Below are 72,089 nucleotides of genomic sequence, written 5' to 3'. Positions count from 1 at the left end.
GCAGGTTTGTAGTATCGAGGTAAGTATAATAAATGAAAAGGTATTTCACTTTCTTTTTGTTCTCTAGTTCACCTAAGTTATTTTAATCAGGCTAATCTAAGTTAGACCGGTCTTTTCCTAGGTTGCACCTATTTTGGAATTCCTATTTTTCTTCCTGAGTTAACTCTTTTCTCTTTCTTTTACAGGTAAGAAAATACCTTCAATTTACAACCAAATCAAAGTGGACCACAAGCATTTCCAATCACATTCAAACATATGAACTCAATATGAAAATAAAAGTATAACACCTTAAACTCGAGTTCAAGTCCAAATGTGAGTTCAATTATTCAGTTCAATGAAGTTTCAGTTCGATTCAGTCCAAAAATAATAATTAAATCGGTTTCCAGTTCAGTTCAAAAACAATTCCTGATACTCCTACCACTCTGGCAGCGAGTCACCATACGCAGGAGATTTCCTCACTGATGCGATGGAGAAGATGAGTTGAAAGTCTGGGTCTGGCTCGCCATCCTGAATCCCGTCCGTGCATGTGCAAACCCGCACACCGAAGACCAATCCTCGCTCCGACCGAGCCTCAAACCAAGCAAAAAAACCTGACCTGTGTAACAGGTCATAAACACAATAAATCTCTTTTTAAATCCTCAAATTACACAAATGAATGTTTCATAGTCTCTGAGTTGTAACATTACTGCTACGGTGCTTTTTCACCTCAATAATGGCGGCGGAGCGGCCTCTTTTAACTTACGGCTCCGTTTCAAATACCGCACATCTTTCATTTACAAAGCATACATTCACTTTTATAACATTCACAATTTTCATAAACCCAAAATATTAACTGGTAAACAGTTTATGGCGAAGCATTTCCTTGTAAACAGCTACATTTTTTAATCTTAGCTCTCCGCCAGAGAAAGAGAAAAAAAAAAAAGTACAACACTGCAAAATGCGAGAAAACAACTCAAACTCACCAAAACCGGTGTGGCTTAGTTCTCATAAAATCCCTGTCAGTTCCTGACCAGGTAAGTTATGTTTTTCAACAGCAAAATCAACTTTTTCACTCTTTTTTCTACTTATTAAACACAGCTCGTTCTCTCCCTCAGGTCTCTGCTGCAGCGTCACTTAAGTGCTGCATCTAACGTCACTAATCCCTTAAAGGGGCAGTGACATGAATTTTCTGTCGGCATACTTTTAATCTTAAACATTAAATTGTTGTATTAACATTTTTAATTAACCTTGATGAATTAATTTACATTAAATGAATCACTTAACTTCAGCTTTTAAACTATTTATTCTTATTTATGTCATATTTCAACATGGGTTACACCAAGGCAAGAATTATTGCAGTGTATATAATAATAGTGAGTAATATTAATTTATTAAACTAAGTAATTCAAAATGTGAAATGGACAGACATTATAAAATCTACTTAATTACTTCATAACAGTAAATGTTAAAGATTAATAAAATTTACTTGATATTTTCACATTTTAAATTTAAATGTACTTAATTACATTTAATAAATACAACATGCTAAGTTAAATATAATGAAGTAACATTTACTTAATGTCTTCACAAATGTTACATTTAGAGTTAAGTACATTTTACTTGATACTGGCAAGTAAATTGTACTTGATATCACAGCAGGAAATTTACTTAGAAAAATTGAGTGCAAATTGTTACAATGATTTTATCAAGTAAATCCTACAAGTTGTTTTTATCAGTGTAGGTATTATATAGACATTCTTAAGATATTTATTTTACCTCCTTGAGATATTCACAGTTCATCAACATCATCTATGATGTCTCGTCTGTCCATGGATGTGTTCTGAAATCATTCCTCAGTCAGAGGAAGCAACTTCACCCTTATAGTGCACTATTTCAGGGTACAGACATTTGTAGTGGCGTAGAGCACTCATTCAATCCCATAATGCATTGCAGTAATGAGTGTGCAGTGGAAAATGGTGCTCAATCATCCTTATTCACTCTTTCGAGTGGACTACGGTGGGCCTGTCCAAAGACACACTCTTGAGGTCATGGCTATTTGAGAGCGTTTGCATGTGACAGGAAGTGAGCAAGACTGTCCCAGGTGTGAAAAACACCCAGTGTCCTTTACAAATACTCAAATATGCTTTGTGTATCCCATCATGCATCATGTTTAGGAACTCACGTTCCCCAAAATGTTGAGGAAAATATTCCAAACTAAGTTAAATTAGATATTGTAATCAAATTAAAACTCTGTAAACTCTTGCATTTGTACATCAGGTTATCAAAAGCTCTACACACACTTGCAGTCTTCACACCTACATGAACACTTAGACCAAATACAGGAAATACGTCACAGACAAGTGGTCAAGCACAAAGACCGCAAGTTTAACAGGCCTAGGGTTTACTGCTAAATTCTTCTGAGCATCTAAATGAACATTGTGATGAAAAAATATACAAGATGGGAGGAAAGTTACATGCCAACGCTTTTGCATTGTGAATAGTGAAAGGGTATAGGGGACGATTTCGGAAACGGCCGTCTCTCACAAGGGTCGCACTGAAAGATGCTGCTAGTTTGAAGTTGGACAAGTTAAATCCAAATATATGGTTACAGAACTGTATCTATATGACTACATTTAGAGTCAGAGATGACAGAGAATCAGACACTATGAAGTGACACACGGCCACTATTAGAAAAACAAGCTTAGAAGATCTCATAAGATTGATGTTTAGACATTCAGAGGAAGCATCTGTAATATTCTAGTACTTAATCAGCAAGTTCTTATTATTGCCAAATTACTAGTCAAAGTTTATCAAATGCTGAATCAAATAATTATTTTCTTGGTTTCTTATGAAGATGCAGATAAACATTGAAAACATTATAACATGAGCATCTCTGAGAGCATCTCTGTGAACCTGGTGTAGTTTCTCTCAGTTTAACTTTTATTTTATGCCTTTAGTCTGATGTGTTCTCTGTAATGTTACTCTTTTGACTTGATAAACTAAACCAACACTAAGTGAAGTGTCATAGATAAGGCCACATGTTAAAACATAAGGTGTTAACCAAACGTGTTTCAGAGTGAGAAACCCAGTGCTGTTTCAACCTGGTCATTTTAGTGCTGGCAAAAAAGGTAAGAGCATCATTTACTAATCATTCATGAGATTCATTATCATCAAATAGCTTTCTATTAAATGAAGTGTATTTTTTAATGGTGTGAATAATTCTTTTTTGAAAAATGTACAAAGCTGCTGCTTGTGTTGTAATTGTGGGCTATGAAGTGTAGATTGGAATGAAAATTGAAAGTATTTTAGCATACGGTGGAAAAATGTGAAAACATGAAGGGGTCTGAGCTGATATTTACAGTATATTAAGATATAGCTCTGACCTCGAAATCCACTCTCCTGCTGAGTTTAGCTCCAACCTTCATCAAATTCACCGCCTATATCTTTCTAGTAGAGCTGTAGACCTCGATCAGCTTGTGTTTGATTAGATTTGGAGCAAAACTCTGCAGGAAAGAGTAGAAAACCCCTGATCTAAAGACACTGTTTGCTCTGATTTTTGGAAATTAAATGTTATTAAATAATATATTTAACATGATATCTCAACTCAGTGAGTAAATACAGCTTTAATACAGCTTTGGTTAAAATGCTTTTTCGTTTAGGACTACTACAGCATAAACTAGTAGAGGAAGGAAATGTCCAGGAAAGACATTTATTTGAGGACAAGCATGATAAATGAATGGCTTTTTCTTTAATCTTCATTTTTCTGCTTCTTTTATTGTAGTGGTTGCGTAAGTGTTTAATGTTTGGCCATGTTTTACAGTGATTAGAGCAGGATTGTGTGTGTTTTGTCATGTGTATAAGGTGCACTTTGCATTGTAGATGAGCTCGATTTGCACTAGCCAGAAAAAGGAACTTGAGAAAATGGAGAATGTGTGATAAACCTGCTTAACCACAGTATTTCTAAACCAAACCTCAATAAACACCACCACCGACACATGCAGTGAACTAATGATAATATTTATGTTTATTAGGTATCGTCCTATAAAAAGTACACAAAAATCAAGATTAAAACTTCTGTTTAAGTTTTAAAGTTTAAAACTTCTGATTCATGACATCAGAAATAAGCCGCTGTTCATTTGTTGTAGGTGTTGCTCTGATGTCAGTCAGAATGGCTCCTCCTCTTCCTCTGATCTTCCTGCTCATGATTCACGGTGAGTGAATGACTAAAGAGGAAATTGTAAGCAACTTACCTCCCCAACATTATTTGTACAAAAGCAGAGTCTTTTCTTTACTCTATAAATCATGTGTTTCAGGGGTTTCTAGTGCTGGTTGGGGTGTGAGTTACAGTCCTTCACACATCTGTGCACTAAAGAACTCATCAGTGATAATGAACTGCACTTATACATACCCTACTGAACATCAGATTGAGAAAGTGTTCTGGACAAAAACACTGGAAAAAGTTAATGGAGAGCATCCAGATCTGTCTAATGACACTGAATACAGTCAGAGGCTTCAGTATCTGGGAGATAAACAGCAGAACTGCACCATGAGACTGAGTCATGTGACACTGAAGGATTCACACATGTACTATTTCAGATTCATCACTAATATAACAAAAGGAAGATATATTGGTTATCCAGGAGTGACTCTTAATGTCACAGGTGACTTTGGTGAGGTTTCTCTCTTCTTCTGTGCATTATGTTGAATAATAATCAGTGTATGACAGCAGCACTAGATATAATGTGTGTGTTGTGTTCAGATCTTCAGGTGGAGTCTCCTGAGAGAGTGACAGAGGGAGATTCAGTCCGTCTGACATGTAAAAGCAGCTGCACTCTGACTGACAGAGCAACATTCATCTGGTACAGAAACTCACAGCCATTAACTGAGAGAAGAGACAGAAACAATGAACTCCTGCTGCAGTCAGTCAGAAGAGAGGATGCAGGCAGATATAGCTGTGCTGTACACGGACACAATCACATCTCTCCTGCTGTTCAGCTCAATGTCACGTGTGAGTACAGGTTCATTAGTTGTTTAAAAAAATGAATGAGATGATTTATTTATTTTTTCCTTTTAGATGCACCAAAGAGTGTCTCAGTGTCCATCAGTCCATCTGGTGAAATAGTGTCAGAGTACATAGGAATTTACTTTAAATCTACTTCATTCTTTCCTCGCCATTGACTGAATTTTCAGGCTATACTGTAGGGGGCGCTGTTACGCATCTATGAGTACAGCATTTCCAGATCAAAAGAAGAAGAAGCTGAACCAAGTGATAGAAGATTGTTCACGCAAATGTAAAATAAAGCGATCATCAAACATTAAACAGCATAAATCACAACCGTCTAAAATACTGAATGAAATGTCGACACAGGATGAGCTAAAGTACTGTGAAGCTTTGGGGGAGTTTATGGACTTGATCTACTCCATCTGTGTTCGATCATCGTTTTGAATCCCATCTGGATATAGTCTTTCACAAAAATGCAGTTTCCCCAGCATTTTGTTTAAAATGTTTCCCTTTTTTAAAAGAAATTTACCCACAATTAAGTGCTAGTATACTTATAAGTTCACTTGTAGTACAGATGCAGAACAAATAAGAAATGTAGCTTTGAAGTATTTGTGTACTTAAAGTTTACTACCGTTACACTTATAGTACACTTAAAAGTATACTTTAATTGGGCCAATTTAGTCCCAAGTGGTATTTAAATAATACATTTACAAGTACTATCTACTACTAGCACACTTATACAAGTATACTTACTACAAAGTATACTTGAAAAATATACTTGAACATTACTTAAGTATACTTGATAAAATGTTCTTGAAGTATACTTTTTTTATTTGTAAGGGTATTGTTCACAAATCCACAATTGTCTAATATTTATTGAGAATTTTCAATTGTATCCATTTCAGATCCTCCCAGGAACGACTCGGACCCTGTACCTGTTAAAGGTAGAGCAGCTCATATACTTACATTACTCTTTCTAAAGTGATGCAAATTAATTTATTTTTTTGTAGATCATCTGGTGATATTGTACATGTCCATTGGAGTGGTTTGTGGAGCTGCAGTTGTCCTTACGGTGTTGCTCGTTTGGTAAGATGATGTGTGTAATATTTTATTGCAGGTATTTAACTGTACTGTAGATTTTTTTCATCCTTGAAACGAATAAGAATAATTCTACACAAAGTTGACTGATGAAGATATATGAAATATTTTCCCATTTTGTTTTTAAGGAGAAGCAGGATGAAAAAGAGAAATGACGCACTGGAGTCTCAGGTGAGAAAAATGAGTTTGGTTATGGTTAGTTTCCTGATCAGGTAAATGTACTAATAAAAGATTGAAAGTCTGAATGCTGTTGTGACTTTATATGGTGTCAGTTATTGATTCTGTTTTCTCTTTTAATGGCAAAGATGAATCAGTCCAGACCTCATCCTGACAGAAATCAAGCTTGTGATGTTGAGTTGAACGAACCTGTTTATGAAAATATAACGGTATGTCAATGCTATAATTATCAGCTTGTGTGGATGCTAATATAGTTATTTATTTTGTATATATATTCTGTTTTGTTTTGTTTTTTCCTTTAATGGCAAAGATGAATCAGTCCAGACCTTTTCATACGGGACGTCAAGCTTCTGATGTTAAGTTGACTGAACCTGTTTATGGAAATGTACCAGTAAGTTAATGTTATAGTTATTTTCTATTGGTGTGGATAATAATATAGTTTTGTTATACTTATCTGTACAGTACCACCAACTGGTGTGGACACTAATATAGCTATATATTGTTGTGGTTATCTTATCTTTATTGTAAGCATCTATTGTTGTATAATCACAGTAATATAGTTATTATTATAGTTTGTGGTGTGATGGATCAACACACTATGATTTAATGACGAAGACCTGATACACTAAATATAATTTACTGCTTAAGATAAAGTAACTCAAGTCATTTTATACCAACCTGACAGTTAAAGTGTAAATATTAATATATTAATTCTCTAATTTTTCTTTCTTTTTTCAGCCTGTGATGAAGAAGTCATAGTGTTTTGGACAAATGGCAAAATATTTTATAGCTTTTATCGTCTCTCTGTGGGCGGAGCTCTGAATGATTGACAGGAGTGTCATGAGTCACATTTGTTTGTTTAGCAGCTGGTTTTATCCAAAGTGATTTACAAATGATGAACATAATTTAACAATATTTACTATTACACAATGTCAAGTTTAAAGTACAAGCTAGATCAATGCTGGAGCTTAAGTGAAATGCAGTATAAATATTGTCAGTATAAATAAGTCTTTGTACCACCTGCTGGTGACTACAAACCAATGCATAATTTTTTTTTTTTCCTTTTCTTTAATTAATGAAAGTGGATCTGTGATTTCAATGTGAAATAAAAATCTTATAAAGGCAAACAACAGCTTTGTTATTAGCTTATTTACTACTAATCTGGCACTGTTGACCTCTAAATAATTCATGGTTGTGTTTCTAAAAGCTTTTTCGGTGCTACAGAAACAGTTGCCGTCTGATGTCAATGACATCAAGAGCAGCCCAAATCCACCATTTTTAAATTAAACACGTCCACAAAGGGGAAGATTATCAGCTGCTCAGTAAAAACAAGCAGTAGAACAGAGAGAATCAAGATAATCACAAAATTGACAGAAAAGTACCTATAGGAATAGAGAAGCTATCAGTCGAATGAATTAATGCAGCACTAACAGCAGAGATATCTGAAACACTGTCAACATGTGGTGGAGGAGGGCATTGTACTATCCATTTTACATTTGAATGTCAGAAGTTTAATTGCTAATGGACAAAAATTAAAACATTTCATAGAAGAATTATCTGTTAAACCAAACATCATATGTATACAGGAAACCTGGTTAAAACTATCGCTTGATTTTATAATTCATGGTTATACAGCAGTACATAAAGACAAAGCTCTGCGATTGGAGTGATTACTTTCATTCAACAAGGTAGTAATTATAGAGAGAGATGCGTGTATATAGTATATATGAGGTGGGAAATGGCAAAATTATAGTATGCAGAGATTTTAATACTCATCTGTTTTTGTACTATCCCACAATGTGTTATGATTATTGAAGATTTTATGGATGACAACCAATGAGTATGTCTAAAGATGGGAGAGGAACTATAATGCAGGTGGGTTTAGGAGTGGGGTTAGAATCAGGCAGTCAGGTAGTGACTTCAATGAGGAGGATAATAATTTGGCAGGGAGTCGAAATTCATCACAACACCGGTTAAGTGTGCCAAATGCATCAAACGTTCAGCGAACATCTGAAGCTGAGACTACGTTATCAGTTAGAAAGTCATGAAATAAAAGTAAACTACAAATAACAATTGATGTCAACATTTTTTGTGAAAAAAATTTGCTTGGTTTAAACAAACAAACAAACAAACAAACAAACAGACAAACAAACTGTGCACTAGTGTACATAGTGCATATTAAAAACATCACATTGAGTTATACATATTATGAAAATTGATTTGAATATTCAGCCTGTCTTTCCTTTGCTTGTCAGCTTTGTCTTTGTTTGACCAGCAGATGTCCTCGGTGTGCAAAATCATTTCATAAATGAACTCTCACATCACTATCTCACATCACTATCATCACGTCTTATCATAATAAATTAATAATGCATGCCAGCGCTACCGCCCTCTACAGGAAGAACTTCAGATATATTACTCTAACTCTGCGTTCCAATGTGCATACTATCAACCCTATCCGCCCTGAATAGTATTGAATATTACTAGTGTCACATACTATTTAGGATGGATAATATGCACATTGAGACGCAGACTAAGTTCACCCAAATGTTTCCTCATCTACATCTGCTGCATGTGAGCTTAAAGAGCTGGTACTTCGGGTCTGTGTGTGTCAGTCAGCCAATCAAATGTCATTTGAGATGAATGGGAATGCTAACGGATAGCTTGTAGGTATTATATAGACATTCTTAAGATATTTATTTTACCTCCTTGACATATTCACAGTTCATCAGCATCATCTATGATGTCTCGTCTGTCCATGGATGTGTTCTGAAATCATTCCTCAGTCAGAGGAAGCAACTTCACACTTATAGTGCACTATTTCAGGGTACAGATATTTGTAGTGGCGTAGAGAGCACTCATTATGAATGACTCTGTTTTGAACAATGTACAAAGCTGCCGTTTGTGTTGTAATTGTGGGCTATGAAGTTTTGATTGGAATGAAAATTTAAAATATTTTAGCATATGGTAGAAAAATGTGAAAACATGAAGGGGTCTGAGCTGATATTTACAGTATATTAAGATATAGCTCTGACCTCGAAATCCACTCTCCTGCTGAGTTTAGCTCCAACCTTCATCAAATTCACCGCCTATATCTTTCTAGTAGAGCTGTAGACCTCGATCAGCTTGTGTTTGATTAGATTTGGAGCAAAACTCTGCAGGAAAGAGTAAAGAACCCCTGATCTAAAGCACTGTTTGGTCTGATTTTTGGAAATAAAATGTTGTTTAATAATATATTTAACATGATTTCTGAGCTCAGTGAGTAAATACAGGTTTAATACAGCTTTGGTTAAAATGCTTTTTCGTTTATGACTACTACATCATAAACCAATGTTTAAAATTCTAGCTGGTCTTCAGCAGAAAAGACATTTATTTGAGGACAAGCATGATAAATGAATGGATTTTTCTTTAATCTTTGTTTTTTCAACTTCTTCTTTTTTTTCTTTTCTTTTTTTTGAGTGGTTGCGTAAGTGCTTAGTGTTTGGCCATGTTTTGCTTGTAGGTGTAATAGATCAATTGCAAATGCAGACTATTGATACACATAACTGTGTGTTTTGTCATGTGTATAAGGTGCACTTTGCATTGTAGATGAGCTCGATTTGCACTAGCTGGAAAAAGGAACTTGAGAAAATGAAGAATGTGTGATATACTAGCTTAACCACAGTATTTCTAAACCAAACCTTTCACGCATAATACTGAGAGAAGGAATGCATATATTACGCCACCATACTCCACGAGAGGCCTGCTTAAAGCCTACTCAACAGAGGTGGGGTGTGGCCGATGGTGGTATTGGACCGATGGTGGTATGGGTTCTTGGATTCCCAGGCATCCTGCCAACAAGTCAGCTAAAAAGGAGGCCTTGTGGGGCCTACAATCTCAGCAACAAGTGGCGTTCAGCCTGTTTGCAGAATAAAAACACAAACTGTGCTGTAAGGAACCCCCCATCGGCCCAAAAACGGAGTCCAGCGGCGTTGGGCGAAGGTTAACACGTGTATGCCTTTTCAGCATCTCTGTGAAGTTCACTTAATTTCACTCGTTTAATCTGACTCCAATTTCAAAGGATTCTTACACTTTGGTTGTGTTTCCAATTAGAAAATCATCATTAGTTATGCATTAATTTAGATATTTGATGATTCTGGATATTCCATATTTCAATTGTTCAGTCATTAGGGACCCGATGCCGCACAGAGATACTCGCCCCGAGATTTTGCGGTAAACTCACGGACATAAACTCGCCAGTCTGATCTTCGTCAGAGGGTGTAATAAGTTGGCTTATACCTTTAGTCGGTTGCCTACTGCTCACTGGAACAAAAGTGTATTTTAATTTAGCCATTCAATACAACTTGCTAGATCAGTGGTAAACAGAAATCAAAAGGTCTTCAGATGAAGTGCCTACTGCTCCTTCATTCATGCATACTGTAGATGTGTGAGGGCAAGGCGTTGTCCTATGCTATTCTTTTAAAATCTTCTCTCCAGATAAGCTTTATTGCTTTATTGCAGGATGCTTTATCTCAGTTTTTGTTTAGCAGGAAAATCAAGCCTTACAGTGCCAACATGTGAACTAGAAAGGAGGCCTGTTGGGCCCTACCATTCCGATGACACGTGGCTTCAGCTTGTGAAATTAAGGGAACCAAGCTACAGGGAACCAGTTCTAACCCAACAATAGCTGTGGGAAGCTAACTGCAACCTGAGCTAGGCTACACATTCCAACAGGCAATGTACCCTAAATCATATGTGACTAAAGGGAACCAAACCATGGCAACATGGTCTAAGGGAGGCCTACATGGCCTACTACCTCAAACGGACACGTAGCAAAAGCCTGTGGGAGTGTAAACTATGTGAGCAAACTATGATCAACTAACAGCACTTGTTAGAAATACAATTGCTAACTAGAAGGAGGCTAATTAACCAGAAGAGCCTACAATCAAAGTTATATGCAATATAGCTGTTAACAAGATCACAAAAGGGAGCTAATAGAAACCAGCTTTTCTCAAAAAGTGGTTCTATACTACCCTGAGTATGCAGCTCCGCATACACAGCAGCCAGAGGATCCCGCGCTGCCGGATGCGATGACGTCAAACACAGACGTCATTTTCATCCAGCAACTCATCCTCGTCAGCCCCGGGGAAGCTGAGAGAGAATACAACTTTGTCAATCTTCCCAATGAGCTCACCTGCGAGCCCTATGATTGCAGCTGCCGTTTTGCCTCAGCACAAAAGGAGCCAGAATCACTAGGCACAGAAGTGGACACCTCTTTCCTCGAGAAGAGTGCCAAACGAGAACGGAGTGTCCCGATAGGGAGACAGTAAATAACAGACAAACACACAGAGAGCACCCTCAAGCACCATATGCGCTCCTCTCCCAGACAGAAAACGCCCAGAAATGTGTATATCAAGTGTCAAAACCTGGGACATGGATGAACAGACTCTCTTGAACGTTTGTAAGGCATAATAAAGATACCCTTACCAGAGTCGATACAACCACGATCTGACAGAACAGTTCCAAAAGACGAAAAAGATGCTGACTGGTTCTTTAGGCACTCCTTATATATTTCCGGGTCGTGCTATGATGATGTCATAGGCTGTTGCCGGCCAGTATGAGTTTTTTGATACTTGGCTTTCAGACATCAGCTCACGTGTGATGTTCCTCAATGTGTGATTGAACGCAGAGTTGAAGTTCCCTTCAAAAGGGAACTAATGATAATATTTACATGTTTATTAGGTATTGTCCTATAAAAAGTACACTAAAATCAAGTTTAAAACTTCTGATTCATGACATCAGAAATAAGCCGCTGTTCGTTTATTGTAGGTGTTGCTCTGATGTCAGTCAGAATGGCTCCTCCTCTTCCTCTGATCTTTCTGCTCATGGTTCACGGTGAGTGAATGACTAAAGAGGAATTTGTAAGCAACTTGCCTCGCCAACATTTTTTGAACAAAAGTAGATGCTGTTTTCTTCACTCTACGAATTCTGTGTTTCAGGTGTTTCTAGTGCTGATTGGGGTGTGAGTTACAGTCCTTCACACATCTGTGCACTAAAGAACTCATCAGTGATAATGAACTGCACTTATACATACCCTACTGGATACTGGATCATGAAAGTGTTCTGGACAAAAACACAAGTTATAAATACAGAACATCCAGATCTGTCTGAGGACCCTGAATACAGTCAGAGGCTTCAGTATCTGGGAGATAAACAGCAGAACTGCACCATCAGACTGAGTCATGTGACACTGAATGATTCACACGAGTACTATTTCAGATTCATCACTAATTTAACAGAAGGAAGATATATTGGTTATCCAGGAGTGTCTCTTACTGTCACAGGTGACTTTCATGAGGTTTCTCTCTTCTTCTGTGCATTATGTTGAATAATAATCAGTGTATGACAGCAGCACTATATATAATGTGTGTGTTGTGTTCAGATCTTCAGGTGGAGTCTCCTGAGAGAGTGACAGAGGGAGATTCAGTCCGTCTGACATGTAAAAGCAGCTGCACTCTGACTGACAGAGCAACATTCATCTGGTACAGAAACTCACAGCCATTAACTGAGAGAAGAGACAGAAACAATGAACTCCTGCTGCAGTCAGTCAGAAGAGAGGATGCAGGCAGATATAGCTGTGCTGTACACGGACACAATCACATCTCTCCTGCTGTTCAGATCAATGTCACGTGTGAGTACAGATTCATTAGTTGTTTAAAAAAATGAATACGATTATTTCATGTTTTTGTTCTTTTAGATCCTCCAAAGAGTGTCTCAGTGTCCATCAGTGCATCTGGTGAAATAGTGTCAGGAGATTCAGTGACTCTGATCTGCAGCAGTGATTCAAACCCTTCTGCAGAGATCAGCTGGTTTAAAGGAAGAACGTTTGTAGGATCTGGAAGAATCTTCAACATCTCAAAGATCAGCTCTGATGACAGTGGAGAATACAAGAGCAGATCCATCAATGAACATGGAGAGAAATACTCTGATAATGTGACTTTAAACATCATGTGTGAGTTAACGATCATCTGCACATTGTTCACAAATCCACAATTTTCTAATATTTATTGTGAATTATCAATTGTATCCATTTCAGATCCTCCCAGGAATGTCTCAGTGTTGATAACTGGATCTGGTGAAATAGTGTCAGGAGATTCAGTGACTCTGATCTGCAGCAGTGATTCAAACCCTCCTGCTCTGAACTTCAGCTGGTTTAAGGAGAATGAAAGCTCAGCTGTTGGATCTGGACAGAGTTTCAGTGCACTACAGAGTGGACGCTTCTACTGTCAGGCTCACAATCAACATGGATCTCAGAGATCAGATGCTGTAACTGTGACTGTTAAAGGTAGAGCAGCTCATATACTTACATTACTCTTTCTAAAGTGATGCAAATTAATTTATTTTTTTGTAGATCATCTGGTGATATTGTACATGTCCATTGGAGTGGTTTGTGGAGCTGCAGTTGTCCTTACGATGTTGCTCATTTGGTAAGATGATGTGTGTAATATTTTATTGCAGGTATTTAACTGTACTGTAGTTTTTTTTCATCATTGAAACGAATAAGAATAATTCTACACAAAGTTGACCAATGAAGATATGAAATATTTTCCCATTTTGTTTTTAAGGAGAAGCAGGATGAAAAGGAGAAATGACACACTGGAGTCTCAGGTGAGAAAAATGAGTTTGGTTATGGTTAGTTTCCTGATCAGGTAAATGTACTAATGAAAGATTGAAAGTCTGAATGCTGTTGTGACTTTATATGGTGTCTGTTATTGATTCTGTTTTCTCTTTTAATGGCAAAGATGAATCCGTCCAGACCTCATCCTGACAGAAATCAAGCTTCTGATGTTGAGTTGAACGAACCTGTTTATGAAAATGTAATGGTACATCAATGTTATAATTATCATCAGCTGGTGTGGATGCTAATATAGTTATTTATTTTGTGTGTATATTTTTTCTTTAATGGCAAAGATGAATCATTCCAGACCTTTTCATATGGGATGTCAAGCTTCTGATGTTAAGTTGACTGAACCTGTTTATGAAAATTTAACAGTAAGTTAATGTTATAGTTATCTTCTATGGGTGTGGACACTAATATAGTAATTTATTTTGTGTATATTCTGTTCTTTTTCTTTAATTACAAAGATGATTTAATCCATACTTCATCATGTGTGACGTCAAGCTGGTGATGTTGAGCTGACCAAGCTTATTTATGAAAATGTAATGATAAGTTAAAGTTATAGTTTTGTCCATTGGTGAGGACCCTAATATAGTTATCATATATTGGTGTGGATGGTAATATAATTATTGTTATCTTTATATATAGTACCGTTGTAAAGGTACTTGCAGGAAGTCATATGAAGGCACATAGGGAACATAGAACAAAGAAACATGTGATCAAAGACAACAAACTGAAAGCCCATACAAACAGAAACTAAACAGAAATAAACATGAAAAACGTCCACTGGTGTGGATATTACTATAGCTATTGTTGTGGTTATCTTATCTTTATTGTTTGCATCTATTGTTGTATAATCACAGTAATATAGTTATTATTTTAGTTTGTGGTGTGATGGGTCAACACACTAAGATTTAATGATGAAGACCTGATGCATTAAATATAATTTACTGTTTAAGATAAAGTAACTCAAGTAATTTTATACCAACCTGATAGTTAAAGTGTAAATATTAATGTATTAATTCTCTATTTTTCTTTCTTTTTTCAGCCTGTGATGAAGAAGTCATAGTGTTTTGGACAAATGGCAAAATATTTTACAGCTTTTATCGTCTCTCTGTGGGCGGAGCTATGAATGATTGACAGGAGCGTCATGAGTCACATTTATTTGTTTAGCAGATGGTTTTATCCAAAGTAACTTACAAATGATGAACATAATTTAACAATATTTACTACTACACAATGTCAAGTTTAAATTACAAGCTAGATCAATGCTGGAGCTTAAGTGAAATGCAGTATAAATATTGTCAGTATAAATAAGTCTGTCCCAGTGAAGATGTCATACTTTGTGTGTTCTTTGCACCACCTGCTGGTGACTACAAACCAATGCATTGTTTGTTTGTTTTTTTCTTTTCGTTAATTGATTTCTCATTGTGAAATAAAAAATCTTCTTAAGCTAAAGCTTATTGACTGCTAATCTGGCACTGTTTCTAAAATGTTTTTTGGCTCTACAGTCATATAACACACAGAAACATTTGTCTGATGTCAAAACCAGAGCAGCTCAAAACGTCTTGGGTTACGAGTGTAACCCTTGTTCCCTGAGTAAGGGAACGAGACGCTACGTCAGTGACGTGATGGGAATCCTCTGCATTTTTGTGTTCGTGAAGCACTATTGTATCTAACCAATGAGAGAACGCGACGTCAGAGGCGGGTGACGTCACAAACCGGAACCTATAAAGCATGCCCGGAAACAAAGAACGCTAGCTTCTGTGATATGTCTGAAGTAAGCGCTCCAGGCATGCTGGAGGTACGGCAACGTGACGTAGCGTCTCGTTCCCTTACTCAGGGAACAAGGGTTACACTCGTAACCCAAGACGTTCCCTTTCGTGGGAACTATCGACGCTACGTCAGTGACGTGATGGGAACACTGTCCCAACTACGCCGTGCCTCTGAGTGCCTGGCTACTATCTTGTAAAACCAAAGCACCCGGAGTTCTACTCACATTAAGATTATAAAATCTGATGAAGGTGTGCTGGGATGACCATCCAGCAGAACCACATATGTCATTAATGGATACTCCTGACATTAAGGCCTTTGAGGCCGCCATACCCCTAGTCGAGTGAACACGGACAGCTAATGGAGATGGCTGTCTGGCCCCCTCATAAGCAAGTGAGATAGCCTCGATCACCCACTTGCTCATTCTCTGCTTAGATGCTGGACCTCCTTTCTAATGAGACCCATAAAACACACAAACAATTTATCTGTTTTTCCCCACAGGGCAGCTCTGTGGACATATGCATCTAAAGCCCTCACTGGACAGAGCAGATTGAGTTTCTCCTGATCCGAAGTTGTAAATGGAGAAAGATGGAAGGCCTAAAGTACGATGGAACCTGAGACTTTGGTGGGGACCTTAGGCATATAGCCTGGTCTAGTGTGCAGGAACGCTTTGACCATTCCAGGTGCAAATTCCAAACACAAAGAAGCAGCTGAAAGTGCTTGAAGATCTCCTATTCTTTTAAGAGATGAAATAGCCAGTAGAAATATGGTCTTTAAGGGTGAGGAATTTCTCTGAAACTTCCTCTAGTGGTTCGAAGGGAGCCTCGGCAAACCCTTCTAATACCACGGCCGAGTCCCAGGCCAGCCCCAACCTCAGAGTACCACGGAGGAAGCGTATAAAAAAGGGGGTCTCGACCTACCGAGGAATCCCCCAGAGGACTATGGCCAAAAATGGCCGCATACACTTCCTCGTGGAGGGAGCTGTGGAGTGGAGTATGGTCTCCACAACCTCAGTTGGGAGAGCAGCATGTATGAGCCTGGCCAGGCCCACAGTCTCCATAGTTCTGGGCGTGGATGAATTATCATGCTGCCCGCTTGAGACAGGAGGTCCTGCCTGAGGGGAAGCTCCATCAGGGAGCCATCTAGAAGTGGCACTAGGTCTGAGAACCATATTTTTGTTGGCCAGTACAGGGCTATCAATATTAGACTGACCCCTTCCTGGCGTATTTTCTCCAGAACTCCCGGGAGCAGAGCGAACGGGGAAATGCATACAGACGCAGCCTCGGCCACGTCTGTACCATGGCATCCAGACCCAGTGGTGCTGAATGAGATAGGGAGAACTAAGCAAATAGGTCGATTTCAGCTCGACCAAAGTTTTCCAAAGTGAGCTCCACACCTCAGTATGGAGACTCCATTCCCCGGGCCTCGGCCCCTGCCTCGACAGGGCGTCTGCTCCCACATTTTAATGCCCTCAGGTCTGGGAAGAAGTATTTTACTGCAAGAAATACCGCCATCATTTCCAGCCGATTTAAGTGCCAGGAACTGATGGTCCTCCCAGAGACCCTGAGCTGAGCGACCACTCATGATCGCCCCCCAGCCCATGAGAGAAGCATCCGTCGTAAGCATTACGCGACGACGAGAAGTCCCAAACATGGGTTCTGGGACAGGAACCAAGGCTTTTTCCACATGACCAGATCAGGAAGGCATCGCCGCGTGACTTTTGATCTTGCAAAAAGGATTTCCCCTCGGAGAAAACCCCTTGGTCCTGAGCCACCACTGTAAGAGTCTCATGTGCAGAAGGCCAAAAGTTATCACGTTGGACGCAGCTGCCATAAGACCCTACAGTCTCTGAAACTTTTACAGTGAATGACCGGTCAAGAGAGACCACCGTCGTGTTGTCCGTACGGACCAACACGTGGTGGCCCCTCAGGTCTGGGAGGAAGTGTTTCAATTCTAGAGACACCGCCATCATCTCCAGCCGATTTATGTGCCAGGAGAGCTGATGGTCCTCCCTTAGACCCTGAGCCGAGCGACCACTCATGATCGCCCCCCCCCCAGACCGTGAGGGAAGCATCTGTCGTAAGCATCACGCGACGATGAGGAGTTCCCAGCACGGGACCCTGGGACAGGAACCAAGGCTTTTTCCACATGACCAGAGCACGAAGGCATCGCCGCGTGACTTTGATCATGTGAAAAGGATTTCCCCTCAGGGAAAACCCCTTGGTCCTGAGCCACCACTGTAAGGGTCTCATGTGCAGAAGGCCAATAGTAATAAGGTTGGACGCAGCTGCCATCAGACCCAACAGTCTCTGAAACTGTTTTACCGTGAGTGACTGGCCTAACTTCACCCCATTCACGGCTCCGAGAATGCAATTCACACGAGCAGGAGACAGCTGCGCCTGCATCGTGGTAGAATCCCAGATTACTCCTAGATAGTTTGCAATCTGACTCGGAACCAGCACACTCTTTTTGGCATTGAGCCTCAGCCCAAGCTTTTTCATGTGCGACAGAACAACATCTCGATGTTGAACTGCCAACTGTTCTGTTTGAGCTAATATCAACCAATCGTCGATATAGTTCAGCACGCAGATGCCCTGGAGTCTCAATGGAGCCAGCGCTGCATCCACGCACTTCATGAACGTGCGGGGTGATAATGATAGGCTGATAGGAAGAACCCTGTATTGGTAAGCTTTGTCCCCGAAAGCAAACCTGAGGAACTTCCTATGAGAAGGATGGATGGATACATGAAAGTTAGCATCTTTCAGGTCTATCACAACAAACCAGCTCCTCGGACCTGATCTGTCCCTTCTTTGGAACAATGAAGTATAGGTTGTAAAACCCTGACAGCTTGCTGGGAGGAGAACCCCTTCTATAGCTCCTTTTTGCAAGAGCGTCATAACCTCCTGTTCCATTACCAGAGACTGCTCGGGGCCACCACTGTGGGAAGGACCCCACTGAATTCTGTAACCCTGTTCTACCATGAGCAGCACCCATTTCGAAATATTCGGAAGAAGTTTCCATTCCCCCAAAAATTCTACTAAGGGAACCAGCCTCTCGAGACTGGTCTCTGGTGTTTTTTGAGCACTTGCCTCATTTATCTGGCACGGCGCACCGGCAGATAAGCGAATCATGTGCTGGCCGACCCTCCTCGAAGGATCGACGGGGACTGCTGCGCCCTGTCGCACACTGGGTGGCAGGGTTGGCAGAACAGCCCCCTGAGGGCACCGATGGGGAACGATAGATGTTAATCGTCGAACCCCTTCGGAAGGGACTGCCCTCAGAAACCCTGACCCATGACCGTCAGGATTTCTTTTGGGAAGCCTTCCGGGAAATAATGACGGTCCTCAGATCCACCCTACCCCCAGAAGGCTTCTGCTGTACAGCGCGCACCGGTCCCCAAGCTTTCTGCGGGGGAGCACGGGCGGCCACACTAGCTTTCTGCTGGGACCTGTATCCCGAGGAGCCGGCTATCGGCTGAGGCTGCTCCCGCCCAGCAGCCTCAGGGCGCTGCCGAATAAGCCTTGCCCACCAGACTCGATGTTTGTTTTAGTGGTTTGGTGGGCAACGTCGGGGATTTCAGGGACGATGCAGACTCGGGCGAGAGATAGCTCGCAAGCGTCTCCTCAACCCGAGGCATCGCCCCATAACCGTGTTGCTTCAGCCCCGTGATATTACTGTACATTGTCTTTTGTGGGCTGAAGACACGGTACTGCCCGGGTCTATTCCACGACCTCGACACCTCGGTGTGGAGGTCGGGAAAGAACGGCAGTCCCCGACGCTGGGGTAGTGACTTAGCTGGGAGGAAGCGTTCATCTAACTTGCTTTTTATTTTTGGAACGCTCTCCTCCGCGGGCCAGCTTATTTTCAGTTTTTTTTTTTTTTTTACTGCCCAGATCACTACCTCCATAAGCTCCTCATGGGATGGAGATGAGGATGACGGTCCCTCATCACCACCCTCGACACCTTCAACATCAACCTCCTCGGAGGAAGATATATTCAGTGCCGGTGCCTCCCTTTGCGGGGAAGAAACCGCAGCGCGTGCTTCCACCACCAAAGGAGAGACACTAGATCTAGCAGGTAAGGGAAGCGATAAGGCAGAGCCCGTCTCTCCCCCCTCTGCTAGATCCATTTGTGAACCCCACGAGTGCAGCCTTCGCTGTGCCTCAGCAGCAGCGGGACCAGACCCGCGGGGAACACTCGCCGCGGCGCCCTCCTCAAAGAGCGCCCGGCGTGAGCGCAGCGCCCTGAGAGTGAGCCGCTCACAGTGCACACAGACAGCCCCCTCAAGAGCTGCTCAACTCCCAGGCATTTCACACACATCTCGTGTGTATCTCCCTCCACGATGAATCGCGGGCAAGGAGGTGCACACTTTTCTCCGTCATTTTATATATATATTTGTATGTCTTTTATGTGTCTTGTTAGAAACTCTTGTCCTCAGACAAAGAGATCACTTTCTGGCGAGATGGTAGACAGACAACAGTAAATAAGACAGACAAGATACAAATAGCGCTTACTGAAGACAACAGAAGCTAGCGTTCTTTGTTTCCGGGCATGCTTTATAGGTTCCGGTTCGTGACGTCACCCGCCTCTGACGTTGCGTTCTCTCATTGGTTAGATACAATAGTGCTTCATGAACACAAAAATGCAGAGGATTCCCATCACGTCACTGACGTAGCGTCGATAGTTCCCACGAAAGGGAACTGCCATTTTTAAATTAAACACAACCACAAAGGGGAAGATTATCAGCTGCTCAGTAAAAACAAGCAGTAGAACAGAGAGAAACAGGATAATCACAAAAGTGACAGAAAAGTACCTATAGGGATAGAAGAGCTATCAGTCGAATGAATTAATGCAGCACTAACAGCAGAGATATCTGAAACACTGACAACATGTGGTGGAGGAGGAGGGCATTGATGGTACTATCCATTTTACATTTGAATGTCAGAAGTTTAATTGCTAATGGACAAGAATTAAAACATTTCATAGAAGAATTATCTGTTAAACCAAACATCATATGTATACAGGAAACCTGGTTAAAACCATCACTTGATTTTATAATTCATGGTTATACAGCAGTACATAAAGATAGAAGCTCTGCAATTGGAGTGATTACTTTCATTCAACAAGGTAGTAATGAGAGAGATGCTTGATAGTATATATGAGGTGGAAAATGGCAAAATTATAGTATGCGGAGACTTTAATGCTCATAACACATTGTGGGGAAGTACAAAACAGATGATTATTGAAGATTTTATGGATGACAACCAATGAGTATGTCTAAAGATGGGAGAGGAACTATAATGCAGGTGTGTTTAGGAGTGAGGTGAGAATCAGGCAGTCAGGTAGTGACTTCAATGAGGAGGATAATAATTGGACAGGGAGTCAAAATTCATCACAACACCGGTTAAGTGTGCCAAATGCATCAAACGTTCAGCCAATGTCTGAGGCTGAAACTGCGTTGTCATTTAGAAAGTCATGAAATAAAAGTAATGTACAAATAACAACTGATGTCAACAATTTTTGTGAAATAAATTTGCTTCATTTAAAAAAAAAAAAAAAAAATACACTGTGAACTAGTGTATATAGAAACATCACATTAAGTTAAACATATTATGAAAATTGTAAAGGATATCGTATTAGAATATTCAGCCTGTCTTTCCTTTGCTTGTAAGATTTGTCTTTATTTGGCCAGCAGATGTCCTCGGTGTGCAAAATCATTTCATAAATGAACTCTCACATCACTAATCTTATCATAATAAATTAATAAAGCATCTCAGCGCTAGCGCCCTCCACAGGAAGAGCTTCAGCTATATTCCTCTAAGTTGCACCCAAATGTTTCCTCATCTACATCTGCTGCATGTGAGCTTAAAGAGCTGGTACTTCGGGTCTTTGTGTGTCAGTCAGCCAATCAAATGTCATTTGAGATGAATGGGAATGCTAACGGATAGCTTGTAGGTATTATATAGACATTCTTAAGATATTTATTTTACCTCCTTGAGATATTCACAGGTCATCAGCATCATCTATGATGTCTCGTCTGTCCATGGATGTGTTCTGAAATCATTCCTCAGTCAGAGGAAGCAACTTCACACTTATAGTGCACTATTTTAGGGTACAGACATTTGTAGTGGTGCAAAGAGCACTCATTCAATCCCATAATGCATTGCAATAATGAGTGTACAGTGGAATGGTGACTGGTGCAGAAAATGGTGCTCAATCATCCTTATTCACTCTTTCGAGTGGACTACGGTGGGCCTGTCCAAATACCCACTATTGAGGTCATGGCTATTTGAGAGCGTTTGCATGTGACAGGAAGTTTGACTGTCCCAGATCTAAAAAAAAGCCAGTGCCCTTTAAAAACACTCAAATGTGTTTTGTGTATCCCATCATGCATCATGTTAAGGAACTCACGTTCTCCAAAATGTTGAGGAAAATATTCCAAACTAAGTTAAATTAGATATTGTAATCAAAATAAAACTGTGTAAACTCTTGCATTTGCTCTACACACACTATTAGTCTTCACACATGAGCACTTGGACCAAATACAGGAATTACATCATCTAAGCAGACAAGACCGCAAGTGTGGGTATTTTAATAGCCCTAGGGTTTACTGCTTCTTCTGAGCGCCTAAAGGGACACGTGATGAAAAAATAAATATATATATATATATATATATATATATATATATCTCCTATATATATAAGTTACATGCCAATGCTTTTGCATTGTGAATAGTGAAAGGGTCACACTGAAAGATGCTGCTAGTTTGAAGTTGGACAAGTTAAATCCAAATATATGGTTACAGAACTGTATCAATATGACTACATTTAGAGTTAGAGATGACAGAGAATCAGACACTATGAAGTGACACACGGCCACTATTAGAAAAACAAGCTTAGAAGCAGGGGCGGATTTAGACATTTTGGGGCCCAAGGCAAACACAGACATGGGGCCCTCTACATCTCTTGTTTCCCTCCTTTTGTCAATCCTTATTTAAAAAAAAAAAAAAAAAAAAAAAAAGCCCTACTTGTTACTTCTCTTCAGCAGTCTTCACACAGCAATGATGTATATCTGGAGTTGTATCTGTAAGAAAAAAAGAAGAAAAATAAAAAACACAGAACAACATTCTGTTTAACAGATGTATCCTCTGTAAAATTGTATTTACATAAAATTTTCTCTGTACAATAATATGTATTGTCTATTTACACAGGGAAGAGCTGTCATTGGTTGTCATTTACCTTGGTTGTTCTGATAGTATCTTCTATATGGATCTGCTTGCTGCTACATGTTGTTTTTGGACTTCTGTCTTGTGTTACTAAAGTGAGAAGAAACACACAAGACAATAAGTGATCAATTATGGAGACATCATTTTAGTAAAAATAACTTACCTTTTAAAATGTTTACATTTTTTTACATTTTACAAGTGTGCAGAAAGATTTTTCCAGTAATTAAACCCATCTGCACTTAGCTGAGTGGCCTTCTCTCGGTTACCAAACAAGCGGCAACAAAAGCACATTTTTTTCATTGTACACGAGCCAGGACCTCTTTATTTTTTCTCCATTCTTTATTTGCAGGTAATAATTGCGGTTTGTAAATCTTCTGCCCTCTTGATTTTTAGGATTAATTCTATCCTTGCTCTGAACTGGGCCTCTCTGCACTATTGAGCAGCGCTCTTTGTCAGTGAGATGTTTTGGCCAGAGTGCTGGGTCATCTTCAAGTTCAAGTGTAACACATTGGTCAGAATGACTGCTAGTACTCATTAGTTGTTCATTGGAAATGGAATTGTCGTCTTTTTCGTCATAGACGTAACGTTAGTCGTCATTATTATCACTGTCACTGAAAGTGAACGCGGAAGTTTTGTTACCTGCAGCTGCAGTTGAAGGATCCTCCTCATCCTGTAAAACTGCCGTGCATGTAACGTTAGCAGCAATATCGCTTGAGCAGCCTGGGCTAGCACTGTCGGCGCCGGCGGCAATGGGTAACTCCTCCACGCTAGCAGCAATGCTGACAGTCGTGATGGTGTTAGCGTTGTTGTCATTGTCAGCGGGGCCGGGCATCACAAAAAAGTTTGTTAACTTCGGCAATTTTGCTAAAAACTTTTTGCTTTCCTCCTGTTTCTTCCTTTTTTCAGCACCGCTTGGGTAGCTTCGCTTCATTTTTACTGTCAATACTCTCTCTCTGTACACTCTGTCTATCACTGTCAATCACTTCTTCTTCGTCAGTTTTTTTGGCGCATTACAGCCTTGTCACTTTCGCAGATGCGCAGTAAGTGAAATAATGGAATAGTCCAATGTAGTGAGGTGGGGGGGGGGGGGGGGGGGGCTCCAAAAGGCGACACTAATGATTTGATGCCATTTTTCGCAAATGGAGTTTTAGAATTATATATTTTGCACGAAGTAAAAAAAAAAAAAAATCTTTAAGCAAGTTAATGGGGCATTTTGGGGGCCCCTAGGTAGCTCGGGGCCCAAGGCAATTGCCGACCTTTGCCTAATGGTAAAGTCCGCCCCTGCTTAGAAGATCTCATAAGATTGATGTTTAGACATTCAGAGGAAGCATCTGTAATATTCTAGTACTTAATCATCAAGTTCTTATTATTGACAAATTGCTAGTCAAAGTTTATCAAATGCACAATTAAGTAATTATTTTCTTGGTTCCTTATGAAGATGCAGATAAACATTGAAAACATTATAACAAGAGCATCTCTGAGAGCATCTCTGTGAACCTGGTTTTTACTTTTATTTCATGTGTTTAGTCTGATGTGTTCACCGTGATGTTACTCTATGACTAGATAAAATAAACCAGCACTAAGTGAAGTGTCATAGATAAGATCACATGGTGTTAACCACATGTGTTTCAGAGTATGAGAAACCCAGTGCTGTTTCAACCTGGTCATTTTAGCGCTGGCAAAAAAAAGGTAAGAGCATCATTTACAAATCTTTCTTTAGATTCAGTATCATCAACTAGCTTTTTATTATTATTATTATTATTTTAATGGTGTGAATGATTCTGTTTTGAACAATGTACAAAGCTGCTGTTTGTGTTGTAATTGTGGAGTGTAGATTAGAATGAAAATTGAAAGTATTTTAGTATACGGTGGAAAATGTAAAAACATGAAGGGGTCTGAGCTGATATTTACAGTATATTAAGATATAAAGGCCTGTACACACCAGGACGAATATCGTACGCATTTATCGGCAGCATTTTCTGAGACGTTTTTTGTGTTCATACCCAAGCGATTTTCACCGGCGATGCGCAGAGTGAACGTGCAAATTCACTCCCCGACAGTATATGCCGCCTGTGCTTAACAGTAGTGCAAATAAACATATTTATGATATTAATAAAGTTAAAGAAGATAAAAATGCAGATATAAAATGGCATATATAAAAAACAACTTTACCCAAGTCTTCTTTTATTGTAGTGGTTGAGCAAGTGTTTAAAGGTGTGGTTCATTGCGATTTCACTTTTTTAACTTTAGTTAGTGTGTAATGTTGCCGTTTGAGTATCTGCAGAGTTACAGCGCTGAAAGTTCAATGCAAAGGGAGATATTTTCTTTTAAAGTTATGGCAGTTTAATGCCTACAAAAATGAACTTGGGTAAAGTTGGTTTTATATTCGCACATTCGGACATTCGTATTCAATAGCCTTGTTAATCACACTACATCGGACATTCAGTGGACATTCACAAGTAAACATGCCATTAAATCAACACTTGCCTATTTTGATCGACTGTGAAAAATGTTGTAAGTTGACAATCGTTGGTTGTCAATATCATGTCGCTGCTTAAAATTCACAAACATTAATTTATTGCACATTTATTGGAAAGTCTGAATTTATCAGAAGTCCGAATGTGCGAATATAAAACCAACTTTACCCAAGTCAAAAATGACCGGTTTGGACTACAACAAGCTTCTTCCCGGGTTGGTGACATCATAAACCCTGCAAAACACACCCCTGGGAACACGCAACAAAGTGGGCGAGGCCATGTGGCGCAACATAATGAAAGCAGAAGAGTTGTGTACACCGGATGCGAGCAACGCGATGCATCAAAAGATAATAGGACCCATTATACTCTGATATTTTCTACACTGAATGCGGCGCTGAAGAAGCTTCCAGAATCTACACGAGTTCAATGCTGAATTTACACAAAGGCTATTACTGAAAGATGAAGCAGTTCCTACTTTAAAAGCAGAAACTGCTGTTTATTGGCTTCAAACTGTAAGTATGCTTTATTGTTTGTACATGTCTTTTAAACTTACATTTCTGTTGCTATTTTTGGTTGCATCAAGGACATATACAAAGAGCAACTAATTTTTGCTAGCCAGTTAGCTAAGTTCTAGTGCATACTTCTCCAACAAACGTCTGTGTTAGACATACAGTTGTTCATGCTATAAATTAAATGCTCCCTTTACAAAAATGCGACTACTCAGTCATGTATTCAGCTACAGTAAAGCTTTAATCAGTATAAAACCATATATTGAAAGCTAACAAACAGCAGTGACAGCATCTAAACAATTTGACACAAATACAAAAATTAAATACCATTCATAAACGTCCTTTAAAAGGCGCGACTGCAGAGGTTCTGCTTGACCCTCTTCATCTGGGTCTGATTCGGCTCAATTTGATACAGCAATATAGAAGCTATTATTTAAATTTCCACTGAAGCGGTAGTAATAACGAATGGTAAGGGGTGTGGCGTTTCCGGACGCTTCAGCGAATCATGATACACTGGGCCAACTACCAACCAGCTAACCAATCTAAGCAAATTGCGTATTTCGGAGGGAGTGGCTTCATAGAAGTAGGAAGTCAAACGAGCCGTTCAAATGACAATACAGCATTTTCAAAAAAACAAAGCATTAAGACATGCTAAACTGTGCCCTAAAAAAACACAATCAAGCCTAGAAAAAAAAACACTGAACCACCCCTTTAATGCTTGGCCATGTTTTGCTTGTAAGTGTAATAGAACAAATACTGACTGATCAGTGATTGGAGCAGGATTGTGTGTGTTTAAGGTGCACTTTGCATTGTAGATGAGCTCGATTTGCACTAGCTGGAAAAAGGAACTTGAGAAAATGAAGAATGTGTGATATACCTGCTTAACCACAGTATTTCTAAACCAAACCTCAATAAACACCACCACCGACACATGCAGTGAACTAATGATATTTACATGTACTATAATAAGTAGCTCTATATTCATGACATCAGAAATAAGCCGCTGTTCATTTGTTGTAGGTGTTGCTCTGATGTCAGTCAGAATGGCTCCTCCTCTTCCTCTGATCTTTCTGCTCATGATTCACGGTGAGTGAATGACTAAAGAGGAAACTAAGCAATTTCCCTCCCCAACATTCTTTGTACAAAAGCAGAGTCTTTTCTTTACTCTATAAATCATGTGTTTCAGGGGTTTCTAGTGCTGGTTGGGGTGTGAGTTACAGTCCTTCACACATCTGTGCACTAAAGGATTCATCAGTGATAATGAACTGCACTTATACATACCCTACTGGATATAAGATTGAGAACGTGTTCTGGATCAAATGCCCTATAAAAGATTTTCCAGATCTGTCTGAGGACCCTGAATACAGTCAGAGGCTTCAGTATCTGGGAGATAAACAGCAGAACTGCACCATCAGACTGAGTCATGTGACACTGAAGGATTCACACGAGTACTATTTCAGATTCATCACTAATATAACAGAAGGAAGATGGATTGGTAGACCAGGAGTGACTCTTACTGTCACAGGTGACTTTCATGAGGTTTCTCTCTTCTACTGTGCATTATGTTGAATAATAATCAGTGTATGACAGCAGCACTAGATATAATGTGTGTGTTGTGTTCAGATCTTCAGGTGGAGTCTCCTGAGAGAGTGACAGAGGGAGATTCAGTCCGTCTGACATGTAAAAGCAGCTGCACTCTGACTGACAGAGCAACATTCATCTGGTACAGAAACTCACATCCATTAACTGAGAGAAGAGACAGAAACAATGAACTCCTGCTGCAGTCAGTCAGAAGAGAGGATGCAGGCAGATATAGCTGTGCTGTACACGGACACAATCACATCTCTCCTGCTGTTCAGCTCAATGTCATGTGTGAGTACAGATTCATTTGTTCTCTTTAAAAACTAGAGATTGTGTTTGAATGAGATGATTTCATGTTATTGTTCTTTTAGATCCTCCAGAGAGCGTCTCAGTGTCCATCAGTCCATCTGGTGAAATAGTGTCAGGAGCCTCAGTGACTCTGATCTGCAGCAGTGATTCAAACCCTCCTGCAGAAATCTACTGGTATAAAGGAAGAACGTTTGTAGGATCTGGAAGAATCTTCAGCATCTCAAAGATCAGCTCTGATGACAGTGGAGAATACAAGAGCAGATCCATCAATGAACATGGAGAGAAATACTCTGATGTGACTTTAAACGTCATGTGTGAGTTAATGATCATCTGAACATTGTTTACAAATCCACAATTTTCTGATATTTATTGAGAATTTTCAATTATATCCATTTCAGATCCTCCCAGGAGCGTCTCAGTGTTGGTAAATGGATCTGGTGAAATAGTGTCAGGAGATTCAGTGACTCTGATCTGCAGCAGTGATTCAAACCCTCCTGCTCTGAACTTCAGCTGGTTTAAGGAGAATGAAAGCTCAGCTGTTGGATCTGGACAGAGTTTCAGTGCACTACAGAGTGGACGCTTCTACTGTCAGGCTCACAATCAACATGGATCTCAGAGATCAGACGCTGTAACTGTGACTGTTAAAGGTAGAGCAGCTCATATACTTACATTACTCTTTCTAAAGTGATGCAAATTAATAAATTGTTTTGTAGATCATCTGGTGATATTGTACATGTCCATTGGAGTGGTTTGTGGAGCTGCAGTTGTCCTTACGATGTTGCTCATTTGGTAAGATGATGTGTGTAATATTTTATTACAATAAATATTTTATTTTATCTAACTGTATTGTAGATTTTTTTTCATCATTGAAACAAATAAGAATAATTCTACACAAAGTTGACCAATGAAGATATATGAAATATTTTCCCATTTTGTTTTTAAGGAGAAGCAGGATGAAAAAGAGAAATGACACACTGGAGTCTCAGGTGAGAAAAATGAGTTTGGTTATGGTTAGTTTCCTGATCAGGTAAATGTACTAATGAAATATTGAAAGTCTGAATGCTGTTGTGACTTTATATGTTGTCAGTTATTGATTCTGTTTTCTCTTTTAATGGCAAAGATGAATCAGTCCAGACCTCATCCTGACAGAAATCAAGCTTCTGATGTTAAGTTGACTGAACCTGTTTATGAAAATGTAATGGTACATCAATGTTATAATTATCATCAGCTGGTGTGGATGCTAATATAGTTATTTATTTTGTGTGTATATTGTTTTGTTTTTTTTCCTTTAATGGCAAAGATGAATCATTCCAGACCTTTTCATACGGGACAGTTATTGATTCTGTTTTCTCTTTTAATGGCAAAGATGAATCAGTCCAGACCTCATCCTGACAGAAATCAAGCTTCTGATGTTAAGTTGACTGAACCGGTTTATGAAAGTTTAACAGTAAGTTAATGTTATAGTTATCTTCCATCGGTGTGGATGCTAATATAGTCATTTATTTTGTGTATATTTCTGTTCTTTTCTTGAATTACAAAAATGATCCAATCCATACTTCATGTGTGACGTCAAGCTGGTGATGTTGAGCTGACGAGCTTATTTATGAAAATGTAATGATAAGTTAAAGTTATAGTTTTGTCCATTGGTGAGGACGCTAATATAGTTATCATATATTGGTGTGGATGGTAATATAATTATTGTTATAGTTATCTCTATATACAGTACCATTGTAAAGGTACTTGCAGGTAGGCAGGCAGGCAGGTAGTGTAAACACATAGGTATTACTGTGGCCGGACGAAGAGTGCAGGACAGGGAACAACTTCATGATACAGACGATTAACTCAAATGACGAACAGCTGATGAAGATGATGATTAGTGTCCATGGTGACAGACTGTGGCGGGAACATAGAACAAAGGAACACGTGATCAAAGACAACAAACTGAAAGTCCATTCAAGCAGAAACTAAACAGGACATATCGCCCCCCCTCCAGCAAGGCGTGACCTTGTGCTGTGGCAGAACAGAGGGAGGGCCGGAGGGTGCTCTGGATGAGGATGAGGTAAAGGAGAAGGGTTGGTGAGAGGCAGACGAGAAGTGATGATGGCAGGATGCAGTGAGTGGATGGTGAAGGTGGGACGACGAGACACTGGCAACAATGATGGAAGATGGTTGATGGCACAGACCCAGAGCTCCCCAGTGGCGACAGCCCACAGCAGAGATGAGGAAGGGAGGAGTCCAGGTGGTTCATGACAGAAGTGGTGTGATGACTGACCAAGGAGGAGCCGGAAGGACGAGGGTCTCCGGTGGAGCTGAAGGTGGATGGAGCCAAGACAGAGCTGACAGGTCGACAGGCTGAGATGGAGCAAACAGTTCTGAGGCCAGAGGCTTGATGTTAGAGCAGGGCTCCCACGGAGATGGCACAGGGCTGTGAACATCCATCAGCAGCTGGGCTGGAGGACTGGCTGAGCTCTGGGATGAAGGCGGTGAGAGGAGACTGGACATGACGATGGTGAGAAGGGTGATTTCCAAGACAGTCCATGCAAGTAGATGAGGGAGAAATAGTCAATGGTGTTGTTTAAACACAGCAATGATGGTACCAGGTGGAATATGACAAGTCCTCATTGAAGTCAATCAGCCAGTCCTTTTCAATCTTCAAAAATCCCTCATCCTCAGATGTCGTGGGCTCACTTCCCTGGTCAAACTCACGATGGAGTTCCACTTCTGGGGTGAGGGTCAGCCCTGGCCTCTTCTCCTCAGGCTCTGGTTGACACGTTGCAGCGGGTGGTAGCTCTCCCTTCTGCAGGAGACACACATGAGTGCTCCGCGGTCGAAGGTGGGGATTCAGGCTCTGGGTCTAGCAGGGTCCTAGTTCAGGGATGGACGCCCTCCAGACACCTGATGATGGCTTCTCTCCAGTTGAGATTGGTGGTACCTGGGAGGTCCATGGGGTGGTAAACGTTCACCCCGATCCAGAACATTGATTTCAGGGTTGTGAAAGGGGCAGGTGAGGGCAAGGTAAAAAAAAAAAAAAAAAAAAAAAAAACTTTGCGGCATAATCCATTTGTGGTCCGGTCATCTGTAATGGTAACAGACAAAGGCAGAAGATAAGTTCCAAACGTTTAATATCAAACTCTCACAATGGCAGACAGGTAGTGTAAACACATGGGAGTGCAGGACAGGGAACAACTTATGTAATGACACAGACGATTAACTCAAATGACGAACAGCTGATGATGATGATTAGTGTCCATGGTGACAGATTGTGCTGGGAACAAAGGAACATGTGATCAAAGACAACAAACTGAAAGCCCATACAAACAAAAACTAAACAGAAATAAACTTGAAAACCATCCACTGGTATGGACATTAATATAGCTATTGTTGTGGTTATCTTATCTTTATTGTTAGCATCTATTGTTGTATAATCACAGTAATATAGTTATTATTTTAGTTTGTGGTGTGATGGGTCAACACACTATGATTTAATGACAAAGACCTGATACACTAAATATAATTTACTGCTTAAGATAAAGTAACTCAAGTCATTTTATACCAACCTGACAGTTAAAGTGTATTAAATATTAATGTATTCATTCTTTAATTTTGTCTTTCTTTCTCCAGGCTGTGATGAAGAAGTCATAGTGTTTTGGACAAATGGCAAAATATTTTACAGCTTTTATCATCTCTCTGTGGGCGGAGCTCTGAATGATTGACAGGAGTGTCACGAGTCACATTTATTTGTTTAGCAGCTGGTTTTATCCACAGTGATTTACAAACGATAAACATAATTTAACAATATTTACTACTACACAATGTGAAGTTTAAAGTACAAGCTAGATCAATGCTGGAGCTTAAGTGAAATGCAGTATAAATATTGTCAGTATAAATAAGTTTGTCCCAGTGAAGATGTCATACTTTGCGTGTTCTTTGTACCACCTGCTGGTGACTACAAACCAATGCATCGTTTTTTTTTTTTCCTTTTCTTTAATTAATGAAAGTGGATCTGTGATTTCAGTATGAAATAAAAATCTTACAAAGGCATACAACAGCTTTGTTATTAGCTTATTTACTACTAATCTGGCACTGTTGACCTCCAAATAATTCATGGTCGTGTTTCTAAAAGCTTTTTCGGTGCTACATAAACAGTTGGCGTCTGATGTCAATGACATCAAGAGCAGCCCAAATCCACCATTTTTAAATTAAACACGTCCACAAAGGGGAAGATTATCAGCTGCTCAGTGAAAACAAGCAGTAGAACAGAGAGAATCAAGATAATCACAAAATTGACAGAAAAGTACCTATAGGGATAGAGAAGCTATCAGTCGAATGAATTAATGCAGCACTAACAGCAGAGATATCTGAAACACTGTCAACATGTGGTGGTGGAGGGCATTGTACTATCCATTTTACATTTGAATGTCAGAAGTTTAATTGCTAATGGACAAAAATTAAAGCATTTCATAGAAGAATTATCTGTTAAACCAAACATCATATGTATACAGGAAACCTGGTTAAAACCATCACTTGATTTTTTAATTCATGGTTATACAGCAGTACATAAAGACAGAAGCTCTGCGATTGGAGTGATTACTTTCATTCAACAAGGTAGTAATTATAGAGAGAGATGCGTGTATATAGTATATATGAGGTGGGAAATGGCAAAATTATAGTATGCAGAGATTTTGATACTCATCTGTTTTTGTACTATCCCACAATGTGTTATGATTATTGAAGATTTTATGGATGACAACCAATGAGTATGTCTAAAGATGGGAGAGGAACTATGATGCAGGTGTGTTTAGGAGTGAGGTGAGAATCAGGCAGTCAGGTAGTGACTTCAATGAGGAGGATAATAATTTGGCAGGGAGTCGAAAATTCATCACAACACCGGTTAAGTGTGCCAAATGCATCAAACGTTCAGCCAATGTCTGAGGCTGAGACTACGTTGTCAGTTAGAAAGTCATGAAATAAAAGTAAAGTGCAAATAACAATTGATGTCAACAATTTTTGTGAAAAAAATTTGCTTGGTTTTAAAAAAATACACTGTGCACTAGTGTACATATGTAACGGTGTTTAAAAATAATGTTAGTTAAATTCAGCATAAATTGGGAAACTCTCCATTGGCTGTGACGTCACTCGCGTTAGTGCACATGATATTGCGGGGCGGAGCTCTATAATCAGGATCTCATAACTCGTCCTGCTGGTAAGTCGCATAAATGTTTGCTCTGTCTTAATAATTACATTTGGATCATTTTCAGGCCCAAGTTTGAATTATAAACCTCACAAAAGGTTACTTGTTTTGTCTGTCAACTCCTGGTTGTGTAATTGAGTCAAATATGTATTATTTGTGACTATATGATGAATTGATGAATGATGACTATGAATGATGACTATGATATTGGCCTGATTATAATCTTCAAACTACTGTTTTTCATTTAAGACGTTGTATGCGACATCGATGTGCTATATGCTGTTTGCTGATAAGCCTTAGGTGCTGTTTTCCCAGGTATGTGTTTTAATCGAGTTTTGTCATGTTCTATGTTAAAATATTAGCCCCAGCTGAGTGTTAGCTTTTAGCACATGTGCTGTATCGTCTCGCACGTGCTCTCTGCTGTGTTACTGCGCCATCTAAGGGCTGCGTTATTCTCTCTCCATCTCATTTGTGTAAAATATGTAAAATGATGGATACTTGAGTTTATATTTTCCCTGTATTAATGTGAATTGTCTGTATTAGTGTTTTATATTTTACTTTAATGGATGTGCGCTTTTATTAAGAATCTTTCCCACTATATATACATTTTCTCAATTTGAGCGTGAACATAATCAGAATCTCATAGCTCGTCCTGCTGACGTTGTATGCGACATCGATGTGCTATATGCTGTTTACTGATAAGCCTTTTGGTGCTGTTTCCCAGTTTTCTCGTGTCACAGATACAGTAAAGCAACCCTAAGTGACCATCCACCTGTTCTCCGAGTGAATTTATTCCATCCATCACACACACAGTCACACATAGTGCATATAATAACATCACATTAAGTTAAACATATTATGAAAATTGTAAAGGATATCGTAATAGAATATCCAACCTGTCTTTCCTTCGCTTATCAGCTTTTGTCTCTGTTTGGCCAGCAGATGTCCTCGGTGTGCAAAATCATTTCATAAATGAACTCTCACATCACTAGTCTTATCATAATAAATGAATAAAGCATCCCAGCGCTAGCGCCCTCTACAGGAATAACTTCAGATATATTCCTCTTAAGTTCACCCAAATGTTTCCTCATCTACATCTGCTGCATGTGAGCTTAAAGAGCTGGTACTTCGGGTCTGTGTGCGTCAGTCAGCCAAACAAATATCAATTAAGATGAATGGGAATGCTAATGGATAGCTTGTAGGTATTATGTAGACATTCTTAAGATATTTATTTTACCTTCTTGAGATATTCACAGGTCATCAGCATCATCTATGTCTCGTCTGTCCATGGATGTGTTCTGAAATCATTCCTCAGTCAGAGGAAGCAACTTCACCCTTATAGTGCACTATTTCAGGGTACAGACATTTGTAGTGGCGTAGAGAGCACTCATTCAATCCCATAATGCATTGCAAAAATGATTGTTCAGTGGAATGGTGACTGGTGCAGAAAATAGTGCTCAATCATCCTTATTCACTCTTTCGAGTGGACTACAGTGGGCCTGTCCAAATACCCACTTTTGAGGTCATGGCTATTTGAGAGCGTTTGCATGTGACAGGAAGTGAGCAAGACTGCCCCAGGTCTAAAAAAGGCAGTGCCCTTTTACAAACACTCAAATATGTTTTGTGTATCCTATCATGCATCATGTTCAGAAACTCACGTTCCCCAAAATGTTGAGGAAAATATTCCAAACTAAGTTAAATTAGATATTGTAATCAAAATAATAAAGTGTGAACTCTGCATTTGTACATCAGGTTATTAAAAGTTCTACACACACTAGCAGTTTTCACACCTACTTGAATTTTCACACCTATTTGAAGACGCAGACAAGAGGTCGAGTGCAAAGACTGCAAGTGTGAGTATTTTAACAGGCCTAGGTTTTACTGCTTACTTCTTCTGAGCACCTAAATGGACGTGTGATGGAGAAATAATAATAATAATAATAAAAATATTCTAGTACTTAATCAGCAAGTTCTTATTATTGCCAAATTGCTAGTCAAAGTTTATCAAATGCACAATCAAGCAATTATTTTCTTGGTTCCTTAAGACGATGCAGATAAACATTGAAAACATTATAACATGAGCATCTCTGTGAACCTGGTGTAGAGTTTTTACTCTTATTTCATCCTCTGTGATGTTTCTCTTTTGACTTGATAAACACCAACACTAGATGAAGTGTCATGAATAAGACCACATGTTAAAACATAAGGTGTTAACCACATGTGCTTCAGAGTGAGAAACCCAGTGTTGTTTCAACCTGGTCATTTTAGTGCTGGCAAAAAAGGTAAGAGCATCATTTACAAATCGTTGAGATTCATTATCATCAAATAGCTTTCTATTAAATGAACTGTATTTTTTAATGGTGTGAATGACTCTGTTTTGAACAATGTACAAAGCTGCTGTTTGTGTTGTAATTGTGGCCTATGGAGTGTAGATTGGAATGAAAATTGAAAGTATTTTATCATATGGTGGAAAATTTAAAAACATGAAGGGGTCTGAGCTGATATTTACAGTATATTAAGATATAGCTCTGACCTCGAAATCCACTCTCCTGCTGAGTTTAGCTCCAACCTTCATCAAATTCACCGCCTATATCTTTCTAGTAGAGCTGTAGACCTCGATCAGTTTGTGTTTGATTAGATTTGGAGCAAAAATCTGCAGGAAAGAGTAGAAAACCCCTGATCTAAAGACACTGTTTAATAATATATTTAACATGATTTCTCAGCTCAGTGAGTAAATGCAGCTTTTTTTTTTTTTAAACACATTATCGTTTAGGACTGCTACAGCATAAACCAATGTTTAAAATTCTAGCTGGTCTTCTGCAGGAAAGACATTTATTTGAGGACAAACATGATAAAATGAATAGGTTTTTCTTTAATCTTAATTTTTCTGCTGCTTTTATTATAGTGGTTGTGTAAGTGTTTAGAGTTTGGCCATGTTTTGCAGCGATTAGAGCAGGATTGCGTGTGTTTTGTCATGTCTATAAGGTGCACTTTGCATTTTAGATGAGCTCGATTTGCAGTCGCTGGAAAAAGGAACTTGAGAAATGAAAGAATGTGTGATAAAGGAGCTTAACCACAGTATTACTAAACCAAACTGTGCATCTCCATTAGATGAACGTGTGCTGCAGTAAACGACGACACTGATACGAGCTTCGTACAATGCAAATTTACTGGTAACTGGTATAGCTACATATAACGTTCAGTGCATACTAAGCATGCATCATGAAACAAGAGGATAAAATGTACAATGCTTAAAATGCAATACACAACATACTCCTCCCCTTTTACTTTCAACATCAACCTCAACAACTAAACATTTTTGACATCATACATATATATATATATATGTATATATATATGCACATAACTTCTAACTCTAGGGAAAGGGTAGACTGCATCGTTTCCCTGGCTGAACCCTGGGGATTATTCTGCCCCAACAACTTGGGTTAGCCACTAACTAGAGATCCAGTCTTTGTGGTGGTTTCCGCACTCTAGTCGGATAACGATGAAGAGGAGGCACAGGTAGTATTTTTACTAGAGTCTCTGGTGTAGCTGGTAAAGGAGATGTATTCTCAGAAGGAATGCTTGTCCAAGGTTCACTAGAAGGTGGTTTGGGCAAGATTTCTGGTACCACATCCTGACCAGGGTTGATGTGAGATGTAAGTTGTTGTTGTCTAAATTGCCGAAGACAAGAACTGGTCAACATTTCTCCTCCATGTCTGATTGTCTTTAGTTTCAACAATGTACAAAACGGGCAGTTTGTGCAAAAATGGTTGCAAGTACGCGGTCACCTGTATTGAAACTTCTCAACTTTGTCTTACATCGCCTCTCCACCTGCATTCGCTGTTGTGACAAGACAATCTGCTTGGTTCCTGTTGGTCTCAGCAGGTCCAGTCTGCTGCGTAGTTGTCGTTTCAGCAGTGCTGTAGCTGGAGAGACTTTAGTGACTGCATGTGGCGTGTTTCTATAAGACAACAGAAAAGTGTTCAATCGCTGGTTTAGCGAGCCCTTACCCTTTGATGCCTTTAGAGCCTTCTACAGAGTAAGGACGAATCGTTCAGCCAGGCCATTGGTGGATGGGTGATATGGTGCAGATCTGATGTGTTGTATCCCATTCACACGCAGGAAGAACTGAAACTCTTCAGACACCAGTTGGGGGCCATTATCGCTTACAAGCTGCTGTGGTATCCCAAAATGACTGAACACAGATCTAAGCTCTTCAATGGTTTTCTCAGAAGATGTGCTGTTCATGATGAAGGTCCTGCAAAGTCGATATGTATTCTTTGCCATGGCTCCTCTGGGAAGTCCCATGAGTGCAAGCAGGCTATCTGTGGCATGTTTCTTACATTCTGGCAATCTGGACAACCCGATGCTTCCTCTTCAATCTCTGCGTCTATGCCAGGCCACCTGCGGGCCAACTCTTTCATCCTCACTACTCCTGCGTGGCCTGCATGAAGTTCTTTTAGTAGAAGATTCCTCAGGGACGGGGGTCTAATGACACGATATCCCCACAGCAGGCAGCCCGATTGTACTGTGAGCTCATTTTGTCGAACCAGGTACGGATTGAAGTTGTCTGCCATCTCTCCTCTCTTTCCATGAGAGATCCAGGCCAAAACTGGGTCAGTTCTTGTGAATCGTTTCACTTGAGCTGCAGTGACAGGTGCTCTCTGCACTTCCTTAAAGTAAAAGATGTCAGCTTGACTGCCTTCTGGTGGTGTGTCCGGCAGAGGCAACCTGGACAGACCATCTGCGTTACAGTGCTGCTTGGATCTTCTGTACTTGATGTCATACTGATGTGCTGACAACAACAGAGCCCAGCGCTGCATGCGATTTGCCGCCAACGAGGGAATGCCAGTTTGGGGACCAAAGACAGAGGTAAGTGGTCTGTGGTCCATAAGTATAGTAAATCTGTGCCCAAACAAGTATTGGTGAAATTTCTTGACACCAAATACGATTGCTAAGGCTTCTCGTTCAATTTGAGCGCAATTGCTCTCTGCTGAGTTCAGGGTCCTTTCTTCACCTGTGAAAGTGTGAAAGTACTGCGTCGACACCATATGGTGAAGCATCACATGCCAGCTGTATCAGTAGTGAAGGGTTGTAATGAGTGAGAAACTTGGATTGTGTACACATTTCACATCCTTGAATGCCTTCTCACATCTGTCAGACATTTCCATTGTTTGGACTTGTTCAGCAGTTCATGTAGGGGAAGAAGCCTGCTGGCCAGGTTTGGCATGAACTTTGCATAGTATGTCAGCATCCCTAAGAATGATCTCAGCTGACTTATGTTCTTAGGAGATGGTGCATCCACAATAGCTTTTACTTTTGATGATGCTGTGTGGAGACCAGTGCTGTCAATTACATGACCAAGATACTCAATGATGGGTTGGAAGAATTCACATTCCACCAAGATGGCAGCGCCAGTGTTTTCTCATTTGTCTGCGTAGCTTATCTGTGTCTATATTTGTGTTTTATAAACTTAAAGGGTTACCTGATTCGGAATAATTTTCATCCTGGGTCTCAGATCTGTGCTAACAACTTGGCAAACAGTAAATAACATAACCCGATAACAACAAAACGAGCTGGTCTGGCTGCATTGACGATATGAGGCTACCGATTTACCTGCTGCTCGCTTATGTGCTGAGCTCACCGACTATGGATGCTCCCGGATCTGGATCATTTGCATCGTCCCAGATTATTCTTCCAAATTCTGCAACTATGCTGTTTCTTGAAACCGGTGGCTTTACATCAATCCACATGGCTTCATCTGACTTTTATGATTTTTCTATTAAGGCTTTGCACTTGTGCAAACTTTTCAGTTGGACAGAAATATGGCAGTTCCAGTCCATCTCCTGCAAGCGTGATCATGGAATCATCAATGCACGCCCAACAAGATCAGCAGGTTTTTGGATTATTTTACTCCTGTTCCTATCAGGTAACATCCATCCCAATCCAGTTGCAGAAATGATTGACTTTTTGAGCCCTTAGGATTTGAAAGATAGCAGTGGCCTGCGTTTTATTCATGTCAACGTGCGCAGTCTGTTTAATAAAATTGACTCTATTCATCTGTCGGCTAAACTGACAGAAAGTGATATAATCGTCTTGTCAGAGACGTGGCTCAAACCATCAATTACAAGTAATATGATTCACATCGAAGGGTATAATCTCTTCAGGACGGATCGTGTGGGTAAAGGAGGGGAGTAGCCATATATGTTAAGGCGTCGTTGGAATGTTGCTCCATTGAGTCAATAACAAAGCCAAAATTCTTCTAACTATGTGCCATTAAATTAAATCTCCCCAATGGCGCTTCTCTGACTGTGGTAGGATGCTACCGCCCACCTTCGGCTGCAGCTGGAGCAACTGCCCTGCTGTCTGACTTTTTGTATAAATTGCCTAATGAGTATATTGTCCTAGGAGACTTGAACTGGGACTGGCTATCGACTTCATCACCGTTAAGAGACATATGTGATGTGTTACATTTGACACAATTAGTACAGTCACCTACACGCATAAATCCAAAACGAATGGACAAATCTACATTAATAGACGTCATTCTGACTAATGCTCCACATAAGTACTCGGCTACTGGAGTTTTTTGTAATGATGTCAGTGATCATTGTATGGTTGTCTGTGTTAAAAATAGCAAATTGACTAAAAACAAGCCACGGTTTATTTTTAAATGAAATTATAAATGTTTTAATGAACAAGCTTTCCTTCATGAAATCTATCAGAGTGATTTAAACTTAGTTTGTGATATGGATGATCTGGCCTGGAATTATTTTAAGGTCAGGCGAGTTTGCTGGCCAATTAAGAACACGGATACCATGGTCCTTAAACCAGGTACTGGTAGCTTTTAAAGTGCTCTAAAACTTCCTGGTATATGGCTACGTTGACCTTGGACCTCAGAAAACACAGTAGACCAACAGCAGCAGATGACATGGCACCCCAAACCATCACTGACTGTGGAAACTTTACACTGGACCTCAAGCAATGTGGATTGTGTGCCTCTCCTCTCTTCCTCCAGACACTGGGACCCTGATTTCCAAAGGAAATGCAAAATTTACTTTCATCAGAGAACATAACTTTGGACCACTCAGCAGCAGTCCTGTCCTTTTTGTCTTTAGCCCAGGCGAGACGCTTCTGACGCTGTCTGTTGTTCAAGAGTGGCTTGACACAAGGAATGCGACAGCTGAAACCCATGTCTTGCATACGTCTGTGCGTAGTGGTTCTTGAAGCACTGACTCCAGCTGCAGTCCACTCTTTGTGAATCTCCCCCCACATTTTTGAATGGGTTTTGTTTCACAATCCTCTCCAGGGTGCGGTTATCCTTATTGCTTATACACTTTTTTTCTACCACATCTTTTCCTTCCCTTCGCCTATCTATTAATGTGCTTGGACACAGAGCTCTGTGAACAGCCAGCCTCTTTTGCAATGACCTTTTGTGTCTTGCCCTCCTTGTGCAAGGTGTCAATGGTTGTCTTTTGGACAACTGTCAATTCAGCAGTCTTCCCCATGATTGTGTAGCCTACAGACCTAGACTGAGACCATTTAAAGGCCTTTGCAGGTGTTTTGAGTTAATTAGCTGATTAGAGTGTGGCACCAGGTGTCTTCAATATTGAACCTTTTCATAATATTCTAATTTTCTGAGATACTGAATTTGGGATTTTCCTTAGTTGTCAGTTATAATCATCAAAATTAAAAGAAATACACATTTAAAATATATCAGTCTGTGTGTAATGAATGAATATAATATACAAGTTTCACTTTTTGAATGGAATTAGAGAAATAAATCAACTTTTTGATGATATTCTAATTATATGACCAGCACCTGTATTATGAAAATTGTAAAAGATATTGTATTCGAATATTCAGCCTGTCTTTCCTTTGCTTGTCAGCTTTGTCTTTATTTGGCCAGCAGATGTCCTCGGTGTGCAGTGTGCAAAATCATATCATAAATGAACTCTCATGTCACTAGTCTTATCATGATAAATGACTAAAGCATCTCAGCGCTAGTGCCCTCTAAAGGAAGATCTCCAGATATATTCCTCTAAGTTCACCCAAATGTTTCCTCATCTACATCTGGTGCATGTGAGCTTAAAGAGCTGGTACTTCGGGTCTGTGTGCATCAGTCGGCCAAACAAATGTCAACTGAGATGAATGGGAATGCTAACGGATAGCTTGTAGGTATTATATAGACATTCTTAAGATATTTATTTTACCTCCTTGAGATATTCACAGTTCATCAGCATCATCTATGATGTCTCGTCTGTCCATGGATGTGTTCTGAAATCATTCCTCAGGTAGAGGAAGCAACTTCACCCCTGACAGCAACATTGTGTCAGCCCAGATCTGGCCCACATCTGGTCCGCATATAATCCACATGTACCAGATGTGGGCCAGATCTGGGCCGCACTACGTTGCTGTCAGGGACACTTATAGTGCACTATGTTAGGGTACAGACATTTGTAGTGGCGTAGAACACTCATTCAATCCCATAATGCATTGCAATAATGAGTGTACAGTGGAATAGTGACTGGTGCAGAAAATGGTGCTCAGTCATCTTTATTCACTGCTTCGAGTGTGTAAATGTCTTATAAATCGCATTAATATTCTCCTAAACAGTTTATAACATATATAATATCTTATACTTATATATTAAGTCATTATAGTTTTACAGTGTCACTTTGACGGTTCCGCTTTTATTTTGAAAAGCGGCGTTTTTCTTCTTCAGATGTTTTTTTTGTGACTCTAAACATCCGCTACTCTCTTCACAATGTGATGTTCACATATCGTCGGAAGAACGGTAAAAACTTGTAACCTCTTTAGTTATTTATCATGTTCATCCATTTGAATTTTGTAAAGAAAGAGTTTACATTGTGATTTACTTGATTGATTTTGTATTGCTCGTACATGTTATTTCTAAGAGCTCCGAACTGTGAGGATGTGTATCGAGCTAGAGCGCATGGTAGCTGATGGCAGAAACTCTTTGATTAGCGCCCTTGGAGAAGCGGAATGAGGTATGAAGGAAAATGGGTGGAGTTTGTACTATTATCAGAAGGGATATTGTTTAAGGAAAAGAGAATGTCAATACTTCATTTGTTTATGGGCTTTTTGCACATGTCGTCAATTTAAAAACATATTCTTTCTGTAAACAATTATAATATATTGTGTTTCATTTAAAATAAGCATGTGATATTTCATTTGTCATGAAGGCTTAAAAACACATTTCATATTTCATATTGGTCATTTGTTAAAATTATTTGTATTGGGTGTAAACATGATTAATATGTGAACATGATTTATGTGCAAATTATTTGTGAAACTACATAGAAGCATTTTGTATTTCTTCTGTTTATTCTGTAGTTTTCACGATGTTCATGGTGCATGGTGCTCTTTGAGAGGAAGAAATAAATTGACACCCGTTTGAAACTCTCTGCGTCTTGATTGATATATCCGAGGGGCCGCTACAGAGTGGACTACGGTGGTCCTGTCCAAAAACCCACTCTTGAGGTCATGGCTATGTTTTTTTTTTTTTATTATTATTATTATTTTTTATATATATATTTTTTATTGAAACAACAGTGGGGAAAAACAAAGAGATTTGAATATATAAAACAATTAAATCAAAATTCTGTATCTTACATCACAAATCCATCATGTTTCTATTATATTAAGTATCCTTTTCAACAGCTTAGATGTCTTAACAGCTTTTCGATTGTACTGTATTGATGTTAGAGTCATAAAAAATCTTCAAATCAGTGGAAAATAGTCTGCCATTTGGTACAGTCGATATACATTTTGCATTATGTATATGATATTTCCCTAATAGAATAAGAAGTTTAACTATATTATCCATTCCCATTGAACCAGTATCACTATCCATAAACAAGACCATTATATCAGTTATAGTGGGTTTGGGCTATTTGAGAGCATTTGCATGTGACAGGAAGTGCACAAGACTGTCCCAGGTCTAAAAAAAAAAGCCACTGCTCTTTACAAACACTCAAATATGCTTTGTGTATCCCATCATGCTTCATGTTCAGGAACTCACATTCCCCAAAATGTTGAGGACAATATTCCAAACTAAGTTAAATTATATATTGTAATTAAAATAAAACTCTGTAAACTCTTGCATTTGTATATCAGGTTATCAAAAGCTCTTCACACACTTGCAGTCTTCACATCTACACGAGCAAAATACAGGAAATATGTCATGTAAGTAGACAAGTGGTCAAGAGTAAAGACTGCAAGGCACACGTGATGAAAAGATGCTGAAAGATGCTGCTAGTTCGAAGCTGGACAAGTTAAATACAAATATATGGATACAAAACTGTATATGACTACATTTAGAGTCAGAGATGACAGAGAATCAGACACTATGAAGTGACACACGGCCACTATTAGAAAAACAAGCTTAGAAGATCTCATAAGATTGATGTTTAGACATTCAGAGGAAGCATCTGTAATATTCTAGTACTTAATCAGCAAGTTCTTATTATTGACAAATTGCTAGTCAAAGTTTATCAAATGCACAATCAAGCAATTATTTTCTTGGTTCCTTAGGAAGCGGCAAATAAGTTTGAAAACATTATTACATGAGCATCTCTGAGAACAACTCTGTGAACCTGGTTTAGAGTTTTTACTCTTATTTCATGTGTTTAGTCTGAGGTGTTCTCCGTGATGTTACTCTTTTGACTTGATAAACCAAACCAACACTAGGTGAAGTGTCATGAATAAGATCACATGTTAAAACATAAGGTGTTAACCACATGTGCTTCAGAGTGAGAAACCCAGTGTTGTTTCAACCTGGTCATTTTAGTGCTGGCAAAAGGTAAGAGCATCATTTACTAATTGTTCTTGAGATTCATTATCATCAACTAGCTTTCTATTAAATTAACTGTATTTTTTAATGGTGTGAATGACTCTGTTTTGAACAATGTACAAAGCTGCTGTTTGTGTTGTAATTGTGGGCTATGAAGTGTAGATTGGAATGAAAAATTAAAGTATTTTAGCATACGGTGGAAAATGTGAAAACATGAAGGGGTCTGAGCTGATATTTACAGAATATTAAGATATAACTCTGGCCTTCGAAATCCACTCTCCTGCAGAGTTTAGCTACAACCTTCATCAAATTCACCGCCTATATCTTTCTAGTAGAGCTGTAGACCTCGATCAGCTTGTGTTTGATTAGATTTGGAGCAAAACTCTGCAGGAAAGAGTAAAGAACCCCTGATCTAAAGACACTGTTTGCTCTGATTTTTGGAAATAAAATGTTGTTTAATAATATACTTAACACGATTTTTCAGCTCGGTGAGTAAATACAGCTTTTGTTAAAACACTTTATCGTTTATGACTACTACAGCATAAACTGGTGTTTAAAATTCTAGCTGGTCTTCTGCAGGAAAGACATTTATTTTAGGACAAGCATGATAAAATGAATAGATTTTTCTTTAATCTTCATTTTTTTCTGCTTTTTTTATTGTAGTGATTGTGTAAGTGTTTAATGTTTGGCCATGTTTTAAAGCGATCAGAGCAGGATTGTGTGTGTTTTGTCATGTGTATAAGGTGCACTTTGCATTGTAGATGAGCTCGATTTGCACTAGCCAGAAAAAGGAACTTGAGAAAATGGAGAATGTGTGATAAACCTGCTTAACCACAGTATTTCTAAACCAAACCTCAATAAACACCACCACCGTCAATTTAAAAACATATTCTTTCTGTAAACAATTATAATATATTGTGTTTCATTTAAAATAAGCATGTGATATTTCATTTGTCATGAAGGCTTAAAAACACATTTCATATTTCATATTGGTCATTTGTTAAAATTATTTGTATTGGGTGTAAACATGATTAATATGTGAACATGATTTATGTGCAAATTATTTGTGAAACTACATAGAAGCATTTTGTATTTCTTCTGTTTATTCTGTAGTTTTCACGATGTTCATGGTGCATGGTGCTCTTTGAGAGGAAGAAATAAATTGACACCCGTTTGAAACTCTCTGCGTCTTGATTGATATATCCGAGGGGCCGCTACAGAGTGGACTACGGTGGTCCTGTCCAAAAACCCACTCTTGAGGTCATGGCTATGTTTTTTTTTTTTTATTATTATTATTATTTTTTATATATATATTTTTTATTGAAACAACAGTGGGGAAAAACAAAGAGATTTGAATATATAAAACAATTAAATCAAAATTCTGTATCTTACATCACAAATCCATCATGTTTCTATTATATTAAGTATCCTTTTCAACAGCTTAGATTGTACTGTATTGATGTTAGAGTCATAAAAAATCTTCAAATCAGTGGAAAATAGTCTGCCATTTGGTACAGTCGATATACATTTTGCATTATGTATATGATATTTCCCTAATAGAATAAGAAGTTTAACTATATTATCCATTCCCATTGAACCAGTATCACTATCCATAAACAAGACCATTATATCAGTTATAGTGGGTTTGGGCTATTTGAGAGCATTTGCATGTGACAGGAAGTGCACAAGACTGTCCCAGGTCTAAAAAAAAAAGCCACTGCTCTTTACAAACACTCAAATATGCTTTGTGTATCCCATCATGCTTCATGTTCAGGAACTCGCATTCCCCAAAATGTTGAGGACAATATTCCAAACTAAGTTAAATTAGATATTGTAATTAAAATAAAACTCTGTAAACTCTTGCATTTGTACATCAGGTTATCAAAAGCTCTTCACACACTTGCAGTCTTCACATCTACACGAGCAAAATACAGGAAATATGTCATGTAAGTAGACAAGTGGTCAAGAGTAAAGACTGCAAGGCACACGTGATGAAAAGATGCTGAAAGATGCTGCTAGTTCGAAGCTGGACAAGTTAAATACAAATATATGGATACAAAACTGTATCTATATGACTACATTTAGAGTCAGATGACAGAGAATCAGACACTATGAAGTGACACACGGCCACTATTAGAAAAACAAGCTTAGAAGATCTCATAAGATTGATGTTTAGACATTCAGAGGAAGCATCTGTAATATTCTAGTACTTAATCAGCAAGTTCTTATTATTGACAAATTGCTAGTCAAAGTTTATCAAATGCACAATCAAGCAATTATTTTCTTGGTTCCTTAGGAAGCGGCAAATAAGTTTGAAAACATTATTACATGAGCATCTCTGAGAACAACTCTGTGAACCTGGTTTAGAGTTTTTACTCTTATTTCATGTGTTTAGTCTGAGGTGTTCTCCGTGATGTTACTCTTTTGACTTGATAAACCAAACCAACACTAGGTGAAGTGTCATGAATAAGATCACATGTTAAAACATAAGGTGTTAACCACATGTGCTTCAGAGTGAGAAACCCAGTGTTGTTTCAACCTGGTCATTTTAGTGCTGGCAAAAAAGGTAAGAGCATCATTTACTAATTGTTCTTGAGATTCATTATCATCAACTAGCTTTCTATTAAATTAACTGTATTTTTTAATGGTGTGAATGACTCTGTTTTGAACAATGTACAAAGCTGCTGTTTGTGTTGTAATTGTGGGCTATGAAGTGTAGATTGGAATGAAAAATTAAAGTATTTTAGCATACGGTGGAAAATGTGAAAACATGAAGGGGTCTGAGCTGATATTTACAGAATATTAAGATATAACTCTGGCCTTCGAAATCCACTCTCCTGCAGAGTTTAGCTACAACCTTCATCAAATTCACCGCCTATATCTTTCTAGTAGAGCTGTAGACCTCGATCAGCTTGTGTTTGATTAGATTTGGAGCAAAACTCTGCAGGAAAGAGTAAAGAACCCCTGATCTAAAGACACTGTTTGCTCTGATTTTTGGAAATAAAATGTTGTTTAATAATATACTTAACACGATTTTTCAGCTCGGTGAGTAAATACAGCTTTTGTTAAAACACTTTATCGTTTATGACTACTACAGCATAAACTGGTGTTTAAAATTCTAGCTGGTCTTCTGCAGGAAAGACATTTATTTTAGGACAAGCATGATAAAATGAATAGATTTTTCTTTAATCTTCATTTTTTTCTGCTTTTTTTATTGTAGTGATTGTGTAAGTGTTTAATGTTTGGCCATGTTTTAAAGCGATCAGAGCAGGATTGTGTGTGTTTTGTCATGTGTATAAGGTGCACTTTGCATTGTAGATGAGCTCGATTTGCACTAGCCAGAAAAAGGAACTTGAGAAAATGGAGAATGTGTGATAAACCTGCTTAACCACAGTATTTCTAAACCAAACCTCAATAAACACCACCACCGTCAATTTAAAAACATATTCTTTCTGTAAACAATTATAATATATTGTGTTTCATTTAAAATAAGCATGTGATATTTCATTTGTCATGAAGGCTTAAAAACACATTTCATATTTCATATTGGTCATTTGTTAAAATTATTTGTATTGGGTGTAAACATGATTAATATGTGAACATGATTTATGTGCAAATTATTTGTGAAACTACATAGAAGCATTTTGTATTTCTTCTGTTTATTCTGTAGTTTTCACGATGTTCATGGTGCATGGTGCTCTTTGAGAGGAAGAAATAAATTGACACCCGTTTGAAACTCTCTGCGTCTTGATTGATATATCCGAGGGGCCGCTACAGAGTGGACTACGGTGGTCCTGTCCAAAAACCCACTCTTGAGGTCATGGCTATGTTTTTTTTTTTTTTTATTATTATTATTATTTTTTATATATATATTTTTTATTGAAACAACAGTGGGGAAAAACAAAGAGATTTGAATATATAAAACAATTAAATCAAAATTCTGTATCTTACATCACAAATCCATCATGTTTCTATTATATTAAGTATCCTTTTCAACAGCTTAGATTGTACTGTATTGATGTTAGAGTCATAAAAAATCTTCAAATCAGTGGAAAATAGTCTGCCATTTGGTACAGTCGATATACATTTTGCATTATGTATATGATATTTCCCTAATAGAATAAGAAGTTTAACTATATTATCCATTCCCATTGAACCAGTATCACTATCCATAAACAAGACCATTATATCAGTTATAGTGGGTTTGGGCTATTTGAGAGCATTTGCATGTGACAGGAAGTGCACAAGACTGTCCCAGGTCTAAAAAAAAGCCACTGCTCTTTACAAACACTCAAATATGCTTTGTGTATCCCATCATGCTTCATGTTCAGGAACTCGCATTCCCCAAAATGTTGAGGACAATATTCCAAACTAAGTTAAATTAGATATTGTAATTAAAATAAAACTCTGTAAACTCTTGCATTTGTACATCAGGTTATCAAAAGCTCTTCACACACTTGCAGTCTTCACATCTACACGAGCAAAATACAGGAAATATGTCATGTAAGTAGACAAGTGGTCAAGAGTAAAGACTGCAAGGCACACGTGATGAAAAGATGCTGAAAGATGCTGCTAGTTCGAAGCTGGACAAGTTAAATACAAATATATGGATACAAAACTGTATCTATATGACTACATTTAGAGTCAGATGACAGAGAATCAGACACTATGAAGTGACACACGGCCACTATTAGAAAAACAAGCTTAGAAGATCTCATAAGATTGATGTTTAGACATTCAGAGGAAGCATCTGTAATATTCTAGTACTTAATCAGCAAGTTCTTATTATTGACAAATTGCTAGTCAAAGTTTATCAAATGCACAATCAAGCAATTATTTTCTTGGTTCCTTAGGAAGCGGCAAATAAGTTTGAAAACATTATTACATGAGCATCTCTGAGAACAACTCTGTGAACCTGGTTTAGAGTTTTTACTCTTATTTCATGTGTTTAGTCTGAGGTGTTCTCCGTGATGTTACTCTTTTGACTTGATAAACCAAACCAACACTAGGTGAAGTGTCATGAATAAGATCACATGTTAAAACATAAGGTGTTAACCACATGTGCTTCAGAGTGAGAAACCCAGTGTTGTTTCAACCTGGTCATTTTAGTGCTGGCAAAAAAGGTAAGAGCATCATTTACTAATTGTTCTTGAGATTCATTATCATCAACTAGCTTTCTATTAAATTAACTGTATTTTTTAATGGTGTGAATGACTCTGTTTTGAACAATGTACAAAGCTGCTGTTTGTGTTGTAATTGTGGGCTATGAAGTGTAGATTGGAATGAAAAATTAAAGTATTTTAGCATACGGTGGAAAATGTGAAAACATGAAGGGGTCTGAGCTGATATTTACAGAATATTAAGATATAACTCTGGCCTTCGAAATCCACTCTCCTGCAGAGTTTAGCTACAACCTTCATCAAATTCACCGCCTATATCTTTCTAGTAGAGCTGTAGACCTCGATCAGCTTGTGTTTGATTAGATTTGGAGCAAAACTCTGCAGGAAAGAGTAAAGAACCCCTGATCTAAAGACACTGTTTGCTCTGATTTTTGGAAATAAAATGTTGTTTAATAATATACTTAACACGATTTTTCAGCTCGGTGAGTAAATACAGCTTTTGTTAAAACACTTTATCGTTTATGACTACTACAGCATAAACTGGTGTTTAAAATTCTAGCTGGTCTTCTGCAGGAAAGACATTTATTTTAGGACAAGCATGATAAAATGAATAGATTTTTCTTTAATCTTCATTTTTTTCTGCTTTTTTTATTGTAGTGATTGTGTAAGTGTTTAATGTTTGGCCATGTTTTAAAGCGATCAGAGCAGGATTGTGTGTGTTTTGTCATGTGTATAAGGTGCACTTTGCATTGTAGATGAGCTCGATTTGCACTAGCCAGAAAAAGGAACTTGAGAAAATGGAGAATGTGTGATAAACCTGCTTAACCACAGTATTTCTAAACCAAACCTCAATAAACACCACCACCGTCAATTTAAAAACATATTCTTTCTGTAAACAATTATAATATATTGTGTTTCATTTAAAATAAGCATGTGATATTTCATTTGTCATGAAGGCTTAAAAACACATTTCATATTTCATATTGGTCATTTGTTAAAATTATTTGTATTGGGTGTAAACATGATTAATATGTGAACATGATTTATGTGCAAATTATTTGTGAAACTACATAGAAGCATTTTGTATTTCTTCTGTTTATTCTGTAGTTTTCACGATGTTCATGGTGCATGGTGCTCTTTGAGAGGAAGAAATAAATTGACACCCGTTTGAAACTCTCTGCGTCTTGATTGATATATCCGAGGGGCCGCTACAGAGTGGACTACGGTGGTCCTGTCCAAAAACCCACTCTTGAGGTCATGGCTATGTTTTTTTTTTTTTTATTATTATTATTATTTTTTATATATATATTTTTTATTGAAACAACAGTGGGGAAAAACAAAGAGATTTGAATATATAAAACAATTAAATCAAAATTCTGTATCTTACATCACAAACCTCAATAAACACCACCACCGACACATGCAGTGAACTAATGATAACATTCACATGTTAATTAGGTATTGTCCTATAAAAAGTACACTAAAATCAAGATTAAAACTTCTGATTCATGACATCAGAAATAAGCCGCTGTTCATTTGTTGTAGGTGTTGCTCTGATGTCAGTCAGAATGGCTCCTCCTCTTCCTCTGATCTTCCTGCTCATGATTCACGGTGAGTGAATGACTAAAGAGGAAACTAAGCAACTTACATCCCCAACATTATTTGTACAAAAGCAGAGTCTTTTCTTCACTCTATAAATCATGTGTTTCAGGGGTTTCTAGTGCTGGTTGGGGTGTGAGTTACAGTCCTTCACACATCTGTGCACTAAAGGATTCATCAGTGATAATGAACTGCACTTATACATACCCTACTGGATATCAGATCAAGAACATGTTCTGGACCAAAAACCCTGTAAAGGGTATAGATCCTCCAGATCTGTCTAAGGACCCTGAATACAGTCAGAGGCTTCAGTATCTGGGAGATAAACAGCAGAACTGCACCATCAGACTGAGTCATGTGACACTGAAGGATTCACACGAGTACTATTTCAGATTCATCACTAATATAACAGAAGGAAGATGGATTGGTGTTCCAGGAGTGACTCTTACTGTCACAGGTGACTTTCATGAGGTTTCTCTCTTCTTCTGTGCATTATGTTGAATAATAATCAGTGTATGACAGCAGCACTAGATATAATGTGTGTGTTGTGTTCAGATCTTCAGGTGGAGTCTCCTGAGAGAGTGACAGAGGGAGATTCAGTCCGTCTGACATGTAAAAGCAGCTGCACTCTGACTGACAGAGCAACATTCATCTGGTACAGAAACTCACAGCCATTAACTGAGAGAAGAGACAGAAACAATGAACTCCTGCTGCAGTCAGTCAGAAGAGAGGATGCAGGCAGATATAGCTGTGCTGTACACGGACACAATCACATCTCTCCTGCTGCTGAGCTCAATGTCATGTGTGAGTACAGATTCATTAGTTGTTTAAAAAAATGAATAAGATGATTTCATGTTTTTGTTCTTTTAGACCTGTAAGAATTGAAAATATCCAAAGATATTTTAAAATGAACAAAGACATTTGCTTTACTGTTTCACACCCCTCTCTCTTGCCACGGGCCATTTGGGAGGCACAAAGGTGATAGTGATCAAGGCCTGTAGGCCAAGATGTTTGTACATCGGGGGTCTACAAATGGTCACACCTTTAGTACAGTGGGGGAAAGTTTTAACCTTCTCATTGGTCAGTTTGAATGTCTCACATTTGAGTTTCAGTCACATGGTCAAGGAAGGGATAAAAGAGGATTTTAACTGTTGCTCTGGTCTCTTTTCTATGCTCTTCTTCCTTGGATCTCGGGCACTCCCTTGCCCTCTCTCTCTCTCTCTCTCTCTCTCTCTCTTTATTTCTCTTTCTCTCTCTCAGGTAACTTTTTACATACATGCTGTGTACAATTAATGGTATATGGTTTTATCATCTCATACATCTATTTTGTAATTATTTTAAGTGTAGCCATAATCAGATATTGTCATTAAACCCTTTCTATTACAAATGATGTGCTAACTAGTTTTGATTTAGTAACATTAATGTGTTCCCTATTGCAATACAATTTTGTCACACTATAGCAACGCTCTCCCACATATTTTGCTATTATAACTGCGCTTATTTCCGTCGTTGGTATAAGTTGCAGTGGGTGGTAATAGACAAGAAATGTACAGTATTCTAACATCTTACTGATGAAGTTTCTTTAGTCGCTCGGCAAACCTTACAGCCTGAACCCCTGTAGGAGTTCCACCCTTACAGATGGTGCCGAAACCCGGGATCCCTTGCAGTAAGTTTTCTGAAATCTACTTTGATCGCTCATCAGAATGAGGACATTTTTTCACAGTTGAATTTGTGAATGGATTAAAGCTGACCATCTCACCAAGGAATGGGTAAGTCTGTTTTAATTGTTTAATGGTATGATATTCAGATCTCCTCAGGGATGGAAGGGAAAATTTCTGAAAAGAGTGACGTATTATTTGCTTTATGGAGCAAAAAAGTTGAGCCTATCTTTAATGGGAAATACATACCAAAAAATCTCAATTCAGATGATGACATTCTTGCATATTGGGACATAATTGGTAAACATCATAAGAAATCAAAACATGGTGAAATAATTGAGGCTTTAAACTACATGCGTTATAAACGGCTACATGAGTTAACAACATTTCTATCTTCATTTATGGATGTCAAATGTGAAGAAGTGAATTCTAAAAATGCAGAGGTACAAAAGTGTGAGGCAAAGATTCAGGATCTTCAGTCACAGCTGGATAATTTATTAGCTGAACAGTTAGTTCTGACTGAAAAGTGTAAAAAACACAAAGAGACCATTGCAGATCTCAAGGCTAAGCTAAATGCTCAAAAGTATCCCAAAACTCTTAACAACGATGGGGCTAAAAAGCATGTTCACTTCTTAGATGAGGTGAATTGCTCTAATGAATCTGGAATGTTTTGTTCAGAGGCCACTGCTCAAGAAAGTTTGCCTATTTCAGTTCTTAAGGTGATGCAGCACCGTAATAGCGCAGAGTCATGTACCAGAACGCATGGTGTTCAAGCATTTGAGAGTCATGGAAATCCTCAAACTCCAGGAGAACACAGCAAACAACCCGGTGGCAAAGAGAACAGGTTTTGCAGTTCCTGTCAGAAAATAGGCCATACAGAGGACAAATGCTGGTCACTGGGTAGGGGTAGACCTCCACCTTATTTTCAGAAAAATAGGAAACCACATTCTAAGAGCAAATATCAGTGCTCATTTGCAGGAAAAACTCTAAGTGAGTTAACTGCATTGTTCATGCAAGGCCTCCAACTTTTAACTTCACTTGCTAGTGGATTAGCAGCCCAATAGCGATCATCCCTTTTGTATTTTCAAATCTATAATTGTGCTAAACACATTGTGCGCATAGAACACATTAAAGTTGTTTGTGATACTATATGTACACATAGACTAGCTGAGTTTATTCTTTAAAACACATGATTGCTTTACTGTAAGTGTTGGATTAAACACTTAGGTTAAGGTTGTAGATGTTATTCATTCTAGGCCATGTATCTTGTGTTAATTGGAATAATAAGTGTAGTACTGAAATTGTGTAGCAATTTCAAGTTGCACGTGCACTATGTTGAATTTATTTGCCTCCTAAATGGAAAACTCAGCTATTTTCCATATAGCTAGAGTAAAACCATGTACAGGAGCATAGAATTGCCATGTGGCTACAATGTGATTCACAGTTGCATTAACCATGAAAATGCTTTCCTCACAACAGGATTCAGTAACTCTGAACTTTGCACTTTATCATGCTCTCTAACAAAAACATTGGTGTTGAAGGTTTTTGAGCCGGATCAAACCTCATGCTCACATTCTCATGCTGGCTCCCTGTTATAACAGGACCAAATTTGCATCACAATTGTAAAACTCCCTCACCTTTGTTTGGAGCATGATTGAATTTACACATAGCCACAGCTAAATGCAGCCACATAGATTTGATCTTCACACAAAGTCAAATCTACATCTACATATGTCTCACAAAATGTTTGCATATAATGTTTTTGTTTTTAAGTCTTTAAGTCTAGACTGCACTATAACTGTGAATTTCATCCAGTTGTTGTTGTTGTTGTTTTTTTTACTTTGGATTTAATAAATCACTTAGTTATTTGTCTCACCAAATTAAATATTAAAATGTTAGTATTTCTCATTCTACCTAAGCACAAAAGGTATATTATCATAAATGCATTTGAAACAATTCTGAAGCATATTTCATTTGTTTCTTTGTATTTTGTCCATTTGGCTTGTAACAATGTTTTTGGACATTTATTCAATTGAATCTCTGTATTGGTTACACTGAATAATTTGTTAATACTCTTCATGAAATGGGGTGTTTTAAACCAACATTTGTTGTTTTGTTATTATGCAATTTATTTCAATGTTTCCAGAAACAATGTAAGAGCTTGTAAGATCTTCTTTTATTCTCACCTTGACCACTTTATCAAGTACATCAATTTAAGGGCATATTGCCAGAGACAAATTTAATCTGACCACATCAAACCTCTGACCAATGAAAACTGCCATATGTATGCTTTTGCTGTTTGTTGTGCTATATGTTGTTTTAAATCACAGGATCCCTGCTGCCAAAGTTCAAATCCTGTGTCTTGTCTCAAAGGAGGGACAACTGAGTTCTACCATTATCAGTGCCTGGTTCTTGTGGAGATGTTAAGTGTTCGATGGATGATTAGCATATCTATGAATGGTGCAACACCATTTGATGGACCTTCTCATGCAGGACTGAAAGAAAAACAAAGACTGAAGACTGACCGACTGCTATTGCAACAAGTCTGGACAAGAAGTCTGAAGTTGACATCTACACACAACAGAAAGCATGTCTTCATGGATTGTGCCACCTTTTGACACATGAGTGTGGCCAACGGTGCCAAGGAGGGACTGTAAGAATTGAAAATATCCAAAGATATTTTAAAATGAACAAAGACATTTGCTTTACTGTTTCACACCCCTCTCTCTTGCCACGGGCCATTTGGGAGGCACAAAGGTGATAGTGATCAAGGTCTGTAGGCCAAGATGTTTGTACATCGGGGGTCTACAAATGGTCACACCTTTAGTACAGTGGGGGAAAGTTTTAATCTTCTCATTGGTCAGTTTGAATGTCTCACATTTGAGTTTCAGTCACATGGTCAAGGAAGGGATAAAAGAGGATTTTAACTGTTGCTCTGGTCTCTTTTCTATGCTCTTCTTCCTTGGATCTCGGGCACTCCCTTGCCCTCTCTCTCTCTCTCTCTCTCTCTCTCTCTCTCTCTCTCTCTCTCTCTTTATTTCTCTTTCTCTCTCTCAGGTAACTTTTTACATACATGCTGTGTACAATTAATGGTATATGGTTTTATCATCTCATACATCTATTTTGTAATTATTTTAAGTGTAGCCATAATCAGATATTGTCATTAAACCCTTTCTATTACAAATGATGTGCTAACTAGTTTTGATTTAGTAACATTAATGTGTTCCCTATTGCAATACAATTTTGTCACACTATAGCAACGCTCTCCCACATATTTTGCTATTATAACTGCGCTTATTTCCGTCGTTGGTATAAGTTGCAGTGGGTGGTAATAGACAAGAAATGTACAGTATTCTAACATCTTACTGATGAAGTTTCTTTAGTCGCTCGGCAAACCTTACAGCCTGAACCCCTGTAGGAGTTCCACCCTTACAGACCCTCCAAAGAGTGCCTCAGTGTCCTTCAGTCCATCTGGTGAAATAGTGTCAGGAGATTCAGTGACTGATCTGCAGCAGTGATTCAAACCCTCCTGCTCTGAACTTCAGCTGGTTTAAGGAGAATGAAAGCTCAGCTGTTGGATCTGGACAGAGTTTCAGTGCACTACAGAGTGGACGCTTCTACTGTCAGGCTCACAATCAACATGGATCCCAGAGATCAGACGCTGTAACTGTCACTGTTAAAAGTAGAGCAGCTCATATACTTACATTACTCTTTCTAAAGTGATGCAAATTAATTTATTTTTTTGTAGATAAATAAATTTTATAGATACATTTTTTTTAGGTGATATTGTACATGTCCATTGGAGTGGTTTGTGGAGCTGCAGTTGTCCTTACGGTGTTGCTCATTTGGTAAGATGATGTGTCTAATAATTTATTGCAGGTATTTAACTGTATTGTAGATTTTTTTTTCATAATTGAAACGAATAAGAATAATTCTACACAAAGTTGACCGATGAAGATATATGAAATATTTTCCCATTTTGTTTTTAAGGAGAAGCAGGATGAAAAGGAGAAATGACACACTGGAGTCTGAGGTGAGAAAAATGAGTTTGGTTATGGTTAGTTTCCTGATCAGGTAAATGTACTAATGAAAGATTGAAAGTCTGAATGCTGTTGTGACTTTATATGGTGTCTGTTATTGATTCTGTTTTCTCTTTTAATGGCAAAGATGAATCCATCCAGACTTCATCCTGACAGAAATCAAGCTTCTGATGTTGAGTTGAACGAATCTGTTTATGAAAATGTAATGGTACATTAATGTTATAATTATCATCAGCTGGTGTGGACACTGATATAGTTATTTATTTTGTGTGTATATTTTTTCCTTTAATGGCAAAGATGAATCATTCCAGACCTTTTCATATGGGATGTCAAGCTTCTGATGTTAAGTTGACTGAACCTGTTTATGAAAATGTAACAGTAAGTTAATGTTATAGTTATCTTCTATGGGTGTGGACGCTAATATAGTAATTTATTTTGTGTATAATCTGTTCTTTTCTTTAATTACAAAGATGATTCAATTCATACTTCATGTGTGACGTCAAGCTGGTTATGTTGAGCTGACCGAGCTTATTTATGAAAATGTAATGCTAAGTTAAAGTTATAGTTTTGTCCATTGGTGAGGACCCTAATATAGTTATCATATTTTGGTGTGGACGGTAATATAATTATTGTTATCTCTATATATAGTACCATTGTAAAGGTACTTGCATATGAAGGCAGAAGATAAGTTCTAAACATTTAGGCTACGTCCACACGAAGCCGGAGCTTACCCTAAACCGATCTTTTTTTTTTCCTCGTCTCAAAAAATATCTGCGTCCACACGAAACCACTGAAACGACTCAAAACGATGTAGTATACATGCCAGACCATTATGTGGCGCTGTAATTCTGCCGCAGAAATGCACTTAAAGCAGCGAAGAAGACTTGGAGCATGCGCATAAACCTTGCGCGCTGAATACAAACTTTAGCAAAGCTTAGAAATAACACTTTATTTTGGTTCACTAGCTTCTGTAGCACGAACACAAACATGTAGAGTCTGCTATTGCTGTTGTTGGTGCTGTTTTGTGGTGTTAGCGCGTCTGACTAGGGTCGACACGTGGGATGATGACATCATCGTTTCAGAAAATATACGGATTGCCACGTCCACACGACAACGCCAAGCCGGCGTTTTCAAATTTTTCCACTCTGGGACCCGGTTTCAAAAAATTCCGGTTTCACCTTTCGAAAACGCCGGATCCGTGTGGACGAAACGCCTATCCGTAAAAAAATTTGTGCGGTTACACTGAAACTCGTCTCCGTGTGGACGGGGCCTTAATATCAAACTCCAACAATGACAGGCAGGTAGTGTAAACACAGGAGTAGCAGGACAGGGCCTGGGCCTAGGCAGGACAACTTAATGACACAGACGATTAACTCAAATGACAAACAGCTGATGAAGATGATGATTAGTGTCCATGGTGACAGATTGTGGCGGGAACATAGAACACAGGAACACGTGATCAAAGACAACAAACTGAAAGTCCATTGAAACAGAAACTAAACAGGACATATCGCCCCCCCTCCAGCAAGGCGTGACCTTGTGCTGTGGCAGAACAGAGGGAGGGCTGGAGGGGGCTCTGGATGAGGATGAGGTGAAGGAGAAGGGTTGGTGAGAGGCAGACGAGAAGTGATGATGGCAGGATGCAGTGAGTGGATTGTAAAAGGTGGGATGACGAGACACTGGCAACACTGATGGAAGATGGTTGATGGCACAGACCCAGAGCTCCCCAGTGGCGACAGCCCACAGCGGAGATGAGGAAGGGAGGAGTCCAGGTGGTTCATGACAGAAGTGGTGTGATGACTGACCAAGGAGGAGCCGGAAGGACGAGGGTCTCCGGTGGAGCTGAAGGTGGATGGAGCCAAGACAGAGCTGACAGGTCGACAGGCTGAGATGGAGCAAACAGTTCTGAGGCCAGAGGCTTGATGTTAGAGCAGGGCTCCCACGGAGATGGCACAGGGCTGTGAACATCCATCAGCAGCTGGGCTGGAGGACTGGCTGAGCTCTGGGATGAAGGTGGTGAGAGGAGACTGGACATGACGATGGTGAGAAGGGTGATTTCCAAGACAGTCCATGCAAGTAGATGAGGGAGAAATAGTCAATGGTGTTGTTTAAACACAGCAATGATGGTACCGGGTGGAATATGACAAGTCCTCATTGAAGTCAATCAGCCAGTCCTTTTCAATCTTCAAAAATCCCTCATCCTCAGATGTCGTGGGCTCACTTCCCTGGTCAAACTCACGATGGAGTTCCACTTCTGGGGTGAGGGTCAGCCCTGGCCTCTTCTCCTCAGGCTCTGGTTGACACGTCGTTGCGGGTGGTAGCTCTCCCTTCTGCAGGAGACACACATGAGTGCTCCGTGGTCGAAGGTGGGGATTCAGGCTCTGGGTCTAGCAGGGTCCTAGTTCAGGGATGGACGCCCTCCAGACACCTGATGATGGCTTCTCTCCAGTTGAGATTGGTGGTACCTGGGAGGTCCATGGGGTGGTAAACGTTCACCCCGATCCAGAACATTGATTTCAGGGTTGTGAAAGGGGCAGGTGAGGGCAAGGTAAAAAAAAAAAAAAAACTTTGCGGCATAATCCATTTGTGGTCCGGTCATCTGTAATGGTAACAGACAAAGGCAGAAGATAAGTTCCAAACGTTTAATATCAAACTCCAACAATGGCAGACAGGTAGTGTAAACACATGGGAGTGCAGGACAGGGAACAACTTATGTAATGACACAGACGATTAACTCAAATGACGAACAGCTGATTATGATGATTAGTGTCCATGGTGACAGATTGTGCTGGGAACAAAGGAACACATGTGATTAAAGACAACAAACTGAAAGCCCATACAAACAAAAACTAAACAGAAATAAACTTGAAAACCATCCACTGGTATGGACATTAATATAGCTATTGTTGTGGTTATCTTATCTTTATTGTTAGCATCTATTGTTGTATAATCACAGTAATATAGTTATTATTTTAGTTTGTGGTGTGATGGGTCAACACACTATGATTTAATGACAAAGACCTGATACACTAAATATAATTTACTGCTTAAGATAAAGTAACTCAAGTCATTTGATACCAACCTGACAGTTAAAGTGTAAATATTAATGTATTAATTCTCTAATTTTTCTTTCTTTTTTCAGCCTGTGATGAAGAAGTCATAGTGTTTTGGACAAATGGCAAAATATTTTACAGCTTTTATCGTCTCTCTGTGGGCGGAGCTCTGAATGATTGACAGGAGTGTCATGAGTCACATTTGTTTGTTTAGCAGCTGGTTTTATCCAAAGTGATTTACAAATGATGAACATAATTTAACAATATTTACTACTACACAATGTCAAGTTTAAAGTACAAGCTAGATCAATGCTGGAGCTTAAGTGAAATGCAGTATAAATATTGTCAGTATAAATAAGTTTGTCCCAGTGAAGATGTCATACTTTGCGTGTTCTTTGTACCACCTGCTGGTGACTACAAACCAATGCATTGTTTTTGTTTGTTTTTTTGTTTTTTTTTCTTTTTGTTAATTGATTTTTCATTGTGAAATAAAAAAATCTTCTTAAGCTAAAGCTTATTGACTGCTAATCTGGCACTGTTGGCCTCTAAATAATTTGTGATTGTGTTTCTAAAATGTTTTTTGGCTCTACAGTCACATAACACACAGAAACAGTTGGCGTCTGATGTCAAAACTAGAGCAGCTCAAAACTGCCATTTTTAAATTAAACACAACCACAAAGGGGAAGATTATCAGCTGCTCAGTAAAAACAAGCAGTAGAACAGAGAAAATCAAGATAATCACAAAATTGACAGCAAAGTACCTATAGGGATAGAGAAGCTATCAGTTGAATGAATTAATGCAGCACTAACAGCAGAGATATCTGAAACACTGTCAACATGTGGTGGTGGAGGAGGGCATTGTACTATCCATTTTACATTTGAATGTCAGAAGTTTAATTGCTAATGGACAAAAATTAAAACATTTCATAGAAGAATTATCTGTTAAACCAAACATCATATGTATACAGGAAACCTGGTTAAAACTATCACTTGATTTTATAATTCATGGTTATACAGCAGTACATAAAGACAGAAGCTCTGCGATTGGAGTGATTACTTTCATTCAACAAGGTAGTAATGAGAGAGATGCTTGATAGAAAATATATGAGGTGGGAAATGGCAAAATTATAGTATGCGGAGACTTTAATGCTCATAACACATTGTGGGGAAGTACAAAACAGATGATTATTGAAGATTTTATGGATGACAACCAATGAGTATGTCTAAAGATGGGAGAGGAACTATGATGCAGGTGGGTTTAGGAGTGGGGTTAGAATCAGGCAGTCAGATACAGTGTTGCCAGATTGGACTAAAGATTTCCAGCCCAACTACAGCTTAAAACCCGCCCATTTAAAAAAAATACCAGCCCAAAATACATACTGTTATTAAAACTGTTATAGAATAAAACACACAATTTTTTTTTTTTCTTATTAAACAACCAGACTAACAAATCACACATTCGGAGAGCACCAGGCTCGCCCCAAGTATATCCAGTGCATCTTTTTTTTTTTTTTTTTATAAATTTAAATGATAATTTTAATAAAACACAAGGTCTACATTGGAAACCTCAGAAGGGGACAACATTTTTTATTGTTCTTGTGCTACTATTGTCAGAACTACAGTTCTTTTCTAATAGGCCAATTCTCAAATCATTTCATTATACTTTTCTTTTTGTATTAGTAGGCTACTTACAAATTTGTGCTTATTTACCAACTAATTAATTTTTTTATATTATCATTATTACAATTATTATTATTATTTAACTTATAGACCACTGGGCGAATCAACATGAATTCTCGTTTTTTCCTTTTTTTAATTTTAAATAAAATAATGACTGAATGATACACTGAATCGTCACTAGACACTATATCAGCTATTACGTTTCAGAAATGATCAAACATCAGAATTGTACATCAAAATAAAACTGTAGGCTAATAGCATAAACACGCTTACCTTTTAATATGAAGTTAACGTAGATAATCCCCGCAGAACTGATGAAAATGTCTTTATTATAGAACAATTCTAGAACTATATAATAGGACCAACTTTGTACAGTCACAACCAGTTTGATTAATAGATTGTTGAGTCAAATCTCTCCAGCAACTGTCTGGGAGGTTTGAATGTTGCCGAGGTAAACCCATTTCTGACCAGGCCAGTGCGCACATCCATGATGCTGGAGAGTAAAGGTAGTCCCATGCGATTCCTAGTGTCATCTTTTAAAAGCGAGACGAGGGAAAATGCCCGCTCAACATGGGCATTGGAAACAGGCAGAACAAGAAGTCTTATGGCACCTTGTGCCAATTCCTGGAAACACTTGTGCCCCCCTACATCTTTAAACGCTTCGACTTCGAGCCAAAACTTGTCAATGTCCTGATCATCAGAGAAGTTTGCGGTTGCCACATTCCTCCACTGCGTTTCTAATGTACCAATGGGGCAAGAGAAAAGATCAGCTGGCAAGTCCTTTACTCCAGGCCTATTTATAGTGGACATAACAGATTTCGGGCAGAAGAGCTCCAGTTTGCTCAGGATTTCTATTGAAGCAGGTAAACGCAATTGGTACTGCTTTACAAGTTCTTTTAGAAAATCCATACAACGCGAAGAAATTCTCTCCTTCATGTCTGGGGCTAGCCTACTTTCCTCCAGTTTGTCCAAAATTTGGTACCCAGGTCCGCATCCAGAGGGGATAGGAATATGCCAGACTGTGTGAGGTCAAGTTCACGGAGCTGCTTGTGATTACGCAAGACGCTCGGTTTGAGAATGCGTCTCACAGTTGTCATGTACAGCCTTTCCAAGTCTCTAAACACACAGAGAGAGTTTCCTGTTTCTAATTGAAAGCATTTATTTACAGCTTTGATTTTCATCATAACAGGCTGAAGAAAGTACATGTAAAGGAGATTAGTTTTGTCATTGTACATTTCCTTTAAAAGCCGAGCAGTATAGCAGTGTTCTGTACTTGAAGCCATGTTAAAATGCAGTGTGAGGGCATCTTTTTGATCCACAATGCGGTTAATGCAGTCAGCCATCACAAGCCAACGGGTACAGCTTGGACTTATTAATTTCAAGGGGCAGCCCCCGTTATTGATAGTCTCGTATATGTTCTTGTACTCATACTGCCGCTTTGCTGAATGTGCGAACCAGTTGTAGGTTTCTCTAACCATGTATTCTATGTTGCTTGGAAGAAGCTGCATTGCTTTATTTGCAACAATGTCAAGTGAATGGGAAACACAGCGAATAAGCTGCAGGTTTGGCTGTATTTGTTTAAGTAGGGTGTAAACCGAGTGTTTTTTTCCAACCATAACGCTGGCACCATCTGTGGCAATGCCCATCATGTTTTTAATCTGGAGACCGTTCTTTGATAGAAAAGCGACAACAGTGTCTGATATGGCTTTAGCATCAGCATCTGTCAGCTCCACAAGATATGTACTTACAAACTTGCTGTGTTTTTTTGAGTGGTATTTCACACAAATGCAAAGAAGTTTGTTCACGGATATGTCAGTGCTTTCATCGAGATACAGGGAATATGGAGACTCCCCAATATCCTCCACAAGTTCTTCTCTAAAGTGTGGCGTGAGGACAGATTTGATAATGGCTGTACACTTTGTCCGGTGCATTTGGAATGTTCCCATCTCATCTTTCGAAATGTCTGACAAATCGTCCACCGCATTTATTGAACTGTGACAAGCAATATAGGCAGCGATTCTAATTTCACGTCGCTTTTGGTCATCTTTGATCGGACACTGCCCTGCTGCTCTCGCTGACACAGTAAAAGTTTTTATACTTGGTGCACAGCACGATTTGTGTTTTTTTGTATTAGCATGCTCTTTCAAATCATTTAACTGTGCTCTGATTTCTGATTGACAGTATTTACAAAATGCCTTTGTATCACCGCCTACCACAGGTGTAATCCATGTTTTTAAAGACGGGTCGCTCTCCCATTCCTTTCTGTAGGACTTTTTATATTTACCCCACTTTGGCATGATGACGATGATGAATGATGATCACTGATGATGATAATGCAGTTTTGACGATTAGCCTACAACAACCCGCCAATCAAGCTTGAAGTCTGATTGAACAGGATTCCCCTGAACCTTATTGGCTAACCTGAACCATACCTAATTTAAACGTCATCCTACATTATATAATTTATTTTAGAATACTGTTTATAGTCAAAAATAAAAAAACGCCTGTTGCAGCATCAAAAACCAGCCCAAATTTTAAAGACCCGCCCAATGCATTTTTTTCCGGTCGGACGTGACCAAAAGGAGCCCAATTGGGCGGGAACCCGCCCAATCTGGCAACACTGGTCAGGTAGTGACTTCAATGAGGAGGATAATAATTTGTCAGGGAGTCGAAATTCATCACAACACCGGTTAAGTGTGCCAAATGCATCAAACGTTCTGACGCTGAGGCTGAGTCTGCGTTGTCAATTAAAAACTCATGAAAAATAGTAAAGTACAAATAACAATTGATGTCAACCATTTTTGTGAAATAAATTTGCTTCATTTGTAAAAAATACACTGTGAACTAGTGTACATAGTGCATATAAAAACATCACATTAAGTTAAACATATTATGAAAATTGTAAAGGATATCGTAATAGAATATTTTAAAGAATAGTCTTTCCTTTGCTTGTCAGCTTTTGTCTTTGGCCAACAGATGTCCTCGGTGTGCAGTGTGCAAAATCATTTCATAAATGAACTCTCACATCACTAGTCTTATCATAATAAATTAATAAAGCATCCCAGCGCTAGCGCCCTCTACAGAAAGAACTTTGTATATATCACTCGAAGTTCACCTAAATGTTTCCTCATCTACATCTGCTGCATGTGAGCTTAAAGAGCTGGTACTTCGGGTCTTTGTGTGTCAGTCAGCCAATCAAATGTCATTTGAGATGAATGGGAATGCTAATGGATAGCTTGTAGGTATTATATAGACATTCTTAAGATATTTATTTTACCTCCTTGAGATATTCACAGTTCATCAGCATCATCTATGTCTCGTCTGTCCATGGATGTGTTCTGAAATCATTCCTCAGTCAGAGGAAGCAACTTCACCTTATAGTGCACTATTTTAGGGTACAGACATTTGTAGTGGCGGAGAGAGCACTCATTCAATCCCATAATGCATTGCAGTAATGAGTGTGCAGTGGAAAATGGTGCTCAATCATCCTTATTCACTCTTTCGAGTGGACTACGGTGGGCCTGTCCAAAGACACACTCTTGAGGTCATGGCTATTTGAGAGCGTTTGCATGTGACAGGAAGTGAGCAAGACTGTCCCAGATCTAAAAAAAAAGCCAGTGCCCTTTAAAAAACACTCAAATATGCTTTGTGTATCCCATCATGCATCATGTTCAGGAACTCACGTTCCCCAAAATGTTGAGGAAAATATTCCAAACTAAGTTAAATTAGAGATTGTAATCAAAATAAAACTGTGTAAACTCTTGCATTTGCTCTACACACACTATTAGTCTTCACACATGAGCACTTGGACCAAATACAGGAATTACATCATGAAAGTAGACAAGACCGCAAGTGTGGGTATTTTAATAGCCCTAGGGTTTACTGCTTCTTCTGAGCACCTAAAGGGACACGTGATGAAAAATAAATAAATAAATAAATTCTATATATATATATATATATATATATATAAGTTACATGCCAATGCTTTTGCATTGTGAATAGTGAAAGGGTATAGGTGATGATTTCAGAAATGGGTCGCACTGAAAGATGCTACTAGTTTGAAGTTGGACAAGTTAAATACAAATATATGGTTACAAAACTGTATCTATATGACTACATTTAGAGTCAGAGATGACAGAGAATCAGACACTATGAAGTGACACACGGCCACTATTAGAAAAAACAAGCTTAGAAGATCTCATAAGATTGATGTTTAGACATTCAATGGAAGCATCTGTAATATTCTAGTACTTAATCAGCAAGTTCTTATTATTGACAAATTGTTAAATCAAATGCACAATCAAGCAATTATTTTCTTGGTTCCTTAGGAAGCGGCAGATAAGTTTGAAAACATTATTACATGAGCATCTCTGAGAGCAACTCTGTAAAACAGTGTAGAGTTTTTACTCTTATTTTATGTGTTTAGTCTGATGTGTTCTCTGTGATGTAACTCTTTTGACTTGATAAACCAAACCAGCACTAAGTGAAGTGTCATAGATAAGATCACATGGTGTTAACCACATGTGTTTCAGAGTATGAGAAACCCAGTGCTGTTTCAACCTGTTCATTTTAGCACTGGCAAAAAAGGTAAGAGCGTCATCTACAAATCTTTATTTAGATTCAGTATCATCAACTAGCTTTTTATTATTATTATTATTATTATTATTATTATTATTATTATTTTAATGGTGTGAATAATTCTTTTTTGAAAAATGTACAAAGCTGCTGTTTGTGTTGTAATTGTGGGCTATGGAGTGTAGATTGGAATGAAAATTGAAAGTATTTTAGCATACGGTGGAAAATGTAAAAACATGAAGGGGTCTGAGCTGATATTTACAGTATATTAAGATATAAAGGCCTGTACACACCAGGACGAATATCGTACGCATTTATCGGCAGCATTTTCTGAGACATTTTTTGTGTTCATACCCAAGCGATACGCAGGTTTTACTGGCAATACGCAGCATGAACGTGCAAATTCACTCCCCGACAGTATATGCCGCTTGAGCTTAATATATATATATATATGAGAGATGGTAGTCGGAAACGGTAAATTACTTTTAACATTTAAAAACAGACAAGTTCAAATTCCAAAGGTTGTTAGTTCCTGTTGGTAAGACTGACAAGCATTGGAATTTGAATATGTCTGTTTTTAAATGTTAAAAGTAATTTTAATGAATACAAATTATACGTTTTAACCACTTAGTGGGACTGGCAGACGTTCCCTTCATCATGACCCGTGGTATCGCGTCAAATCTTTCACAAGTATGAATATGAAGCTATTTTGCACATAAGTGATATTGTATTAATATTTAATGTCGATATACGGTGGTTATATACTGTTTAAACTAATCGTGGTATTGATATTACTGCCGACTCTATAGAACAGTGGCAAGGAAAACTAACTTTACCGAGCTCTGAGAGCCCCCTAGTGGTCGGGAGCATTTCTGTTGTGTTGTGGCTTGATTTTGTTGTGTTGTGGCTTTATCATTGTGTTGTGGCTCGATTTAGTTGTGTTGTGGCTCGATTTCGTTGTGTTGTGGCTTTATTTCGTTGTGTTGTGGCTTGATTTTGTTGTGTTGTGGCTTTATCATTGTGTTGTGGCTCGATTTCGTTGTGTTGTGGCTCGATTTCGTTGTGTTGTGGCTTAATTTCGTTGTGTTGTGGCTCGATTTTGTTGTGTTGTGGCTTTATTTCGTTGTGTTGTGGCTTTATTCCGTTGTGTTGTTGCTCGATTTCGTTGTGTTGTGGCTTTATTCCGTTGTGTTGTGGCTTTATTCCATAATGTTGTGGCTCGATTTTGTTGTGTTGTGAACTTATATTTGCTTTTTTTAATTTCGTTGTGTTGTGCACTACTGGGCCACCGTATATATTACCCTATATAAACCCATACTAATACAAAATTACTCAACTTAAAAGTTAACTATTAGCAGCTTTTAATAAAAAAAAAAAATAAAAAAAAAGACACAAACCGTCTTTGACAATACTACTGACCTCAGACCAAAACACGGCAAGTTAAGTAAGTTAAGCATTATACCAGCAATGAATCGCAAAGGAGAGTATGGAGGAAACTGATCATGTATGTTCATGTAACGACTCACAACTCCTTTATTATTTTGGATTGGCAACCACGTAATGCATAGCCTAAGCTACATTTTAAAGCATCAAAATAGACCCGCTGTTAAATGTTAAACACAATACAACTAACGTTACACAAATGTGCCGCCGTGCCGTCAAGTGTTTTTTCTTTAATCTTCATTTTTCTGCTTCTTTTATTGTAGTGGTTGAGCAAGTGTTTAAAGGTGTGGTTCATTGCGATTTCACTTTTTTTAACTTTAGTTAGTGTTTAATGTTGCTGTTTGAGTATCTGCAGAGTTACAGCGCTGAAAGTTCAATGCAAAGGGAGATATTTTCTTTTAAAGTTATGGCAGTTTAATGCCTACAAAAATGAACTTGGGTAAAGTTGGTTTTATATTCGCACATTCGGACATCCGTATTCAATAGCCTTGTTAATCACACTACATCGGACATTCAGTGGACATTCACAAGTAAATATGCCATTAAAACAATACTTGCCTATTTTGATCGACTGTGAAAAATGTTGTAAGTTGACAATCGTTGGTTGTCAATATCATGTCGTTGCTTAAAATTCGCAAACATTAATTTATTGCACATTTAACTTTACCCAAGTCAAAAATGACCGGTTTGGACTACAACAAGCTTCTTCCCGGGTTGGTGACATCATAAACCCTGCAAAACACACCCCCGGGAACACGCAACAAAGTGGGCGAGGCCATGTGGCGCAACATAATGAAAGCAGAAGAGTTGTGTACACCGGACGCGAGCAACGCGATGCATCAAAACACATGGAACCCATTATAATCTGTGATTTTTTTCTACACTGGATGCGGCGCTGAAGAAGCTTCTAGAATCTACACGAGTTCAATGCTGGATTTACACAAAGGCTTTTACTGAAAGAAGCAGTTCCCACTTTAAAAGCAGAAGCTGCTGTTTATTGGCTTCAAACTGTAAGTACATGTTATTGTTTGTACATGTCTTTTAAACATATGGTTCTGTTGCTATTTTTGGACATAAACAAAGAGCAACTCATTTTTGCTAGCCAGTTAGCTAAGTTCTAGTGCATACTTCTCCAACAAACGTCTATGTTCATAGACAAACAGTTGTTCATGCTATAAATTAAGCGGTACCTTTACAAAAATGTGACTACTCAGTGATGTATTCGGCTAGTCTGGCTATCACCAGACCAAGCTCAATTTAAAATTGAACATTGGTCTGGGGAGTTTGCTATGCATTTCCTACTGCACAAGAGGCTTGATCAACGAGCATTAGTCACGCAATCCAATCAGATCAATGATCCGGGTGACGTACTTTGCAGAGCGATGCGAAAACTCCAGACAAGTTTACCGTGTCTCAATCAGCATCGAACGATTTTTGCAGGTTGTGCAAAAAACATGAAAGTGATCGGTATTTACACCCACTCGAGCAATTTGTTTGCTAACTAAAGAAGTCATTCAGCACCGTCGAGAGGTTAAAAGGCGACTCTGATACTGTTCTGGTTCAGTGTAAATGAACACGGAATATAGCCGCCCTAAACTACGTCATTGTCATGACAACCAAAAAGAATTCCAGTCAGCTCAGGCGGCGCGAGATTCAAGAAGCAGGGAGATGAAACATATAGAGCAAATAATACAAATATTGTACCATCAAGGGGAAGTAAGAGTCCTGTACTCACATTGTGAAGCAAACCACCAAAATAACAGCAGAGAATCATTGTGTGTCATCAATTGCCGTTTGTAATCTTCCTATGAAGAGACTGTCGGATAAACGCTCTGCTACATTTCTCTCAGATAAGGCAAATGCTTAACACAGTCGGTGGAGTGACGGTCGTGCGAGAGACGGGTAGATCAGATAGAGTTTGAAAGCTGCTTGCCGTCGCTTCTCTATCATCATCGTGTTATACCCGCCAATAGCGAGCAAGGTGGATAATCCCGTCTTTGATTGGTTCCCGCAAAAGTGTAACAGCGCAGCAGAAGTGAATGCACGGGTTTCCAGACTGAGTTGCCGAGCGAAATCAAATCGCCGGCAGATCAGGCTGGGTTTACCCAGACTAGTATTCGGCTACAGTAAAGCTTTAATCAGGATAAAACTGTATATTGAAAGCTAACAAACAGCAGTGACAGCATCTAAACAATTTGACACAAATACAAAAATTAAATACCATTCATAAACGTCCTTTACAAGGCGCGACTGCAGAGGTTCTGCTTGACCCTCTTCATCTGGGTCTGATTCGGCTCATTTTGATGCAGCAATATAGAAGCTATTATCTAAATATCCACTGAAGCAGTAGTAATAATGAATGGTAAGGGGCGTGGCATTTCCGGACGCTTCAGCGAATCACGATACACTGGGCCAGCTAACCAATCTGAGCAAATTGCGTATTTCGGAGGGAGTGGTTTCATAGAAGCAGGAAGTCAAACGAGCCGTTCATATGACAGTGGAAACAGAGGTGTAGAATAAAGGTAAAATAGATGACAAATACAGCATTTTCAAAAAAAACAAATCATTAAGACATACTAAACTGTGCCCCAAAAACACAATCAAGCCTAGAAAAAAAAACACTGAACCACCCCTGACTGATCAGCGATTAGAGCAGGATTGTGTGTGTTTTGTTGAGTATAAGGTGCACTTTGCATTGTAGATGAGCTCGATTTGCACTAGCTGGAAAAAGGAACTTGAGAAAATGAAGAATGTGTGATAAAATAGCTTAACCACAGTATTTCTAAACCAAACCTCAATAAACACCACCACCGACACATGCAGTGAACTAATGATATGTACATATACTATAAAAAGTTCTATATTCATGACATCAGAAATAAGCCGCTGTTCATTTGTTGTAGGTGTTGCTCTGATGTCAGTCAGAATGGTTCCTCCTCTTCCTCTGATCTTCCTGCTCATGATTCACGGTGAGTGAATGACTAAAGAGGAAACTGTAATTAACTTACATCCCCAACATTATTTGTACAAAAGCAGATTCTTTTCTTCACTCTATAAATCATGTGTTTCAGGGGTTTCTAGTGCTGATTGGGGTGTGAGTTACAGTCCTTCACACATCTGTGCACTAAAGGATTCATCAGTGATAATGAACTGCAATTATACATACCCTACTGGATATAAGATTGAGAACGTGTTCTGGATCAAAGGCCATATAAAAGATTTTCCAGATCTGTCTGAGGACCCTGAATACAGTCAGAGGCTTCAGTATCTGGGAGATAAACAGCAGAACTGCACCATCAGACTGAGTCATGTGACACTGAAGGATTCACACGAGTACTATTTCAGATTCATCACTAATATAACAGAAGGAAGATGGATTGGTGATCCAGGAGTGACTCTTACTGTCACAGGTGACTTTCATGAGGTTTCTCTCTTCTTCTGTGCATTATGTTGAATAATAATCAGTGTGTGACAGCAGCACTAGATATAATGTGTGTGTTGTGTTCAGATCTTCAGGTGGAGTCTCCTGAGAGAGTGACAGAGGGAGATTCAGTCCGTCTGACATGTAAAAGCAGCTGCACTCTGACTGACAGAGCAACATTCATCTGGTACAGAAACTCACAGCCATTAACTGAGAGAAGAGACAGAAACAATGAACTCCTGCTGCAGTCAGTCAGAAGAGAGGATGCAGGCAGATATAGCTGTGCTGTACACGGACACAATCACATCTCTCCTGCTGTTCAGATCAATGTCATGTGTGAGTACAGGTTCTTTTGTACTTAAAAAAAAAAAGAGATTGTGTTTGAATGAGATGATTTCATGTTATTGTTCTTTTAGATCCTCCAGAGAGTGTCTCAGTGTCCATCAGTCCATCTGGTGAAATAGTGTCAGGAGATTCAGTGACTCTGATCTGCAGCAGTGATTCAAACCCTCCTGCAGAAATCAGCTGGTTTAAAGGAAGAACGTTTGTAGGATCTGGAAGAATCTTCAGCATCTCAAAGATCAGCTCTGATGACAGTGGAGAATACACGTGCAGATCCATCAATGATCATGGAGAGAAATACTCTGATGTGACTTTAAACGTCATGTGTGAGTTAATGATCATCTGCACATTGTTCACAAATCCACAATTTTCTGATATTTATTGAGAATTTTCAATTGTAACCATTTCAGATCCTCCCAGGAACGTCTCAGTGTTGATAAACGGATCTGGTGAAATAGTGTCAGGAGATTCAGTGACTCTGATCTGCAGCAGTGATTCAAACCCTCCTGCTCTGAACTTCAGCTGGTTTAAGGAGAATGAAAGCTCAGCTGTTGGATCTGGACAGAGTTTCAGTGCACTACAGAGTGGACGCTTCTACTGTCAGGCTCACAATCAACATGGATCTCAGAGATCAGACGCTGTAACTGTGACTGTTAAAGGTATAGCAGCTCATATACTTACATTACTCTTTCTAAAGTGATGCAAATTAATTTATTTTTTTGTAGATCATCTGGTGATATTGTACATGTCCATTGGAGTGGTTTGTGGAGCTGCAGTTGTCCTTACGATGTTGCTCATTTGGTAAGATGATGTGTGTAATATTTTATTGCAATAAATAATATTTTATTTTATCTAACTGTATTGTAGATTTTTTTTCATCATTGAAACGAATAAGAATAATTCTACACAAAGTTGACCAATGAAGATATATGAAATATTTTCCCATTTTGTTTTTAAGGAGAAGCAGGATGAAAAAGAGAAATGACGCACTGGAGTCTCAGGTGAGAAAAATGAGTTTGGTTATGGTTAGTTTCCTGATCAGGTAAATGTACTAATGAAAGATTGAAAGTCTGAATGCTGTTGTGACTTTATATGTTGTCAGTTATTGATTCTGTTTTCTCTTTTAACGGCAAAGATGAATCCGTCCAGACCTCATCCTGACAGAAATCAAGCTTCTGATGTTGAGTTGAACGAATCTGTTTATGAAAATGTAATGGTACATGAATGTTATAATTATCATCAGCTGGTGTAGACACTGATATAGTTATTTATTTTGTGTGTATATTCTTTTTTTTTTTTTTTTTTTTTTTTTTTTTTTTTTTCTTTAATGGCAAAGATGAATCATTCCAGACCTTTTCATA

General features: G+C 38.7%; 1 protein-coding gene and 1 pseudogene across 1 annotated transcript; both read left to right on the top strand.

The window, feature by feature from the left end:
- The first annotated feature begins 26,880 nt into the window (after nucleotides 1–26,880).
- On the top strand, nucleotides 26,881–71,889 carry LOC137032448 (B-cell receptor CD22-like). Its single transcript, XM_067404210.1, has 8 exons — nucleotides 26,881–26,983; nucleotides 27,084–27,422; nucleotides 27,521–27,769; nucleotides 27,850–28,101; nucleotides 28,186–28,434; nucleotides 70,803–71,054; nucleotides 71,139–71,387; nucleotides 71,831–71,889. Exons 1-8 carry the CDS (start codon nucleotides 26,881–26,883, stop codon nucleotides 71,887–71,889), a joined length of 1,752 nt encoding a protein of 583 aa, XP_067260311.1.
- Nucleotides 48,857–56,026, top strand: LOC137031541 (B-cell receptor CD22-like; annotated as a pseudogene).
- Nucleotides 71,890–72,089: the final 200 nt, after the last annotated feature.

This window comes from Chanodichthys erythropterus, chromosome 12 (assembly GCF_024489055.1).
Source record: "Chanodichthys erythropterus isolate Z2021 chromosome 12, ASM2448905v1, whole genome shotgun sequence".
NCBI lineage: Eukaryota > Metazoa > Chordata > Actinopteri > Cypriniformes > Xenocyprididae > Chanodichthys > Chanodichthys erythropterus.
The sequence above is the reverse complement of the archived record's forward strand: the minus strand, read 5'-3'. Positions and strand labels throughout refer to the sequence as shown.

Excerpts from the sequence above, each read along its gene's own strand:
- LOC137032448 (XM_067404210.1), top strand. The coding sequence starts at position 26,881 with ATGACATCAGAAATAAGCCGCTGTTCATTTGTTGTAGGTGTTGCTCTG. Across the intron at positions 27,770-27,849 it reads TGTTCAGCTCAATGTCATGT|ATCCTCCAGAGAGCGTCTCA; the intron begins GTGAGTACAGAT and ends TTGTTCTTTTAG. Across the intron at positions 71,055-71,138 it reads TGTGACTTTAAACGTCATGT|ATCCTCCCAGGAACGTCTCA; the intron begins GTGAGTTAATGA and ends TAACCATTTCAG.